Source organism: Henckelia pumila, chromosome 4 (assembly GCF_033568475.1).
Source record: "Henckelia pumila isolate YLH828 chromosome 4, ASM3356847v2, whole genome shotgun sequence".
In the NCBI taxonomy this organism is placed as follows: Eukaryota; Viridiplantae; Streptophyta; class Magnoliopsida; order Lamiales; family Gesneriaceae; genus Henckelia; species Henckelia pumila.
Window position 1 is genome coordinate 88,934,251 of NC_133123.1, and position 60,948 is coordinate 88,995,198.

The 60,948-nt window shown below is 40.7% G+C and overlaps 1 protein-coding gene across 11 annotated transcripts; it reads right to left on the reverse strand.

Annotated features, from left to right (window-relative positions):
- Positions 1-31,040: 31,040 nt before the first annotated feature.
- On the reverse strand, positions 31,041-38,641 carry LOC140863155 (pentatricopeptide repeat-containing protein At2g03880, mitochondrial). Of its 11 annotated transcripts, none has more exons than XM_073266351.1 (4): positions 35,742-38,641; positions 35,521-35,664; positions 31,810-31,877; positions 31,041-31,125 (listed from the first exon to the last, which is right to left on the reverse strand). In XM_073266351.1, exon 1 carries the CDS (start codon positions 38,416-38,418, stop codon positions 36,028-36,030), a length of 2,391 nt encoding a protein of 796 aa, XP_073122452.1. In that variant the 5' UTR covers positions 38,419-38,641; the 3' UTR covers positions 31,041-31,125; positions 31,810-31,877; positions 35,521-35,664; positions 35,742-36,027. The 11 variants fall into 11 exon arrangements, with proteins under 11 accessions (XP_073122452.1, XP_073122449.1, XP_073122454.1 ...); XM_073266348.1 differs by having other exon boundaries at positions 35,500-35,664; XM_073266353.1 differs by lacking the exon at positions 31,041-31,125 and adding an exon at positions 31,483-31,739.
- Positions 38,642-60,948: the final 22,307 nt, after the last annotated feature.

Below are 60,948 nucleotides of genomic sequence, written 5' to 3' on the forward strand. Positions count from 1 at the left end.
TACTTTCGGATTCCCAATAGGACGCCTAGAACTCCGTAGATCTGACTAGAAAGGATAAGAAACGAGAGAGAAGAGAGGAGAGGGGGGAGTTGAAATGAGGCCACGGATCCCATATTTATAGACGCAGAACAGTAAGTCCGTTCTTCCATCATTGCGTCTGTTCTCGATCGTTGCGTTCGTTCCACGATCGTTGCGTCCGATTATCCCATCACGGTCGTAAGCAATGACATCACTTTGTTGACATCATGGATGACATCAGCTGACCAGAACGTTGCGTCCGATCCACGAACGTTGCTTCCGTTCTTGGTCATCATTCGGGCCATTTCCGATCATTCTAATTCCATTTTTGAAGTCCGTTAATCCATCTGAAATTTCCTTAATCATGTTTTACTAAATCAAAACATAAATATACGAATAATTACACATTAACGTGTATGTGCACATGATATATGAATATAGAAAGTGGTAAAACATACATCATGCCACATAATAATGTCAAATAAATGCAACATATAAATATGTATACTCGCTAGCAATCTCAGTCAATGTGTACGTACCTCTAGGCTAGTTCAAGTATAGTAGGATCCTAGGTTCCAAGCCTATATTCAAAAGTTTATCGTATCACTACACAAGTTCTATAAGTCTTAACTAAGCTAATAAGTACTCCCAAAAATTAAATAGATTCCCGGACCATACCTTTGTCCGTAGTAAGCCCTTTGGAATTGCTAGTCCCGGATGACTATAACCACACCTTGGTTATTCCAGAACCTCTATTATAACCGATAGGGCCCTCAAATGTATAACTCACCCTATATAACTGAAGAAGGAAACTCGGAATTTGTAATTCAAAATGAAATCGAATGAGTCCTATTTATAGGAAAATTTCCGATCAAGTTCGGACCCTCTGAACTCAGGTTCAGATCGTCCAATCCAACTCATTGCCTGCATGTGAGACACGTCGAGTTTGGACCATCCGATCGCCACTTCGGGCCGTTCGAAGTGTCCTAAATCCAACACTTGTCAAAAACCATGGCTGAGTAATCATGCCTTCTTGGCATAGGGAAGTTCGGGCCGTCCAATCCTGGTTTGGACCGTCCGAACGTGCCTTAACTCCGAAGTCAACAAGCCCATCTTCGGAGCCCCCGGTTGCTGAGTTCGGATTGTTTGAAGTCCTCTTCGGACCGTCCAAACTGGCTCAAATATTGAAAGTCAAATTCTTAGTTCTAAAGTCCGATTGAACCCTGAAATTGGTTAATTACGAACTCTTAATCATGTTTAACATATTATTATCTTAAAATAGAATCTGGGTTATTACATTTTCCCCACCTTTAGATATTTTGTCTGCGAAATAAAATCTAAAGATAACTCAAGATAACAATATAAAACATCAAACCATGTTTTATTACAACAACTGTAATTACATCTTTACATGGTTATCAAAAGTATAAAGCAAATAACTCAGGATATTCTGCTCGCATACGGATCTCGGTTTCCCAAGTTGCTTCCTCAACGCCTCGGCGCTGCCACTGTACCATCACAAGTGGTATAGTCTTGTTCCGAAGAACTTTCTTCTTCCTGTCTAGGATATGGAGTGGTCGTTCAACATACGACAGATCTGACTCTAGCTGAACATCAGTAGGCTGGATAATATGAGATTCATCAGCTATATACTATCGAAGTAACGAAACATGAAAAACATCATGTATACTGGAAAGATATGGCGGTAATGCCAAACGATATGCAACATCTTTGATCTTCTCCAGTATCTGGAAAGGCCCAATGAAACGAGGTGACAACTTGTCTTTCACATCGAATCTCATCACCTTCCTGAAATGTGATACTCGCAAAAACACATATTCACCAGGCTCAAACTGAAGTGGCCTGCGGTGAATATTAGCATAACTGGCTTGCCAATCTTGAGCAGCTTTAATCATCTTCTTGATCAAATCTACCTTGTATAAAATCTGCTGCACCAACTCAGGACCCTCGACTTGCCGTTCCCTGACTTCATCCCAGAATAGCGGAGTACGACATCGTCGATCATACAATGCCTCGAAAGGTGCCATATCAATACTACGATGATAACTGTTATTGTAGGCAAATTCGATCAAAGGTAACTGATCCTGCCAAGACAAACCAAAATCCATGACAGAAGAACGTAGCATATCCTCCAACATACGAATCGTCCGCTCTGACTGCCCATCAGTTTCCGGATGATATGCAGTGCTTAAAATCAGAGTGGTACCCAACGCCTGCTGAAAACTACCCCAAAAACGTGAGGTAAATCGCGGGTCTCTATCACTGACTATGCTCACTAGAATCCATGCAATCGCACTATCTCCTGGATATATAAGCGTGTCATGCGATCATAAGAATACTCCCGGTTGTAAGGAATAAAGTGTGCTGATTTTTTCAAACGATCAACAACGACCCAAATAGCGTCACACTGACGTGAAGTCATAGGCAAGTGGGTGACAAAATCCATAGTCACGTGCTCCCACTTCCATTCGGGAATATCAAGATTCTGCAGTAATCCACCTGGTCATCGGTGTTCAGCCTTGACCTGATGACAAACAAAACATCTCGAAACAAACTGATATACACTCCGCTTCATCCCTTTCCACCAGAATCTAGTTCTCAAGTCCTTATACATTTTCATGCTTCCAGGATGAACTGACAATCGACTCCTGTGAGCTTGAGAAAGAATATCATTCCTGAGCTCCGCAACATCAGGTACAACCACTCGATTTGACAAACACAATAAACCATCTGCTTGAAAATGGAATCCAGATTTATTAACTCCATTGGCTAGACGTGCCAAGCGCTGAGTCTTAACATCAGATATCTGAGCTTATCTGATCCGAGAGTACGATGTTGGCTCAGATAAAATAGTATATAAACGAATTTCATTTCTCCCTTTCTTGTGCTTGAGTGTAAAACTCAGTGAACAACACTCTTGAACCATATGAGATATTTCACTAGTCTGAAGTGCAGAAAGTCTCACCTGCCGACTCAAGGCATCAGCAGTAAGATTAGCAGAACCTGGATGATATTTGATTTCACAATCATAATCCTTTAGGAGATCCATCCAGCATCTCTGTCGCATATTCAACTCCGCCTGAGTGAATAAATATTTGAGACTCTTGTGATCCGTAAATATCTCAAATTTCTCGCCATAAAGATAATGCCTCCAGATCTTGAGTGCAAATACAATGGCGGCTAACTCGAGATCATGTACTGGATAATTATTCTCATGCGTCTTCAACTGTCGAGAAGCATAGGCAATAACATGTCCATGCTGTGTCAGAACATGTCCCAACCCCTGACCAGAGGCATCAGTATAGACAACATAACTTCCCGATCCAGAAGGTAAAGCTAGCATAGGTGCAGTAGTAAGACGTCTACGCAGCTCGTAAAATGACTCCTCACAATCCGAGGACCATATGAAGATAATATCTTTCCGAGTAAGCTGAGTTAAAGGCCTGGCCAACTGTGCAAAATTCTCGATAAACCGATGGTAATACCAGCTAGACCCAAAAAACTTCGAATCTCAGCAACCGTCATCGAACGAGACCAGTTCAGCACTGCCTCTATCTTACATGGATCAACATATATTTCTTCACTAGAAATCACATGGCCGAGAAACACTATCCGATCAAGCCAAAATTCACACTTGCTGAATTTTGCATACAGCTGCTTCTCTCGTAATGTCTGCAATACAATTCTCAGATGTTGTGCATGCTCATCCTTGTCATGAGAATATACAAGAATATCATCAATGAAGACGGTGACGAATCTATCCAGATATTCTCGAAATACCTGATTCATCAGATTCATAAAGACTGCCAGTGCATTCGTCAAACCGAATGGCTTAACCAGAAATTCATAATGCCCGTATCTGGTCCTAAAAGCAGCCGTAGAAATATCTGAGTCTCGTACCTGCATCTGGTGGTATCCCGATATCAGATCTATCTTGGAGTATACAGAAGTACCTTGTAGTTGATCGAACAGATCATCAATTCGTGCTAAAGGATACTTATTCTTGATGGTGACACGATTCAGCTGTCTGTAATCAATACACAATCACATCGATTCATCCTTCTTCTTGACAAACAAAACAGGTGCTCCCCATGGAAAAACACTCGGACGAATATATCCCTTATCAAGCAGATCCTGCAACTGCTGTTTCAATTCCCTCATCTCTGACGGTGTCAGACGATAAGGTGCTCGGGATATAGGCGTCGTTCCTGGTACTAAATCAATACCAAATTCAACCTCTCAAACCGGAGGAAAACCAGGAATCTCATCAGGGAATACATCAGAAAACTCGCTGACCACCGATAACTAATCAATACCTGAACTACTCATGGACATATCAACTGCATAAATGAGGTAGCCCTCCCCACCTGACTCAAAGACATGACATGCCTTTAGAGCCGATACAAGTGGCATCGGAGGTCGCACACCCTCACCATAAAAGTACCAGTTATCACCCTCATCCGGATGAAACTGTACCAGACGCTGATAACAATCCACAGTAGAGTGATACAAATTCAGCATATCTATTCCCAAAATACAATCAAAATCTGTCATCGCTAAAATCATCATATTAGCAAACAATATATGAACCTCAAAGTCTAGAAGGCAACCCATCACTAGACGCTTCGTTACTACCTCCTACTCCAACGGAGTAGATACAACTAAATCCATATCTAATGATATGTATGGCAATCTATGCTTTTTAAAAAAGCGACTAGAAATAAAGTAATGCGATGCTCCAGTATCAATTAAAACAAGAGCAGGAATACCACATAACAAAAAGGTACCTGCCAACATGCGATCGCTTCCCTCAGTAGCCTGCTCCTGAGACAGAGCAAATACCTGCCCTTGAGTCTGTGGATGGTAACCAGAATAACTAGGTAGTGCTGGCTGCTGACGTGGAAAAGTCGAAGATTGAGATCCAACCTGTGATCCCGATCCACTAGCAGAACCCATACGCTGAGGACAATCTCTCCGCAGATGTCCTTGCTCACCACAAATATAACAAGCACCAGTAGCCTTCTGACACAAAGCTACAGGATGCTTCCCACAACAGTGACTACAAAACTCCTCCTTCTTCTTATTCCCAAAACGGAACGTACCTCGTGAACCACGAGAACTAGACGAGGTAGTAGTAGTAGAAGAAGACATAGGTCCAGATTGCACAACAGATTGAGACCTAGGCCCAAGAGATCCACTAGGCTGTCTTGGCATCATCAACTGTGCCCGCCTATTGCTGTTCTCCACTTGACGGCAACGGTTCACCAAAGTCTCATAAGATGTCGGATCATCACAGACGATAACTTGTGAATAGCTATCTTGATTCAAGCCTTGCAGAAAGATATCATACTTGGACACATCACTATCATTGATATGAGGACTGAAAGGTAGCAGATCAAGAAATCGTTGTTGATATTGATCAATAGTCATTGATCCTTGCCTCAGAGTCAGTAACTCCATAGATCGTGCCTGTCGAACTGCTGGAGGAAAATATAATTTCTGAAACTGCTGACAGAAATCCCCCCAAGTCATCTGTCCTCTCTCCGTACGTGCCTGAGTAGCCTTGGCATCCCACCATAATCGTGCTCGATCCTCTAGAACAAATTCTAGAACTTCCAGTTTCTTCTCTTCAGTGCAATCGAAAGCTCGAAAAGTACTCTCAAGTTTGGACATCCATCCTCTCGCTTGTTCAGGATTTTCGCCACCCAATAAAGGCTTCGGTCCTACTTGCATAAACTTATTGATAGATTAGCGACGTCTACCCTCATGAGGAAGATTTCGATCCTCATGATGATGGCGATGGTGACGATGATGATCACCTCCTTGGCCAACACTACCGTGACTCTCATCACCTCTTCCGGCCATATCCTGAAAAAAATTGCACATTAAAATCTCAAATGCGCAATAATTACTCAAGACTAGACTAAATCCCAAGTACTAATCCCAAAATCTAAGCATGCTCTGATACCAAAAATGTAGTGACCCTGCATTGAATCGCCAACTAACTGGCAACTAATAGCATGCATTAAACTTAATAAAGTAAGAATGCTTAATAGAGTAAAACGTGCGTGATAAGTGCATTTTATGCGCTTATATTGTTAGTATTGTGCTTGACTCTTGTGTTTTATTGGTCGATTTTATGCGCTTTTTTGTTGTTTTTGTTATATGAAGGAAACAAGGCGTGGGAATCGAGTTGATGGATATAAGTGCAAAAGGAGGAAGAAAAGATCAAGAATTGAAGGCTTAAGGAATTGAAGAAAAGGAGAAATTCGAGAGCGAGGAGCGCCCGCCCTGCTGAGTGGCGCGCCCGTGCGATGATCTAGAGGAACATGGAATTTTTGCGTGAGTATTGAGCGCCCGCTCTATACCAAGGCTCGCCCGCGCCATTGCTAAGAAGGAAAGAGGGGAAAGTGCGTAGATACTGAGCGCCCGCGCAGGAACAATGAGCGCGCGCGCCATTCTGAGGAATTGAAGAGCGTAGAGGTTGAGAGCGCGCGCCACTATATGGAGCGCCCGCGCCGTCGGTCGCACAGACTTATTTTTGGAAGAATTTTATGTTTTGGAAACTCTTGTTTTAATTCCTAGGCTTATCTTTGGAAGATTTGTTACCAAGAAAGACAGTTTTTATTATTGAAGAAAGGAGAGGAAACGTAGGGAGGAGACTAGGTTTTTTCTAAGAATTCTAGAATTCCATCTTTTCTTATAATTTTTACTTTGTTCTTCATGAATTGTTTTGGCTAGTTTTTAATACTTGGTTAAGGAAGACGAAGCCCTTGATTAATTTATTCGAGAGATTCATGTTTTACAGATTTTGATTATTGTTGAGTATCAAGTATTATTCTGATTTATTTCATGATTGTATGTTTGATTATTAGATTGATCACCTGATAATTCTTATATATAATCTACTGCTAAATTAGAATTTGAATCCGTAATTGTTCGAATTATCTGATTTGTGAAGCAACTACAATTAATAATCGTCCGCTTGTGAGGTTAGGAATTGTAGGGATAATAATTGACTAGGCTAAATTCATCCGCTTGTGTATGAGTTGTCTAGATTTATCAGTTTTACTAGTTTGCATGTTATCGTGAGTTTAAATCTAATCGCTTGTATTGGGTTGATTCATTGATAAGGGTTATATTAGAACGCTTGTGTCTAGTTAACTAAGATTAAGGTAAAACAAGAATTTAATTTCCAATGATGAATATTCTACGTGATTAAAGATTTTTAGATAATCGATGATCGAACGAATGAAATCAAGGGTGTAGTTGACCGAAACCAAGGCTTGTCTCCTATTGAATTTCTCCAATCTTTATTTAATTTTTTTGCATGTTAGTGAATTTTAGTTGCTTAAATTTCTTAGTAGTTAATCCAAACTTGAAAACCTCCCTTTTTCTTTTAAAGAACACTTTTAAATTTTCCTTTTCTCATGGGAACGATCCCTACTCACACTACTACATTAATTTGTTTATCTGATTGAGTCGGGTACGCGATAAGCGCTACCAAATTTTGGCGCCGTTGCCGGGAAACGGTGTTAATTTGTTGTGTTCTTTTTCTTAATTGCTTTCTTTTTGTTTTATTCTGTTATTCTCATTCTGTCTATTTTTTTTTCTTTGTTTCTATCTTTTTCTTTAGTTCATGCTTTCAGGTGATTTTACTGAGAAAGACTTTCTCTACGATCCGGAAATTGAAAGAACCTTGCATAGACAAAGGAGAGAACGTCATAGGCAACAACAAGAAGCCGCTGCTCGAGCTGCTTTTCCTGAAGAAGAAGAAGAAGAGATGGCTGATAATGCGAACCTGAGCCTCAGACAATTGGGCACTCCAGATTTGAATCAACAACCCTTATGCATTACTTTTCCCCCATTAGAAAATGATGCTACATTCGAATTAAAATCTGGATTAATTCACTTGTTGCCTTCTTTCCATGGTCTTGCAAGTGAAGATCCTCATAAGCATCTGATGGAGTTCCATGTAGTGTGCATTAGCATGAAGCCACATGGAGTAACCGAGGAGCAGATCCAGCTTCGAGCCTTTCCTTTCTCTTTGAAGAGTGCTGCTAAGGATTGGCTATACTACTTACCCTCTGGATCGATTACAACCTGGACTGACATGAAAAGGATTTTTCTTGAAAATTATTTTCCAGCATCGAGAGCAGCAAACATCAGGAAAGAGATCTATGGGATCAAGCAGATGACGGGGGAATCACTTCACGAGTATTGGGAGCGGTTCAAAAAGCTATGCGCTAGTTGCCCGCAACATCAGAAAAGTGAAAACCTCTTAATTCAATATTGCTATGAAGGTTTGCTACCTCATGACAGGAGTATGCTAGATGCTGCTAGTGGAGGAGTTTTTGTGGATAAAACTCCGGTGCAAGCAAGGAACTTAATAGAGAATATGGCTGCCAATTCTCAGCAATTTGGCACCAACAGAACTGATCATGCACCGAGGAGAAACAATGAGGTGAATGTCTCTTCCCTTGAACAGCAATTAATTGAATTAACCACTCTTGTGCGTCGGATGGCTGTAGGGAATGGGCAGATTGCGAAAACTTGTGGCATCTGCGCTGCAATAGGACACGCCACTGATATGTGTCCTACACTTCAAGAGGAATCAATTGAACAGTTAAACGCTACTGAAAGATTTCCTGGACCACCACAACGGAAGTATGATCCGTATTCCAACACGTACAATCCTGGTTGGAAGGATCATCCCAATTTTAGATACAGGAATCAGCAGGAAAATCAACATGGACCTCAGGCTCCACCGCCAAATCTAGCTTTTAGGCCACCCTTGCCACAGCAGCAGCAGCAGAGACCTCAGATACTAACACCAAGTGAGTTTCTCAAAAATATAGTTAAGGAACTTGCAACTAATACTGCATCTTTTCAACAGGACACCCGAGCAAGTATCCAAAACTTAACTACTCAAATGGGACAGCTCGCTACAGCAATCAACAAGCTGGAAGCACAAAATTCCAACAGTCTGCCATCTCAAACTGTGGTGAACCCAAGAGAGAATGCCAGTGCAATAACTTTAAGAACTGGGAAGGAGTTGAAAATGATGGAGAAGGAAGTTGAGGTTGAGCCCAAAGAGAAGCTACACGAAGAAGAGCAAAAGGTAAGTGAGGAAAAATCATCCAAGGATGATTCGCCAAGAGGTAAGTTTCCTCCTCTATCTGAATATAAGCATGTTTCCCCTTTCCCCTTAGCTCTTAAGGACTCTAGGAAAGGTGAGGGAATTAAGGAGTTATATGAAACTTTTCGTAGATGTGAGGTTAACATTCCATTGCTAGATGCCATTAAGCAGGTACCTCGATACGCAAAGTTTTTGAAGGAGTTGTGCACAACTAAGAGGAAACAGACTTTGAAGGGTTGTCAGAAAGTGGAGTTAGGTGAGAATGTATCTGTAGTGATCCAAAGAAAATTACCCACCAAATGCAAGGATCCAGGTATGTTCTCCATCCCATGCACTATAGGAAATATTAGACTTGAAAAGGCCATGTTAGATCTAGGAGCATCAATCAATGTCATGTCATACTCTATTTATGCATCTTTGAAACTTGGCCCACTGAATAAGACTGGCATTGTCATACAATTAGCTGATAGGTCTAATGCATATCCTAGAGGCGTGGTGGAAGATGTGCTGGTGCAAGTGAATGAGTTAGTTTTTCCTGCAGACTTTTATGTGCTAGAAATGGAAAATGGTGATCATAATAGTCCTATTTTATTAGGCAGACCGTTTTTGAAAACATCCATGACTAAAATTGATGTTCACAGTGGCACATTCACTATGGAATTTGATGGCGAGGTTGTGAAATTTAATATCTATGATGCTATGAAATTTCCTGATAGTGATGATTGTATATTTTCTGTTGACTTTGTGGATTTCTTGGCCCAAGATGTTTTTGAGCATGCAGGAAAAGATGAGCTATAGGTGGCTATTACAGCACCCACTATGAAAACGAAAGAAGGAATTGGATGCAGCCGTGAAGTGGATGAAATTGAGGATATTCTGAACAGTGCTCCTGAGCTATCACAGTCAGGTGATGTATCTTATTTGTCTTTACCGATCTCTAACACTCGGCGCCTTCCATCTGTTTTGTAGGCACCAGTGGTTGAGCTAAAAACGCTTCCAACCCACCTTAAGTATGTGTTCCTTGGAGAAGGAGAAACACTACCTGTCATCATCTCCAGCAGCTTGGAAGCCGAGCAAGAAGAACAACTGGTCAAGGTTATAAAAGAGAATAAAACTGCTATTGGGTGGACCATAGCAGATATCAAGGGAATTAGCCCTTCCACATGCATGCACCGAATTCTGATGGAAGATGGTGCAAGTCCCTCACGGCAACCGCAGAGGAAGTTGAATCCACCTATGATGGAGGTGGTAAAAGCTGAAATTCTGAAGCTACTTGAAATTGGGGTCATCTACCCAATTTCTGACAGTCAGTGGGTCAGTCCGGTACAGGTGGTACCCAAGAAAATTGGAATTACAGTGGTGAAAAATAAGGACGACGAATTGGTTCCAACCCGCATTCAAAATGGGTGGAGGGTTTGTATTGATTATAGGAAGCTTAATGCAGGGACCCGAAAGGACCACTTCCCTCTCCCCTTTATTGATCAAATGATTGAGAGGTTAGCATGTCATCCTTAGTATTGTTTTCTTGATGGTTATTCTGGTTATTTTTAGATTGCAATTGTATCGAAAGATCAGGAGAAAACGACATTCACATGACCATTCGGAACTTTTGCATACCGCCGCATGCCCTTTGGACTATGCAATGCACCGGCTACTTTCCAACGGTGTATGGTTAGTATATTTTCTGATTTTGTAGAGCACATATTAGAAGTCTTCATGGATGATTTTACTGTCTATGGTGACTCATTTGAAGATTGTCTGTCTAATCTTGCTCTAGTTCTTAAGAGGTGTGTCGAAACCAACCTGGTTCTTAATTCTGAAAAATGTCATTTTATGGTTGGGCAAGGTATAGTGTTGGGTCATGTCGTCTCATCTAAGGGGATAGAGGTAGATAAAGCAAAAATTGATATTATTCAGTCTCTACCTTACCCCGTAAGTGTGCGGGAGGTGCGCTCTTTTCTTGGCCATGCAGGTTTTTACAGGAGGTATATTCAGGATTTTGCCAAGATTGCATCTCCTATGTGCAAACTACTGCAGAAGGATGTGACGTTTGAATTCAATGAATCATGCAAAACTGCTTTTGATAAACTCAAGGACTCATTGACTTCAGCGCCAATCATCCAACCACCGGATTGGACTAAGCCATTTGAAATCATGTGTGACGCTAGTGATTATGCCGTAGGAGCGGTATTGGGACAAAAAGTTGGGAAAGCATCGCACGCTATTTACTACGCTTCGCGCATTCTGAACGATGCCCAACGAAACTACTCCACTACTGAAAAGGAGCTTTTAGCAGTAGTTTTTGCTTTAGAAAAATTTCGTTCATATTTACATGGTGCTAAAATTATTGTCTATTCTGATCATGCAGCTCTTCGTTTTCTGATGGAGAAGAAGGAGGCAAAGCCAAGGCTAATAAGATGGATACTACTGCTGAGCGAATTTGATGTGGAGATTAAGGATAAGAGAGGAACTGAAAATCGTGTGGCTGACCACTTGAGTCGGCTAGTTCATGTTGAAGAAGAGCTGAAGTTGCGAGAAGAATTTCCTGATGAGCAGTTATTTTCAGTCAGCACAGAATTACCATGGTACGCAAATATTGTGAATTATTTAGTTACTAATGGATTTCCGTCTGAATTCTCTAAGGCACAAAAAGATAAGGTCCGAAGTGATGCTAAATATTATGTGTGGGATGATCCATACTTGTGGAAGCACTGCGCTGATCAAGTCATATGACGATGTGTATCTGCAAGCGAGATAATCCCAATTCTCACATTTTGTCACTCATATGCTTGTGGTGGCCATTTTGGAGAAAAAAGAACAGCTAGGAAGATATTGGACTGTGGATTTTTTTGGCCATCCATATTTCGAGACGCTTACATGTTTTGTAAGTCATGTGCTCAATGCCAAAAGATAGGTAATATATCCCAGCGTAAGGAGATGCCTCAACAACCCATTTTAATATGTGAAATCTTTGATGTATGGGGTATCGACTTCATGGGTCTTTTTCCTAGTTCGTACGGATTTATTTATATATTACTTGTTGTGGATTATGTCTCGAAATGGGTGGAAGCCAAGGCCACCCGTATTGACGATTCGAAAGTGGTTGCAGATTTCATTCAACACAATATTTTTTCTAGGTTTGGAATCCCAAGAGCCCTCATTAGTGATAGAGGAACGCACTTCTGCAACCGGACTGTGGCTAGTTTATTGAAAAGATATCATGTGATGCACAAACTCTCCACTGCGTATCACCCGCAATCGAATGGCCAAGCTGAGGTCTCAAATCGAGAAATCAAATCCGTTTTGGAGAAGACAGTGAATCCTACTAGGAAAGACTGGAGTTTGCATTTGGATGATGCATTGTGGGCATACAAAACCGCATTCAAGACACCGATTGGGATGTCCCCATATCGGTTGATTTTTGGGAAACCATGTCATCTGCCTGTCGAATTGGAGCATCGAGCCTACTGGGCTATTAAAAATTTCAACATGCGGATGGATGAGAGTGGAGCGCACAGGAAGCTGCAGTTGCAAGAATTAGAAGAGATACGCAATGATGCATATGCGAGCTCAAAGATTTATAAGGAAAAGACAAAGGCTTTCCACGACAAGATGATTTCTAGAAGGGTCTTTGAAGCCGGTCAAAAAGTTTTGTTATATCACTCACGACTTCGATTAATCCCAGGTAAGTTGCGTTCTAGATGGATTGGCCCATTTGTTATCACTAATGTTTTTTCTCATGGTGCAGTAGAGATAAAGAGCTTGGAAACGTTGAAAATATTCAAGGTGAATGGCCAACGCCTGAAGCATTACTTTGAAGGGGTCCAAGCAAATGAGGAAGAGGATGCGCATGATCTCACACTCGATGATCCGCCACAGATTGATTAACTCATGGCATCCAGCCGGGCTGACGACTATAAACCAAGCGCTTTTTGGGAGGCAACCCAAATTTTTATTCTTTTTCTCGTCTTTACACCTCTGTTTCATTCATTTCTTTTGTCATTTTATCTTAGTTTTTACTTTATTAATTTTGCGTAACTTGAGAACTGATATGGTTTTACTTTTCCACAGGTTTTGTCGCAGAAAATTGGACAATTCGAAGCCATAGAGCGCGCGCCCCACTCTATTGCGCGGCCGCGCAACCTCTATATCAGAAAATTTATATTTTTGCGTAGGCCAAGAGCGCGCGCCCCACTCTATCGTGCGCCCGCGCAGCTTTAAAATCAAGAAATTTCATTTTTGCGAAGCTAATGCGCGTGCGCCCCACAACATTGAGCGCCCGCGCAATCCCTGGGCACCAAGTCTTATAAAGTCAAATTCTATGCACGCGCGCCCCACTTTCATGCGTGCCCGTGCAATCTGCCATCTCGAGAGATAAAATTGTGCGAAGCCTATGCGCGCGCGCTCCATCACCACCAAGCGCCCGCGCGACGGGATATTTAAAACACTTTTTTGAGTTTGTTGTCTCACTTTCTCCCCCAACTTTTGAAAACTTCTCTAAATCCCTAAATCCCTAATCTCACGAGATCATTTTCATTCACCAAATCCCTTCTTTGGAGCGATTTGTCTAATACAATCTCCCAAATCATTTCCCCAATTTCTCTCAACCCGTCGAAGAAGCGTGGATTTTGGTCGGATTGCTCATATTGTTAGTGGGATTTGTTTGGCACTTTTCAAGTCGGACATCGAGTTCATTCTTATATTGGGTAAGTGTTGGTTTTCATCTTCGAGTTTGAAGCTTTCCTTCAAGCCGATATTCATATTTTGAAGTTGTGAAGTTTGAATTTTGTTGAAGGTTGGGGGGGCATATTATTTATGAATTGGTTGTTTGGTGATTGTGGTGGAGTCGTGCAGTGGGTGTATTGTTGAAGTTAGAGGGAAGAAGGGTGTGGTATTGTGGTTTTTGTGAATTTTCAGGAGTGCACACCACGTGTTTGTTCTATGGTGCTCACAAAGAAAACTAAGTTTGGGGCCTCTTCTTCTTCTACTCCTGCCCCTTCCGTAGATAATAAGCGTTTCTGGAATGCTCAGGCGGCTGCAATTTATCAAGAATGGCTTGGGAAGAATATCCTCTCCGAACGAGGATTCGACGCATCTATTGGTTTTGACCCTAGTACTCATATGACGAGTGTTGGTCGGGAAATTGTTGCCCGACAATGGCAGGAGTTTGCAAAGCAACCTCAGGACGCGGTTGTTCCTTTGGTTAGAGAGTTCTACGCCAACCTCAAGGTGAAACATGTTCAGTTGAAGGTACTCGTGCGTGGGAAAATGGTTCCATTCGACTCCCACACCATCAATACTCTCTTTAAGATTCCTCCGGTGTATCACGACGAATATCAAGAATTCAAAAACAGTGACATTGATTATGACACTGTTATTCGTCGCATCTGTCGACCGGGGGCGGAGTGGCGCTATGGGAGAGATGGTATGCCATCCAAGTTAAAGAAGACTGAGCTGCAATATGAGGTCAATCTGTGGTATAATTTTATTTGTGCTCGTCTGAAGCCAACCGACCATGAGCACGAGGTTACACGGGATCGCGCTTTATTGCTCTATTGCATTGTGGAGTGGAAGTCCATTGATTTGGGACTCATTTGTCAAGAGACTATTCTGCACGTAGTAGGCGGCAAGACGAGTGGTGGTCTTGCATTGCCTGTCATTATTTCTGATCTTTGTGAGGAGGTCGGGGTGGAATGGAGACCCACGGAGGAGATTTTGAAGCCCATCACCGCCATTGCATTTGACTGTAACACCCGCTTGATACCTCCAGCGGTGCAGCGAGCGAGAGACAAGAGAGCTGCAGGACGTCGAGCACAGGCACCCCAGCAGCAGTCGGATCCTTCTATGACTGATCGATTGGCTACACTCGAGGAGGAGGTGCGCCTATCATGATAGGAGCAGCAGCAGCAGAGAGAGGAGATTCGCACTATGCAGCAGACGTCTGGAATCTTTATGAACTACATGATGGACCTCTCTGCAGCTGTTCTCCCACACTACTTTCCTGATGGTGCCAGCTTCCTGCCCCCGCGACCACAGTGGCCTCCGATGTTTGGCCCGACTGACCCTCCTGCTGATCCACATCCTGACGGTAATGGTGGTGACCACTGACGGTCATCACCCGAGGTACATGTCCTGGTTCTATTATTTTATCATGTCATATTATTGAGGACAATGTATGTACCTAAGTTTGGGGGAGTTCCGTAGGATGCTAGGTGTTGCTTTGTTTTGCTTTGTTTAATTGAGCGTTAGTTGTGTTTGTGTGTCCATGTCTAGTTTGTTAATTTATTGATTAGTGGTTTTTGTGTGAGTTGTATGAGTTGCAGCACTTTTGAGAACAATGGCAAGATAACCAATGTTTAGTTGTTTTAATTGGGAAATTGAATCCTTGAATGTCTGCCTCCTAACAAACAAATTTTTTAAACTTCGACCAAGTGGACTTGAAACACTCTTATATACTCTGTGAATTTTGTTTGACCCTGAATTTGAAACGGACAGAAATAGAAAGGATTGAGGCGTCGTTTGGATCAATTGGGCCTTTACTTATTTATTCATGCATTATCCATAGTTACCCTTTGAGCTATCACATATACATGAGCACAAGAGGTGCATTTGCTGTGTTGTTGTTGTGCGAAATCACCGTTTACTGTTGGTGATTTTTTTTTCCGCACTGGTTGAATTCATATGAGTTAATTGTGGAGAGAGATTAATCTAGAACTAGCTTGAACATCCCTCGAGGCGCAATACGGGTATACTGTGACTTAGGAATGAGATAGGCAATTTTTCTAATTCGATTAAGCCTTTCAAGCCACCCTGAATACATTATGTCCCTAGTACCCCTTTTGAGCTAATTGAAAACGAATGGCATGCGTGAAAACGTGTGATAAAACCCCATTCGGCATTATTTCAAGGTCCTACAATTACTACCTGCAGCTTAAACACTATTTCCTACTTTTAGGGAGTAATTGCATGTTTATTTTTATACTCTTTATTTGAATACTTAAATGGATAGTGTGTTGAGAATTGCAATGAAAAATCGACAGAAGTGTAGTAGTAGAGGAGAAATCTGAAAAAAAAAAAAAGCGGGATGAAAATGCAAAGAAGAAAAAAAAATGGAGTTGAAAAGAATGAAAAAGTTTTCCGTGTGAATGAAGAGGAGTGGATTTAAGAGATAAAATCATATTTTACTCCCTTTTTGAATTCTTTCCTTCGTTTGTAGCCATAAGCCCAGCTGTACATTATAAGCCGAATAAGACCTATGGACCAAGTCACAGTCGCCTAATATACTAGTGGAGAGGGGTTGTGAGAGTTTAGCCTATGGATTGTCGATTGACATTTTTGATGAATATGCATTTTGATCAAAACACGCACACACTTTATTCTTTCTTGAGCTAATTTGATTGTGAGCATTTTTGATTGAATGTATTTTGTGTTGATCCCGAGTTTTCTTGAAAGTCCTCATGATCTATAGATGTTTGCGTTAAGTTTGGGGGAAAATGTTGTGAACGTGAGTTGCGGAGTCTAAAAGCCTATAAGGTTGAGCTATGTTTCTTGCTTAAACAATTTTTCAATGTTAGGAGGATGTGATGTGATTGGATTTAAAAATTTTAGATTTCATTGCTGAGGTTATTGATACACGATAATTCTTGATGATTCTGGGGTGTTGTGTAAGTTTTTTTTAGACATTTGGTTTTGTTCGGGACGAACAAGAGTTCAAGTTTAGGGGAATTTGATAAGTGCATTTTATGCGCTTATATTGTTAGTGTTGTGCTTGACTCTTGTGTTTTATTGGTCGATTTTATGCGCTTTTCTGTTGTTTTTGTTATATGAAGGAAACAAGGCGTGGGAATCGAGTTGATGGATATAAGTGCAAAAGGAGGAAGAAAAGATCAAGAATTGAAGGCTTAAGGAATTGAAGAAAAGGAGAAATTCGAGAGCGAGGAGCGCCCGCCCTGCTGAGTGGCGCGCCCGCGCGATGATCTAGAGGAACATGAAATTTTTGAGTGAGGATTGAGCGCCCGCTCTATACCAAGGTGCGCCCGCGCCATTGCTGAGAAGGAAAGAGGAGAAAGTGCGTAGATACTGAGCGCCCGCGCAGGAACAATGAGCGCGCGCGCCATTCTGAGGAATTGAAGAGCGTAGAGGTTGAGCGCGCGCGCCACTATATGGAGCGCCCGCGCTGTCGAACGCACAGACTTATTTTTGGAAGAATTTTATGTTTTGGAAACTCTTGTTTTAATTCCTAGGCTTATTTTTGGACGATTTGTTACCAAGAAAGACAGTTTTTATTATTGAAGAAAGGAGAGGAAACGTAGGGAGGAGACTAGGTTTTTTCTAAGAATTCTAGAATTCCATCTTTGCTTATAATTTTTACTTTGTTCTTCATGAATTGTGTTGGCTAGTTTTTAATACTTGGTTAAGGAATACGAAGCTCTTGATTAATTTATTCGAGAGATTCATGTTTTACAGATTTTGATTATTGTTGAGTATCAAGTATTATTCTGATTTATTTCATGATTGTATGTTTGATTATTAGATTGATCACCTGATAATTCTTATATATAATCTACTGCTAAATTAGAATTTGAATCCGTAATTTTTCGAATTATCTGATTTGCGAAGCAACTACAATTAATAATCGTCCGCTTGTGAGGTTAGGAATTGTAGGAATAATAATTGACTAGGCTAAATTCATCCGCTTGTGTATGAGTTGTCTAGATTTATCAGTTTTACTAGTTTGCATGCTATCGTGAGTTTAAATCTAATCGCTTGTATTGGGTTGATTCATTGATAAGGGTTATATTAGAACGCTTGTGTCTAGTTAACTAAGATTAAGGTAAAACAGGAATTTAATTTCCAATGATGAATATTCTACGTGATTAAATATTTTTAGATAATCGATGATCGAACGAATGAAATCAAGGGTGTAGTTGACCGAAACCAAGGCTTGTCTCCTATTGAATTTCTCCAATCTTTTATTTAATTGTTTTGCATGTTAGTGAATTTTAGTTGCTTAAATTTCTTAGTAGTTAATCCAAACTTGAAAACCTCCCTTTTTATTTTAAAGAACACTTTTAAATTTCTCTTTCCTCGTGGGAACGATCCCTACTCACACTACTACATTAATTTGTTTATCTGATTGAGTCGGGTAATTTGGGCGTACGCGATAAGCGCTACCAGTGCGGAAACATAATCCATAAATTACATATCAGCTTATTACAAAAGTTTTAAGCTTATTTATCAGTTGTGATACAACCATATCGAAACAACTAGAAAGTAAACATTATACATCTATATCGAATCCTTCTGTATAAAATATCCCCTGTAGGTTCCTGCTTCTTAGTCCTGCCTCGAACTACCGGCTCCGTCCATCCTGCGACCTGCCCCGTGGAATGGGGTGTCCAAGATAATAACTAGGACATGAGCGCTAACGCCCAGTACATAAACATGAGTAAACATATGTATATAATGCATGCAATATGATGACTGGTAAAGGGATATCTGAAAAGTTATGCTCAGTACTGATGCCACATGAGTGCTGCCACCGCACGGATCAACCTCTGGGTGCAACCACACTCGTCTACTACACCAGAGTAGTCAGACATACATGTCCCCACCGTCGCGGTACTCTCAGTGACAGACTATCGAGTATAGAGCTGAGCGGCTCTATAATCAGGTATATCAAGGTATAGGCTCAACGTGTATGTGCACATGATATATGAGTATAGAAAGCGGTAAAACATACATCATGCCACAAATAATGCCAAATAAATGCAACATATAAATATGTATACTCGCTGGCAATCTCAGTCAATGTGTACGTACCTCTAGGCTAGTTCAAGTATAGTAGGATCCTAGGTTCCAAGCCTATATTCAAAAGTTCATCGTATCACTACAAAAGTTTTATAAGCCTTAACTAAGCTAATAAGTACTCCCAAAAATTAAATAGATTCCCGGACCATACCTTCGTCCGTAGTAAGCCCTTTGGAGTTGCTAGTCCCGGATGACTATAACCACACCTTGGTTATTCCAGAACCTCTATTATAACCGATAGGGCCCTCAAGTGTATAACTCACACTATGTAACTGAAGAAGGAAACTCGGAATTCGTAATTCAAAATGAAATCGAATGATTCCTATTTATAGGAAAATTTCCAGTCAGGTTCGGACCCTCCGAACTCAGGTTTGGATCGTCCGATCCAACTCACTGCCTGCATGCGAGACACGTCGAGTTCAGACCGTCCGATCGCCACTTCGGGCCGTCCGAAGTGTCCTAAATCCGACACTTGTCAAAAACAGTGGCCGAGTAATCCTTCCTGCCTGGAATAGGTGAAGTTCGGGTCGTTCGATCCTGGTTCGGACCGTCCGAAAGTGCCTTAACTTCGAAGTCAACAAGCCCATCTTCGGAGCCCCCGGTTGCTGCGTTCGGATCGTCCGAAGTCCTCTTCGGACCGTCCAAACTGGCTCAAATATTGAAAGTCCAATTCTTAGTTCTGAAGTCCGATTTAACCCAGAAATTGGTTAATTACAAACCCTTAATCATGTTTAACATATTATTATCTTAAAATGGAATCTGGGTTACTACAAGCATGAAGCTTCTAATATACACACGCATCAATGCAAGCATACTCCTGCCCAAATCTCTCGGTATCTCTTCTTGCCAAGACTTCCGGAGAAATTAACTCGAGCTTGCTAACCAGCTATGCTCTGCATCAGTGCATGTCAGCCGACCTCTTCTGCTCACGCTCTACCGTCAGCTTTCTTCTTGTAAAAAATCATGCTTTTGAACATGAAGTTTCCCATATGCCTACCAAAAGCATCGATACAGGCGTACTGGCAAAACCATGTTCTGCATGAGTTTAATGACCTTACGCTCAAAACCTGTCATGCTTTAGGCACTCGAGGCATTCTCTGGTAAAGGTCTATATGGCAATCTCTCCAACTACGATTGGAGAATCTTTAGAGTAGTGTCATAATGGTACAGACTGTACAGATGCAAACATCAAGTATGTCCCAACCAATCCTCTGCCACAGCCTCTGGCATCCGGTACTTGATCCAAAGCTAGGATCCACATGAGTAGAAATCTTGAAAGCTTGGACACGATTCATCGCTCATGTCCGCACTTGCTGGAATCCCATAAGCCAAATCTAAAATTCCTGCCGATGATGATAGTCTTCGGGCAATCTAATCGCCTTATCATCGTTTCTTTAAAAGTCTCATTAATCCTACAAGGAAAACCCAAAAGTCTTATTACTATTTTCCCAAGTCTCTTTGCATGTCGCTCTGATACCAATAAATGTAGCGACCCAACCCTGATCCACTACCTAATCAGAGTTAGAGCATAATTAAGCATGCATTTAAAATAAATTGCTGCATAAGACTTAAATAAAAGCATACCAGCAGAATACAACCGGTTAAATAACCAATATACAACCCAATCGAATTATAAGTAATCTTAAGGGTAAAGACCTACAGCTAATCCTGCTGTCTTCACTGGTCACTGGCTACTCCAAGCTCCTGGTGCTCACCCCTGCACCTACACTTGCCCCGTCTAATGGGTTGTCGAGATACACAGAAAAGACTGGACATGAGCTCTAAGCTCAATACGCAAATACGGGTAAACATACAAACATGATGCATGCAAATGACAGGGTATTCATATCTGGGATAACTCTATACAACTGCTCAGTAATGGTGCATAGGACATGAGTGGTACAACCCGGGAATCAAACCCTGCGTACACTGCTCATTCCTACCGGACGTAGACCGTGTCTTGCAGATGCCAGTGGCGGCTAACCCGTCGGTCGCGGGCACTGGACATCAACCATCCGAACAGGGCTGAGCGGCCCTACGTGGTGTGAGACCTCGATTCTAAACATCAATTAAAGGAGTAATTAAAAATAAGCAAGCATTAAAAGTCAACACATTTTTTTTTTTATTTTTTTGTTTTTAAAAGGGCCCGCGCGGCCGCGGCTCATCAGGCGCGGGCAAGCACGGTGCCCTGGCTCATGCGCGGCCGCGCCTTTCCGAGGCACGGCCGCGCATGACGCCCTGCCCGGAAAGGGGCGCAGACGCACGAGCGCGCGCTAGGATGCGCGGGCGCGCCTCCCTGGCTGCTCCGGTGCTGGAAATTGCCAAAATCAAGAACATCAAGCCATACAATACTCCGAAACATAAACATGCGTTACAAACTTGATTCCTCAAATTAAAACATGAGTTCTGGAGTTCAACAACTAAACCAAAGTCGAGAACATGCAATAACAATATAACGATGAAGTTCGAAAACTAAACATGTTCTAACATAAACTAGATTGACATGCTGGAATCGACTTCTAGACCAAGTCTCACTTCTACATCTTTCCCTCGAAGCTAACCATGCCTCTTCTGACTTGTTCCTGACCCACCTGTTGCCAAGTACACATACAAAACAAAGCAATAGCCGGATAACCGGTGAGAATGATAATCCCAGTAAAAGCAACATATCAAGTAATACAACAATAAACATGCTTTCAAGACAACAACGTAATCAATAACAATGAAATGAAATGCATGTCTTTAAACCGGGATATCAAATCTGATAAATGAGGGATTGCTATTGTGCTTTTGGGATCCCGAGGATGAGATCACGTAACGACTCACCGACTCTCCCAATCGAGGTGGTGCCACGTATCCCACTCCTCTAGACTTTGAGCAACTATAATGAGTATGCTAGCACTAGGCAAAACGACTACGAGCTAGGCCACTCAATTATAGTTCCCAAACGTCTAAACAAAAAGGGCGGTTATGCCCGCTGAATCAACGTAGGCTCAAGATGAATGCATAACATAAACATAAAACATAAGCCACATAGTCAAAAGCAAAATCAATCAACAAGGCACAAGTTCCTCATGCTAGAACATGTGTAGATGCAATATGTGATTTGAAAAGGGGAAACTCGAGAACCAACAGCCCCGAGTATGCTATCCCGCTACGATGACTGCTTTTACCTTTCAAGGCAGTAGTTCCAACTTCTGGGAAGCTACGACAAAAGATTGAATCAAAGTCTAACCAATCTAAACAACAACAAGGCTCAAGGTAATTCTCAATACCGTTCTTCGTCCAAATCTCTGAAATGAACAAATGCTGCTAACCCTGGGCTTGACCACTCCAAACGAATCTGTTCAGATATAAATCAAAGATCAATAACCATGATCAACTTACAAGCCAAGTTCAACAACTCAAAAATGGTTCGAAATCTCAAAACTCAAACCGACGGCATAACGGCTAAAAACTGAACAAACCGGAAACGCAGACAGCAGTTCAATATCTATATCAACTCATATCAATGCTAATACAACCATTACAAGGCAATCCCAACAAATCTCAAAACCATAATTTTCGAAAATGGCTTCCAAAAATCATAACAAATCCGAACGTCACTCTATTTCAAAACCGATAGATAATAAACGATTAGAACTCTGTCAAGAACAACATACTCGAATCTCGAATGATTCTAACAACATCCAAAAACTAGAATGTATCCGATCGTAGAAAAACTTACGATATAACGGAGCTCTCGCTGCAGTGATCGATAATCTGCCTTTAGAAATAAATTCCAACGGCCGGATCGAGCTCGAACTGAAATCAGAAAGCTTGGAAGCTCAATGGGGCGTCTTCAATGGAGGATGCGTGCAAGGGGAAGGAGAGGGAGAGAATGGACCAAGTCAAACTAGACAAGATAATATATAAAATCCATTATTTGCATTTTAGTCCCTGAAATTTCCAAAATTTGCAAAATAGACCCTGATCAAAATCAAGTCGGCTCTTGAACTCTGTAATCTCCGATTAACTCAAATAAACTCATTTAAGATAAAAATGGGGCGTTACAATTCTCTCCCACTAAGAAGAGATTTCGTCCTCGAAATCAACGAGAACCACAACTCATAAGATAGAATAAAGAACTAAAGACAATAAGAAGAACTCACGTCATCTGAATAACTCCAGAAATCGCTGTCTCATGTCAGATTCTGTCTCCCAAGTCGCTTCCTTGACGCCGTGACGACTCCACTGCACTTTCACCAACGGAATCAACTTGGTTCTGAGTTGCTTTTCTTTCCGATCAAGGATCTGAATCAGTCGTTAAAAATAGCTCAGAGTCTCGTCTAGCTCAGCTTCATCAGGCTGAAGGATATGAGAAGGATCTGGATGATACTTTCGCAGCATAGAGACGTGAAAAACGTCGTGAATACCAGATAAAGACGGAGGAAGTGCAAGTCTGTAGGCAAGATCGCCTATCTTCTCGAGAATCTCATACGGACCGATAAATCTCGGAGATAACTTTCTTCTCTTCCCAAATCTAATAGTGCCTCTGAAAGGTGAAATCTTCAGAAAGAGTCGGTCATCCTGATCAAAACTCAGAGGTCTACGCCTGACATTCGCATACTTCGCCTATCTATCCTGAGCTGACTTCATTCTAGACTGAATGACCTTAACCTGCTCTGCAATATCACGATGCATCTCCGGTCCCAAATCTGGTGACTCAGACAAATCATCCCAAAACAGCGGAGATCGGAACTTCTTGCCGTACAATGCCTCAAAAGGCATCATACCGATACTCGCTTGGAAGCTATTGTTGTAAGAAAACTCGACAAGAGGCAAAGAATCCTGCCAACTAGTGCCAAAGTCTAGCACTACCGCTCGCACCATATCCTCTAACGTCTGGATAGTCCGCTCTGACTGTCCATTGGTCTGAGGATGATAAGCTGTACTCAGATGCAATCGAGTACCAAGTGCCTCCTGAAGACTGTTCCAGAAGTGCGAAGTGAATCTAGGGTCTCTGTCTGAAACGATCGACTTTGGCACCATATGCAATCACACAACATTGCTAACATACAAATCAGCCATCTGATCATGACGATACGTCATCTTGTACGAAATAAAGCAAGCAGACTTCGTCAATCGGTCTATCACTACTCAAATAGCATCGCATCCTCGAACGGATCGTGGTAGCTTCGTGACCAAATCCATGGAAATGTGATCCCATTTTCATTCAGGAACAGATAGACTGTGCAACAGACCTCCTGGTCGCTTCCGCTCTGCTTTCACCTGCTGAAAATTCAAACACCGAGATACAAACCTCGCTACGTCGCTCTTCATTCTCTTCCACCAAAACTGAATCTTCAGATCGTTGTACATCTTACGACCTCCAGGATGAATACTAAACCGACTGCAATGAGCCTCTCGGAGAATACGCTGTCTCAACTCCAAAATATCAGGCACAACAACACGGTTATTGACAAACAAAACATCATCTATAACCTGGAATTCAGACTGATGTCCCGATCTAACTTTCTCTACTGAAATCTGAATGCTCGGCTCAGACTTCTGTGCTTCTCTGATTGCAGCAAACAACTCCGGCTCGGCTTGAATAGCAAACACTCTGATAGTCTCCCTATCTGTTTCAAACTCTAAACCAGAAGTGCAACAATCATCGATCAACTGAGAAACTCCGATAGTAGAAAGAGATAAGGAACAAAGCTTTCGGCTCAAGGCATCTGCAACTTCATTAGACTTCCCCGGATAGTACTTGATTTCGCAGTCAAAATCCTTCAACAAGTCCAGCCATCTTCTCTGTCTTATATTCAGCTCTGCCTGTGAAAACAAGTACTTAAGACTCTTATGATCAGAAAAGATTTCGAAAGACTCACCATAAAGATAGTGACGCCAGATCTTCAGAGCAAATACAATCGCAGCTAGTTCTAGATCATGAACCGGATAACGAGTCTCGTGCGGTTTCAGCTGCCTCGATGCATACGCTATCACATGCTTATGCTGCATAAGAACACAACCCAAGCCTCGGTTAAAAGCATCACAATAGACTGTGAAACCTCCAGTACCCTTCAGAATAGAAAGAATTGGAGCACTGGTCAGTCTCCTCTTCAGATCAACAAATCTAGCCTCACAATCTGGAGTCCAAACAAAAGGCGCATTCTTCTGAGTCAGCTGGGTAATTGGCTTGGAAATAGACGAGAAACCCTCGATGAAACGACGGTAATAACCAGCTAAACCCATGAAGCTTTGGATCTCCGGCACTGAAGTAGGTCTAGGCCAATTCATAACCGCTTCAATCTTGCTGGGATCGACAGAAATCCCATCTTCAGAAATAATATGACCGAGAAAGACAACTCGATCTAACCAGAATTCACACTTAGATAGCTTGGCAAACAACTTCTCAACTCGCAAAATCTGCAGTACGGTCCTCAAGTGCTCTGCATGGTCAGTACGGTTCTTCGAGTAGATAAGAATATCATCGATAAAGATAATGACGAACTCATCTAAATAACGCTGAAAGATACGGTTCATCAAACCCATAAAAACAGCTGGAGCGTTAGTCAAACCGAACGGCATGACTATAAACTCGAAATGACCATACCTCTTTCTGAATGCGGTCTTAGGAACGTCTTCCTCTCGCACTCTCAACTGGTGATAACCTGACCTCAGATCAATCTTAGAGTATACAGAAGATCCCTGCAGTTGATCAAAAAGGTCATCTATTCGGGGTAAAGGATACCTGTTCTTAACTGTAGACTGATTCAATTGGCGGTAGTCGATACAGAGCCGCATAGAACCATCCTTCTTCCGAACAAAAAGCACAGGAGCACCCCAAGGCGATACACTAGGTCTGATGTATCCCTTGGCAATCAAATCCTCAAGCTGCTCCTTCAACTCTCTCAATTCAATAAGTGTCATACGATAAGGAGCTTTTGAAATAGGTTGAGTACCTGGCACTAAGTCAATACTGAATTCGATTTCTCGAAAAGGTGGCAAACCAGGAACATCTTCCGGGAACACATCAGCAAATTCTCTAATCACCGGTAAATCTACCAAAGTTGGGCTAGATTTCAGTACATCCACTGCATACACCAAAAATCCTTCTGCACCTTTCTGTAGCAAACGAGTCATAGATAACACTGAAATCAAAGGAATTCTAGATCGAGAACCCTTACCAAAGAATTTTCACTCGTCTGCCATTTCAGGTCTGAACCTGACAACTTTCAGAAAACAATCGACGGTTGCCCTGTACTTGGTTAAAGCATCTATACCGACAATACAATCAAAATCTGACAGTCCAAGTACAATGCAGTCGAATTTTAACATATTTCCTTCAAAACACAGTTCACAGTTCCTGACTAATCTAACAGAAACAATTCCTCCACCCAAAGCTGAAGTAACAGCTACTACTATAGGCAACAACTCAGTAGGCAAAGCATGCAATAACACAAATTTCTCAGAGATAAAGGAATGGGAAGCACCTGTATCTATCAAAACATGAGCAGAATGACCAAAAATTGAACAGTTACCTGCTATAACATCATCAGGTGCTGCCTGAGCCTGATCCTCTGTCAAGGCAAAAATTTGTGCCTGTTGTTTCGGGGGCTGGTTTGCAGTAGGGTTACCTCCCTGTCTGTTCTGCTGCTGGGGCTGGAAAGAGTGCACTGCAGAAGACTGTCTCTCGGTTTGAGCTGTAGGTCGAGATGAACTCCCACTCTGAGCTCGATCTCTAAAACGCTGAGGTCACACCTTAGAGAAGTGTCCCGGTTGCTCACAGGTGTTACAATTACCGAAGACTCCCACACACTGATCCGGTGAGTGTCTTCCCCCACACTTGCTGCAGTACAAGGATGATGATCCAAAACTCTGTCCTGAACCGAATTTCTTCAAACCACTGGAACTAGAAGAACTTTTCCCCTGCCTCTTAAACTGTTTCCCTCTTGCCTTAAACTGATCCCTTCTGTTTCCCCCACTGCTTCCACTTTCATACCTCTGCTGCTGGTTCTGATGTTGAGGTGGCTGATTCTGATACTGAGATGGTTGGTTCTGATACTGCCTCTGTTGCTGAGGTGCCACTTGATTACCTCTTTGCCTCCACAAGCCTGCTTCTGCTCCCTTTGCGTGATTCATGGCATCCGCAAAGTTGTTAGGCCTGTTGGTGTTTACCAACGTGAAGACGTCAGGGTTCAAACCATTGATGAACTGATCTGCCTTAGCTTCTTCATCTCCGGCAATTAGCGGTGCAAAACGCAACAAACTATCAAACTTAGCTACGTACTCTTCAATGTTCAGATTTCCTTGCCTCAGATTGGCAAACTCTGCTCCCTTATCTTTACGGTACGAGATAGGGAAAAACCGCTTATAGAATTCAGATTTAAAAAGAGTCCAAGTAACTTCCGTACCTCTACTCTCCATCGCTTTCTTTGTCATGATCCACCAGCTTTTAGCAACCCCACGTAACTGATGAAAGACTAACCTGATTCTGCGATCATCGGTGTAATCAATGGAATCGAACAGCTGATCGATATCATCCAACCAACTCTCACAGTCAACTGGATTTTCTGAACCCATCAATAACGGCGGATTGAACGACTGAAACCTCTTCAACAAGGTTTCCATAGGTGTCGCTGTAGCATCCATCTGATCAACTTCAGTGCTAGCTTGCTCAGTCGCAGGGACAACTGGTGTAACACCCGGTATTTTTAATACGTAAATTCGCATGCATAATTAGGGATTTTATTTATTTAAAATTTTAGATTATGGGTTAAATAATTATGTGAAATTATTTGTGCATGATTTAAGTTATTTTTAAGCATTTAACTCATAATTAGTGATTTTCATGATTTATGGATATTTAATTATTTTATCGCGTTGACGGGACCGTGGACGGACGAGATGACAACTTTCCACCCAAATTATTTTATGAGTCTTTTAGGAGCCCAAAAATATTATTTTGAGTTTTATTTCCTCAAAATTTTCAGTATTTAATTTTATATATTTTTAGGAGTCCGTTTTTATTTAAATTAAGCCAAAATATTGACTTTTTATTATCTTTAAAATTCCCAAAAATTATAATTTCGGGATTTATGTTTTTTTTAGATTAGTAGGTATTTTAAAAGTTTAAAATCTTATTTGTATGTTATATTATCTACCTAATTATTTTTATTCTAAATTATTAACCTATTTTAAAACCTAGACTAAACCTACCCCCAACCCCACGCCCTTCACCATCAGCCGCCCCACCTCCACTCTCCATCATCTTCTTCATTGTGTCAACAGCCAAGGAGACTCCATAGCCACGTTTTGAAGGTCCAAAGCAAGCCATCTTCGTCCCGTCGTCCCGGAAACGTCTACGCAATTTCGTTCTTTTAATTCTTCGGTGAAAGGCATGTTTTTCTTCCTCTTTTTCGTGCCATATTAGTGTTTAATTGTGTGTGTCGTGTATGCATTGTTTAGTCCTTGAAATTTTTCAGAAAGCGAGTTGGAAGTGAATGTATACGCTTGGTTCTTGGATTTCATAACTCATGGCTCACGTTTTCATAGCATGGCTTGGTCCAGGACTGAGGGTTCGGTCAGCGGGTGTCTTAGAGTGCCTAAGGATCGAACCAGGGCCAGGTAGCATGCTATTTAAGGGCTGGCCGATCAGATCTTCACGTAAGGGGCTTGTGTGCGCAGGGTAGGGTTTAGTGGAAGATGGCTTGGTTCGAGCCATGCAGGGGCTAGCCGAGGGTGAGGCTGACCAGGTTAGGACCGACAGGACCCTGAGTAGGTCCTGACGGCGGCGCTCCGGTCGGCCATGGCCGGAGCAACGCGGCAGCAGCCCTGAAAGGGCTGCTGCTCGCGCAGCGTAGGGTTTTGGGAGAGGGGGTACGGGTTTTGGATCTGGGGTGGGTTCTGGGTCGGGTCTTGGGTCAGGGTCGGGTCTGGTAGGTCTAGGGTCGGGTCAGGTGATTCGGGTCTGGGTTTGGTGGGCCGGGCTTGGGTATTTTTATTTTTAAGTATTTAATGAGTTTTTATGTTTTTGGGCCTAATTAATTAGAAATAAAATTATTTGGGCCTCCAAATAATTTTATTTGGGACTTAAATAATTTATTTAAGTTAGTCCAATGATTTTTATGGGCTTGAAAGCCCATGAGAATTTTTGGGCCAGTCCGTGGATTTTTGTGCCAGTCTAGAATTTTATTGGGTTTAATTAAGTTAATGGGCTTAAATATTTTTATTTAGGCCCAATTAAGTTTAATTAAGTTATTTGGGCTAAAATATATGATTATTGGATTTTATTTAAGTTTAATGGGCTTAGAGTGAGTGATCAGCAGTCTGGACCAAACCATGAAAAATAAATAAGTCCGGAATATATATTTAATTATTTTTATGCATAAAGTCTATTTTAAGTATGAGTATATTATATTATGAAAAATTAATTAAATATATATGACGGACATATTTTTAGTGCATGCATTCATGAAATAATTTTATGCATAATTAAATGTTTAAGGTTGAGCAATAATAAAATATTTTATGTTGGGAGTTGAAGTAGTGTGACAATTTAAGGGGGATTCGTCCCCATATGTGAACTATTGAAGGGCAGTTTACTGCCAATTTAAGAGGTGATTCGTCACCGCCACGTACGTTGGTTTCCACGCTGATCAGTATTTAATGTATGATTTAAGGTTACACTACGGATACAACCATGCGATGTTAGAAATTTAACTGCTCAACAATATGTATGTATTATGTTATTTAAGTTAATTTAAGTTATGTTTATGCCATGATATTTTTAAGCATTCTCATTCATGTATATGTTATGTATTAATATTTAATTGTTTTAAATTATTTTAAACACTTGTTATGTTAGCATGTTGGGCCTCTAGGCTCACTACACTGGTATGGTGCAGGTGAGTTCGTAGAGGAGGATGTAGCTCCTACCGGCGGCGAGGACATATGAGCGGACATGCAGTGACCCCGTGACCGTGATAGATGTCTGAGTCACATGCATGTTTTGATTATGTCAGCATGTTACACATTTTATATTATTTTTCAGTGGTTGTGTGTTTTGAATATTTTATTGAATATTGTCAGTGCATGCAAATTTTAATCATTTTATTTATGCAGTACTTTTAATTAAATATTTGACTCAGATATTTATTTTATTTAAAGAAGGAAATTATTTTATTTAAGTTTTTATTTATGTATTTTAAATCTTTTTATTCTGTGCATGTATGTATGGGCATATATGTGCATATTTTATTTAGTAAGTATATATATATAAAAAAAAAATTCCGCATATTTATTTATTTAATAATTATAGAGTTAGGATCGTTTCAACTGGCGGTGTGTTTCTGTTTATCACTCGACGAGGACCCATCTGATAATCAAAGGTTAGGACACGAGATATCTCAATCGCTACAATCAGTGCCCTTACAACCGCTTGGAATACCGGATACCAGTCGATAACTGAAACAGTTATATCTTAAGTAGATCATGCTTTATAAATTTAAATCACAAATCCATGTAATTCAATAATCCTCAACAATAAAGCATGCTCTCATGGAATTAAATACACAGTTAAATAATTCAAACACATGCGAGGAGCCAATACACGTAGACTCGATCTACCCCGCTCACTCTAGTTCGACCAAGAATCTTAACTCTCTGATACCACTTAATGTGAGACCTCGGTTCTAAACATCAATTAAAGGAGTAATTAAAAATAAGCAAGCATTAAAAGTCAACACATTTTTTTTTTATTTTTTTTTTAAAAGGGCCCGCGCGGCCGCGCATGACGCCCTGTCCGAAAAGGGGCGCAGACGCACGAGCGCGCGCTAGGATGCGCGGGCGCGCCTCCCTGGCTGCTCCGGTGCTGGAAATTGCCAAAATCAAGAACATCAAGCCATACAATACTCCGAAACATAAACATGCGTTAAAAACTTGATTCCTCAAATTAAAACATGAGTTCTGGAGTTCAACAACTAAACCAAAGTCGAGAACATGCAACAACAATATAACGATGAAGTTCGATAACTAAACATGTTCTAACATAAACTAGATTGACATGCTGGAATCGACTTCTAGACCAAGTCTCACTTCTACATCTTTCCCTCGAAGCTAACCATGCCTCTTCTGACTTGTTCCTGACCCACCTGTTGCCAAGTACACATACAAAACAAAGCAACAGCCGTATAACCGGTGAGAATGATAATCCCAGTAAAAGCAACATATCAAGTAATACAACAATAAACATGCTTTCAAGACAACAATGTAATCAATAACAATGAAATGAAATGCATGTCTTTAAACCGGGATATCAAATCTGATAAACGAGGGATTGCTGCTGTGCTTTTGGGATCCCGAGGATGAGATCACGTAACGACTCACCGACTCTCCCAATCGAGGTGGTGCCACGTATCCCACTCCTCTAGACTTTGAGCAACTATAATGAGTATGCTAGCACTAGGCGAAACGACTACGACCTAGGCCACTCAATTATAGTTCCCAAACGTCTAAACAAAAAGGGCGGTTCTGCCCGCTGAATCAACGTAGGCTCAAGATGAATGCATAACAGAAACATAAAATATAAGCCACATAGTCAAAAGCAAAATCAATCAACAAGGCACAAGTTCCTCATGCTAGAACATGTGTAGATGCAATATGTGATTTGAAAAGGGGAAACTCGAGAACCAACAGTCCCGAGTATGCTATCCCGCTACGATGACTGCTTTTACCTTTCAAGGCAGTAGTTCCAACTTCTGGGAAGCTACAACAAAAGATTGAATCAAAGTCTAACCAATCTAAACAACAACAAGGCTCAAGGTAATTCTCTATACCGTTCTTCGTCCAAATCTCTGAAACGAACAAATGATGCTAACCCTGGGCTTGACCACTCCAAACGAATCTGTTCAGATACAAATCAAAGATCAATAACCATGATCAACTTACAAGCCAAGTTCAACAACTCAAAAACGGTTCGAAATCCCAAAACTCAAACCGACGGCATAACGGCTAAAAATTGAACAAACCGGAAACGCAGACAGCAGTTCAATATCGATATCAACTCATATCAATGCTAATACAAGCATAACAAGGCAATCCCAACAAATCTCAAAACCATAATTTTCGAAAATGGCTTTCAAAAATCATAACAAATCTGAACGTAGCTCTATTTCAAAACCGATAGATAATAAACGATTAGAACTCTGTCAAGAACAACATAATCGAATCTCGAACGATTCTAACAACATCCAAAAACTAGAATGTATCCGATCGTAGAAAAACTTACGATATAACGGAGCTCTCGCTGCAGTGATCGATAATCTGCCTTTACAAAAAAATTCCAACGGCCGGATCGAGCTCGGACTGAAATCAGAAAGCTTGGAAGCTCAATGGGACGTCTTCAATGGAGGATGCGTGCAAGGGGAAGGAGAGGGAGAGAATGGACCAAGTCAAACTAGACAAGATAATATATAAAATCCATTATTCGCATTTTAGTCCTTGAAATTTCCAAAATTTGCAAAATAGACCCTGATCAAAATCAAGTCGGCTCTTGAACTCTGTAATCTCTGATTAACTCAAATAAACTCATTTAAGATAAAAACGGGGCATTACACGTGGCTCATCTCAAAAGATGGACAGACACAATATGATATGCACATGCTGCAGAATAATATGGCACACAATGCAACATATAAGCATGCAAACCCGCTGGCTATCTCAGTCAATACTTACGTACCTTATTAAAGGTAGTCCTAGCAGTCCCCCTCTAGGTTTCAAGCCTATCATCAACTCTACAATGCAAATACTCATGCATCATTTAATAAGCTCTAAAAGCCTTAACTAAGCTTTTGCATACTCTCAAATAATTTTAGGAAGCAAAAGCTATATATGCGTTCGTCGTCAGCCCGCTGATGGCGACTACCCCAAAATTTAGGCACAGCTCCGCTACGATGTCGGGATCGCTCCGCTACTTTTGGATTACCAATAGGACGCCTAGAACTCTCTAGATCTGACTAGAAAGGCTAAGAAACGAGAGAGAAGATAGGAGAGAGGCGAGTTGAAATGAGGCCTCGGATCCCATATTTATAGATGCAAAACGGAACGTCCGTTCTTCCATCGTTGCGTCCGATTTTCCCATCACGGTCGTAAGCAATGACGTCACTTTGCTGACGTCACAGATGACATCAGCTGACCAGAACGTTGCGTCCGATCCATGAATGTTGCTTCCGTTCTTGGTCCCCCTTTGGGCCATTTCCGATCATTCTGAGTCCATATCTGAAGTCCGTTAATCCATCTGAAATTTTCTTAATCATGTTTTACTAAATCAAAACATAAAAATACGATTAATTACACATTAAACGCTAATTACGGGTATGGGTCACTACAGATATAGGCACACCAATAACAGTCTGTAACACTTTAGTAGGAGAATAATTTGATAGGTTGTCTCGATCCGATCAATTTCGTTCTTCAGTCCATCAAATACTTCGGGTAATGCCTGTTAATAGTACACCATCCTAAAACACGACCTAACACCTGGTTTTTAACTGTTTTCTGTGCTTCCTGTTAACTTATTTTTATTGTGTTGCTCATGTGTTAGCAAAGAAAACTTTTATGGTGCCGATGATATCCGCATTTCTAAGCCAAACAGGAATGGGGAGAACACCATATTAGACGTTCCACTCTATGTACAGCCTATCAACGATCCTCCGGTTGTTAAACATACCTTCATACCTTATCAAATGAAAAGAGTGATGCAATACTCATCTTTGGTGGACAAAATGGCAAGTTGGACCTTTTTACTGATCCAGATGTTGTCTATTTTCCCGGTAACAACATGGAAAACCGAACTTACACTGTTTCAAGATGGCATAATGTTCAGATACAAGACCCTGATTTCCGGTTAATGTAATGATGTTGTTCAGGCAACATGATTAATTTTCTGCTCCTGTCTTCGGTAGAAGTGAGTTATGGATTCCTGCCCAACTAATGGATTCAACAGAAATAAAACTGAAATCTAGACATCAATGGCAGCCACTGCAAACATTTGTTACCATATCTAAGAATTTCCTAGTAAAGGCAAAAACTATCACATTTTGTGATTCAATTGAAGAACTTCACAGTAAAATGGAACAACTAATGTTTCATGTACTTACAGGACCCTTTTCGGTACATACTGTTTTTATATATAAACTCGATGAATTTCATCTAAGATTTTATGTATTTCAGGAAGGTAAGCATGGTGCTTTCTTGACATTGACAGTAAATGATCTGGGAAACCATGGATGTTATCTGATTTTCAATGAAATGATGACGTCGTCTCTTTTTGTTCAGTCTAATGTGAATCCGATCAGGAAAAGGCCAATGAGTTCCTTTGCCGCACATTGTAAGTTGTAAAATTTAATATGATCATTATTCTCTGCATTCTTAACAAATATTTAAACATCATCTGTTGTTCACTGGTCTCAATCTGCTATTGTGCTGTAGCTGTCGGAGCAGTTATCAAATCCATTTCAGTGCTTTGTTTGGGTTTGATGCTTCATACGATGTGTTATTCTTCTCCAAGAAAAGAAGAGAGTAGGCTCAGCATATTGAGCTCTCCGAATTCCAAGATTTACCCAAACAAGCTGTAAGTTGGCTTTTTCGCAGTGTCCATGATTTTTAACTGTTTTTTAACGCATTGGATTTGTGTCACCTGTAGAATATTCTCTATTAGCTAATTGTAAAAAAACATTTAGGATTTTATTTGTTACACAATATATGTATATATATTGATTTTGCATGCAGTTGGCTGTTGACTTATCTGAGAATGAGAAATTATCTATGAAGATTTCTGCCTGTCTCTTGGTGATAGTCAGGAAGAAACTCAGCCTAAGAAATTTGAGCCTTGAACTTCTACAAGGGAATGATTTTTATTTTTATTCTTATTATTTGTATATAATACCTTATACTTTTTCAAACTAATGTGATAAAAAGAAAGTGGAAAATAGGTCATATTTGGTTATGTTTCTAATGGTTTGACAAAAAAACATATATTTAATAGTATGTTCCAACTATTGAGTTTGAATATAAGAATTATGTTAGATTATATTTTCAAACTAAATGATTTTTACTGTAACAGCCAAACCACAAGAAATGATTGGATAAAATGATATCAAATCAAGGTTTTCATAACTATATATTGAACTTTAATCTAAAAAATAATGGAATACTTGTGTGATGTTTTCATTTTATTAACTAAAGTGAAATTATTAAAGCATTAACTTTGACGGGCAGGGGGATGTAGAGTCAATTTGAGAAGCTCATTTCAACTGGTAAACAAACCAAGAATGCAATTATTTATCAATACCTGCAAACGACCCAAAATCAAGGAATTCTAATACTCCGTCAAGAACGCATAATAGACTAAACATCTTCATATTCTTAATATCTCATCAACCATTGGTGGTCGAATCTATTCTACACCTAATGAAATTTATGAGAATGGAATGGAATGAAATCAAATAACATATACAGGAGCCTACCACATTTGATAAATCCAATACCTTCCTCTTCGTGTGCAATATAGCATGGACTGTGCCATCATCCAGTTGCACGAATTTCATGTCAATCTCAAGGATTTTTCTCATCAAAGCCAAGAGCAAGCTCATTTCATGAACCCAGAGAATACATTGATTTCCCTTGTTCATCTGCATTAACAACATTCTACAGGCATTTCAGATTTCTCAGTTAAGATATCAGTTTAAAATTGTGGTCACATACAAACCTTAAATGGCATGCTTAGAACCTTGAGGAGATGTGTATGATTATGCATTGCCATTAGTCAGTTGTATGCTCTAAAAAAAGAAGACCTTAATATGCCTCAAGAGATTCACAAATACTGAGAAATCCCTCCATTAAAATAAGAACAGCCCCATCCAATCAATTCTCCATTCTTAAAATTACCAAGAACTCCATGCATTTGCATAATTGCACATCATAACAAACTCACACTTCTTGAGATCAAGTATTGAACTGCATGCTTATGACTTGCACAGTGATGGTGGATACATCTACCAAAAGTCTGCACATGAGCATATTCCTTCTCTGAAATGATGAAAGCAATTTGAATCCCTAAGAACAATATGGCATTGATAAACCTGTGATATAAACTTCACAGCATTATGGCAGTCGCCACAAACTCGGAGGTTCTTGTATATCCGAATCGGAGCCCCCATTGGAACATAAAGGATCCCGAAAGCCACCGCCAATTTTTCGCTATGATAGGCAAGACCACATTCCTTCGCCTCTTCATTCATATCATGAAGAGCAAAATTTGTGTCGGGAACATATCCAGCTTCCTTGATTAACATTAAGACTTCATCAAGTTTCAAGTAAATCTCGTTCGCCTTTGGATGGCTCCGATCTTCACACGTAAATACATGTGCTTTGCTATTCAGCTCAATCCAACTACATCCAGGCTCCTTTCGCAAACCCTTTAATTTCATCTTTTTTCTAACTGTGGCAGCTTCTTTCCACTTTCCAGTTGATGAATAAATATTTGATAACACAACATACGGGACAGAATCTCGAGGGTTCAGTTCTAGAAGGGCGGTTGCAGCTCTCTTTGCCAAATTAATATTCTTATGCGTTCTACAAGCAGCAAGCAATGCTTTCCAAACCGCTGCGTCAGGTTTGATGTCCATTTCATTTAATAACTCCTCCGCCTCATGCATTTTCCCCGATCGGCCAAAAAGATCAATCATACAAGCATAATGATTTGGACCAGGTCTTATTCCATAATCTTTTTGCATGGATTCAAAGTAATATCGCCCACGTTCAACAAGGCCTGCATGACTGCACGCAAAAAGCAATCCTACAAAAGTAATAAAATCAGGCTTTATCCCACTAGCTATCATTTCATCATAAATACGAAGAGACTCTGATCCTTTATGATTTTGGGCATAACCAACAATGAGAGCCGTCCAAGTGATCACATTAGAAATTTTCATCAAGTCAAAAACCTTTCTAGTGTCTTCCAAGCACCCACAATTCGCATACAATGACACAAGAGAATTATTAACGAGTAAGTACGAACCATGCCCAGATTTTATGGAATGTCCATGCACCTGCTTCCCAAAATCTAACAAAGCCAACTCCGCACTGGAACTCAAAATGCTGGCTACGACAACTTGATCAACATCCATTTCATCCATTCTCATCTTACAGAACAACTTCAGACTTTCTTCATGATGTCCATTGTGAGCACAACCGGTAATGACAGATGTCCAAGAGATCACATCGTTCTCCACAGAAAAATTTAACAATTTAAAAGCACAATCTAAATCATTCTGCTTGGCATACATATCAATAAGAGCATTCCTCACTAGTTTGTACCCATCATTTCCAGATTTTGTAACCAAAGCATGGAGAGATCTGCCATTCATCCCGTCTTTCATTAAAGCTAAAGAGTTTATAACAGAGGGATACGTAAATTCATCAAGTTCCATCCCTTTTGCACGCATCATTACGAATAATGATAATGCTTGTTCAGGAACATCCTGTCTTACACACCCAACAATCATAGCATTCCATGAAATCAAATCATCATCCTGCATCGATTCCACCACTTTCCAAGCCCTACTCAGGTCTCCACATTTTGCATACATATCAACCAATGCACTTTGAACAAACACATTACAACCAAAACCACCACGGACAACACAACTATGCACTTGTGTCCCAAATTCAATACTAGACACAGCCGCACATGCTGTGAGCACTCCTGGAAAAGTATATTGGTTGGCCTCAGCCCCCTCTGCCCTCATTTCCCTAAAACAGTAAATCGCGTCCACAGCATCACCATTTAAAGAATACCCATTAATCATGGCAGTCCAAGTTACATGATTTTTCCTACCTTGCATCCCCTCAAAAAGATACTCTGCTTCCAAAACATGAAAGCATTTTGCATACAAATCAATGAGTCCAGTAACAACAAAAGCATTCATATTAAAACTAGACTTGATGGCATAACCATGAATTTGTCTGCCACCTGAAAGAAAACCTTTTATAGAGCATAGTCTAAGGATACTACCCAATGTAAAATGACTAGGCCTGCAACCCTGAATTCGCATCTCCCAGAACAATTCAAAACTTTCTATGTCACACCCCATTTTGCAGTACCCTGAAATAAGTGAGGACCAAGTAACTACACTCCTTTTTGGAGCATCATCGAATAGTTTCCTTGCTTCAACAAGCCTTCCCGAATTTGCATACCCAGCTAACATTGTATTCCATGTACACACATCCCTCACGGGCATTTCATCGAACACTTTTCTAGCATCATCACATCCACTGGAATTCAACAACCCACTCAAATATTGATTCGCTTCAATCAATAATTTATTTGTACCGTCAACCTCCGCGCTCAAACTTCTAGATGCACGAGAAGCCAATTTGTACATCGCCAAATTTCTAGCTCCTGCCGCCTTTAGAGGAATCCATGCAATATACGCAAGATTTTTTCAACAAATAAGCTGGTGCGAACTCGTCTTCATCCTCGTTGGCTTTCGGACTCGCTACTGTCGGCAATGCGAATTTGAACGAGCGTTTTCCCCCTTCTCGTTTCACATGTACAAGGATGTTGTACGGTCCATGGGAAATATTTTTGATAAATTTATTATTACTAGCAATCATGCACACGTTGCTGTGTGTAAATAGTAAATGAAAATTATGTAAGGTCAAGAACTCTGTGCCATGACCAGTTTTTTTATGATTCAGTCACATTATTTCTTATGATTCAGTACCTGTTAGTTTTTTTTTTTTTTCACTCCCTAATCAATTAAAAATTTGTTTCTACTCCCTGGGCCTAAAAATCAATCCATGTGTCATGATTTTGTACTCAATTTGAAATAATTAATGTCAAAAATATATAAATCAATACATAAATTAAATGTTTTTGTACTCAAATATCTTAAATTAATACTCAAATTTTTTTTTGATTTTTGAGATTTTCAAAATACTAATATATGTAAAAAAAATGATGAACAAATATTTTAATATAAATATTTTGTACATAAACATTTATGTATAATAAGTTTTGGTAGTAATAAAGTAATTCAAGTATTATACTCAAAATCTTGATTTTTGTACTAGATCTGAAACTATTAGTACTCAAATATTGTATATTAATACCGTATATTTAACTTTTTGTACCGTTTTTTATCCATGAAAAAAAGTGAGATCAGGGAGTTCAAACAAAAATTTCTGACACAGGGACTGATTCTTAATTTATACTTGATATTAGAGACTGATTCCCAAATAGCATGTGCCATGAGAAATATATTTAAGGGTGAATTGGTTTTCAGTCCCTAAATTCAAAAGCAAATTAAGAATCAGTCTCTTGTCAGAAAGAATTTGTTTGCACTCCCTGGGCCCACATTATTTTATTCGGATAAAATTAAATACAAAACATTGAAAATATGGTACAAATACAAGATATTTGAACACTAATTGTTCAAGATCGAATACAAAAAATACAATTTTGAGTATATAATCTAAACATCTTTATTAACGTGAACTTGCAACATGTGTTTGAGTACTCAAAAATCATATATTTGTACCAGATCTAACACATTGAGTACTCAAAAATCACATATGCGTACCATATTTTCAATGTTTTGTACCGATTTTCATCCAAATAAGATAAATGTGTTATTAATATCAATATTTTTTAGTACTCGAAAATCATATATTTATACTAGATCTAACACATTTGATACTTAAATATCATGTTTTTGTACCATATTTTTCATGTTTTGTACCGAATTTTATCCGAAACAAAACATGTGGGCCCAGGGAGTTTAAAAAAAGTTTTTTTTCTGACAGGGACTGATCATTAATTTTTGTTTAGGTTTGGGGACTGAATTATAATTAACCGTATATTTAAACTCAAACTGCAATTTCAGTAACTCATTTGTCACCAAATCAAGGTCTATTGACAAGACACTGTTACTTTCCTGCAAGATAATTGGAGGCAATTTAAAAGAAGAAACAATTCTTTAATTAAAACAAAAAACAAAGAAAGAAAGAGAACAAAAGGGAAAGAGAAGACCCTAAATTATTCAACATGAGTTCTTTCATGGACATTTATTAAAGAGCGTACGAATAAAACAAAACACTCATATTCTAATTTTAATATTAGAATAACAATACTTATACCCCTTAAAAATAAGATTAATTTTTTTTATCTATTAAACTTTTTTCTTATTTTTAAAATTTCAACCATCTTCCATTTGAACAATCTGCAACAGTTATGGATTGAGATTAGAAATACTTGAAAATTAATAACACATTGGAAATAGAGACAAAAAAATTCAATCATATTTTTTAAATAATTTAAAACACAATGCTTACACAAATAATAAAATAGAAAAGTAATAAAATTAGTATAACAGCAAGAAATAATAAAAATTACATAAGCCAAAGTAATCGTACCATAAAATAAATATACGACGATGATGGTCTTTGTTATCCTCTGGAACCTGAGATCAATTAGATAAATATGGCTAAAAATGTGAAGAAGTGTGAGCAACATAAAATATGTAATGTTTGATTTAATACATAAAATTACATTACCTGAATAAGTGACGAAATTGTGTAAAATTGTTCTTATTTGCATGTTCCCATTTGGGAGAGGAGAAATAATTATGCGCACAAATAAGATGAGAAAAGATGAAAAAGGTAAACTGAGAAGTTAATTCAACCGTCTGAGCCACGTTTTCATTTTTCTGTTACTGTGTTAAAAGAGCACATTCGTGAAAACAGGAGTACTGCCCATGTACTGCATCCAAATGTCCAATTTTTTTGCATTTAAGATGTTCATGTGAACATCTCAAATGCAAAAAAATGTGGGTCGTTGAATCCTTATTCGAGCACTGTTCGGATGGGGTAGCATAGACTAAACCCATGAAAACATATCCGAAGTGAAAAAATTAATTACCACGAATTTATTATTTTGTCCTACCTTGACTGTATAGGAAAGCATAGAAGGTAGGATAAAATCCGAGTTTATAAAAAAACAAAAAACAAAAAAACAAAAACAAAAACAAAAGCCATAATCATAACAGTCGTACCAAATTTTAGTATAGTAACTAGATCTTTAATAAAATATAAAAGATTATTATTTTTATAATAATAATAATTATTATATTATATTATTTTTTTCATTAGTTTTTTAATAATTATTTTTATTATAGGATTAAGAGAAATTTCGCCCCGACAGGCTTCATCATTTATCATTTGCCACACAATGGCAATACGTTTTTATATGGATTTTTTTGTTCTTATTTGGTGAAAATAAAAATTTATTTTGAAAAATAAAAATTAAATAGTTGCACTTGTTCTCCCTCAAGACCAGACCCGACCCTCCGACACTTTTAGGTAGTGTTTGAGAGAATTTCTAATAAGCATTTCTCAGTTTTTCATTCAAAAAATTTTAATAGCACTTCTAACCTTTTTCTTCACAAAATTTTGAAATTTTCAAAATTTTGAGAATGAAAAGCTGCGAAATACTTCATATAAATTATTCCGAACACTACTTTAAACACATTGACTTTTTCCATGCCACCCGCCGTTTTTGACATCCAAACAACCAAAGTTGTACGAAAAATGGAAGCTTACATACACTTCAATCACCAAATATCGAGTTACTTGCGATTTCTTGCTCAATACAATCTCATCAAGGTGTTACACCAGTTGCACAACACAGATGCATTAATATATAAATACATATATTTTATGTAAATTTTAAAGGAAAACAAAAGAAGTGAAATATTGTTTTACCTAAAGCGCCGATCACAATTTGCCAAATGAGCTCCAGTTGAGCTGGATCAGAAGAAGTAAACGCAAAAAGCTGAATGACGGCGCAAATTTTCGATGTTTATGGGGAATTTTTGGGTATGTATTGTAACACCTAACTAAATATCACAAATACATCACATTTAACATGTTATTGTTTTTTTTTTGGGCTTTGGCCCTAGCCCTAATAAAAAACAAGGGTGCGTTCCATTTGCTTGTGAGAGCAGCCAGAGAGAGTGAGAGCCGAGAGAAGCATTCCATCCTTGAGAAGGGTCGTTCCCCCTTGTGAAGTCTGTTGTTGTGTGAGAGCTGCTCAGAGGGAAGGTTGCTTTGTGCTTCCTTTGTAGTGACCCTTACCTGGATCACCTACTAAACAGAACTTAGGCATGCAATTAACTTAATTAAACGGATATCAGAATAAACTGCGGAAACCATAAAACAATATACAATCCCAAAGTTAGGAATCTGTAAATACCCAAATATTATACAACCAGATCGAACAGCTGAATCAAGCTAATAACAACAGAATAAAACCTAGGCGAAGCTCCAGCTGGCCAACAACTGCCTAGCCCCTCTTGGATCCACCCGCCTCATCCAATCGCAAACCTGCCCCATGGAATAGGGTGTCCAGAAACACAGAGTACGAGACGTGAGCATAAAACGCTCAGTACGAGAGTATGAGTATACATGCATGCAAAGTGAACTCCCTATAAACTCGAGGTCAAAGATCAGATAACAGAAACAGACCGGGCCCTGGTATGTAGCACGCTGTGCCGTCGCTTCAGGAGGTGGCTCCCATACCATAATACTAGTGGATATGCCGGACCCAAATCGATGGAAGTCCAACCACTAACAGGATAGGGAAAAACCCTACTAACAGACATCTCGAAGGAGATAGCTCAGTATGCAAATGAATGCAGCATAAATCAATGACATATAAATCATGCAGTCACATAATATATGCATACTCAGTCAGGATATCTCGAACAGTACTTTCATACCTCAAATATTAGGCAAGTGCTATCAGCCCTAGGTCCACGCCTATAATCCGCGCTACACTGCCAAATGATATTACTATCATTAAAGCGCTCTAAAAGCCTTAACTAAGCTAAAACATACTCCTAAATATTTTTAGGAAGCAAAAGCTAAACCTTCGTCCGTCGTTAGCCCTTTGCTGTCGATTGCCTCAAAACTAGGCCACAGCTCCGCTACGACGCCTGGATCGCTATGCCACTTCCGAATTCCCGATGGAACGCCTAAAATTCCCTAGATCTGAGTTAGAAGGCTAAGGAATCGAGAGAGAAGAGGTGATTGGTGCGTCTAAATCTGAATCTCGGCCCTCCTATTTATAGACGGAGTTCGGATCGTCCGAAATGGACTTCGGAGCGTCCGAACACGATCGGACCGTCCGACCTCGACTTCGGGTCGTTCGAACCCAATAATACGTCATTGCTTACGTCAGCACAATGACGTCATCCATGACGACTGTCGGCAGCACGTTCGGAGCGTTCGAACCACTCTTCGGATCGTCTGAACCCTGACTTCGGACCGTCCGAACCTTGACTTCGGAGCCTCCGAACTCGATAACCCTCAAACCATTTTCAAGTGTTCTGAATCCAATTCTGGACTCCGTTAACCCATTAAGAGTTCCCTTAATCACGTTTACTCTTAACTAGTAGGATTAATGAATTGATTAACACTTAATCACTGATTTCGGGTACGGGCTACTACATTCTCCACCACTTAAGATGTTTCGTCCTCGAAAACTGATCTTAAGTACTGAATGTAAAATAGAAATCAGAAACATTCTTTATTCCATTCAAACGCTTACAGAGTTTACAACTGAATACAACTAAAACCGAAATTAAAACAACTCAGGATGGTCTTCACGCATCCTGTCCTCAGAAAAGGTGACACTCTCAGAAACACTTTCTCCCCGACATCGAACTGCAAAGGCCTACGCTTAGTATTAGCATAGCTGGCCTGACGATCCTGTGCAGTCTTAATCCGTTTCTTGATCTGATCAACAATGTCTACCGCCTGCTGGATAAACTCCGGTCCCTTAGCCTGTCTCTCCCCCATTTCTTCCCAGAAGAGTGGAGTACGACAACGTCGCCCGTACAACGCCTCAAAAGGTGCCATCCCAATACTAGTATGATAGCTGTTGTTGTACGCGAACTCGATCAATGGCAAATGATCCTGCCAGGCTGAACCAAAATCCATGACGCACGCTCTAAGCATATCCTCCAAAGTACGGATAGTGCGCTCTGACTGACCATCAGTCTTCGGATGATAGGCAGTACTCAAACTGAGAGTAGTACCCATCGCACGCTGAACACTCCCCCAGAATCTAGAAGTAAACCCGGGGTCTTGATCGCTGACAATGCTCACAAGCACTCCATGAAGTCGAACGATCTCCTGAATGTATAACCGAGCCATACGATCCACATTGTACTCTTGGCTATAGGTAATGAAATGCGCTGAATTGGTGAGTCGGTCAACCACAACCCAGATAGCATCACAGTTCCTCGGGGATACCGGCAAATGGGTCACAAAGTCCATTGTGATAAACTCCCATTTCCATTCAGGAATAGGCAGACTGTGAAGCAATCCTCCAGGTCGTCGGTGCTCTGCCTTGACCTCTTGACACACCAAACATCTCGAAACAAACTGATAAACACTACGTTTCATTCCTTTCCACCATAAACGAGTACGTAGATCCTTGTACATCTTGTTGCTCCCAGGATGAATACTCAACTTAGTGTGATGCGCCTGAGACAAAATCTCCTCTCTCAACTCTACATCCTGCGGAATCACAAGTCTACCAGACAATCACAGAAAGCCATTTGACTGATAATGAAATCCAGATGAGCTACCCTCATTAGCAAGACGAGCTAAACGCTGGGTCTTCGAATCAGACATCTGAGCATCTCGAATCCGCGAATACAAAACTGGCTCAGATAATATCGCAAACATCTGGATACTCTGCATACCTTTCTTATGCTTGAAGGTATAACCTGAAGTACAACAGTCATTGATCGCACTAGACATCAAACAAGTTTGAAGTGCGGATAGTAGCACCTTGCGACTCAAAGCATCAGCAGTGAGATTAGCAGCTCCCGGATGGTACTTAATCTCGCAATCATAGTCCTTAAGCAAGTCCATCCAACGTCTCTGCCTCATGTTCAACTCCGCTTGAGTGAACAAATACTTGAGACCCTTATGGTCGGTGAAGATCTCAAATTTCTCGCCATACAGATAATGACGCCAAATCTTCAAAGGGAACACAATGGCTGCTAACTCCAAATCATGGACTGGGTAGTTGTCCTCGTGAAGCTTCAGCTATCTAGAAGAATATGCGATCACATGCCCATTCTGAGTCAGGACACAACCTAACCCCTGAGGAGAAGCATCAGTGTACACCACATACCCTCCAGATCCTGACGGTAATTCCAACACCGGCGCAGAAGTCAACCGCCGTCGAAGCTCACAGAAGTTCTCCTCACACTCGGAGGACCACTCAAAATCCACACCCTTGCGGGTAAGCTGCGTCAAAGGTCAAGCTAGCTGAGAGAAGTTCATAATGAAGCGACGATAATATCCTGCTAGACCCAGAAAGCTACGGATCTCAGCAACCGTCATCGGACGCGACCAATTAAGCACCGCCTCAATCTTTCTTGGATCAACAGAAATCCCCTCCCTGGATATGATATGGCCAATAAATACCACTCGATCCATCCAAAACTCACACTTGCTCAGCTTGGCGTACAACTGCTCATCTCGAAGAGTCTGCAGTACCAACCGCAAATGAGAAACATGCTCTTCCGTATTGCGCGAATACACCAGAATGTCGTCAATGAAAACCAAGACAAACTTGTCCAAATACTCCCTGAAGACACGGTTCATCAGATCCATGAATATAGCCGGCACATTAGTCAAACCAAATGGCATCACTAGGAACTCGTAATGCCCATAGCGAGTACGGAATGCAGTCTTGGCTACGTCCTGATCTCGGACTCTTAACTGATGATACCCAGATCTCAAGTCAATCTTGGAGTAAACTGATGTGCCCTGCAGCTGATCAAACAAGTCATCAATATGAGGCAACGGATACTTGTTCTTCACAGTGACTCGATTCAGCTGCCGATAGTCAATGCACAACCGCATAGACCCATCCTTTTTCTTTACAAAAAGAACAGGAGCTCCCCAAGGAGATACACTAGGACGAATGTATCCCTTGTCCAAAATATCCTGTAGCTGATTCTTCAATTCACGCATCTCTGATGGAGCCAGACGATACGGTGCTCGAGAAATAGGTGAAGTACCCGGCATCAACTCTATGCCAAACTCGACTTCCCTAGTAGGAGGAAAACCCGGAATCTCATCAGGAAAAACATCTGGAAATTCATCCACAATAGGAATACTCTCTATCCCAATACTCTCAGCGGACAAATCAACTGCATAGATAAGGTAGCCTTCCCCGCCAGACTCTAGAGCTCGACAGACTCTCAAAGCTGATACCAAAGGCATCGGGGGTCGTGCTCCCTCTCCATAGAAATACCAGCTCTCACTCCCCTCCGGATGAAAGCGTACTAATCTCTGGTAGCAGTCCACTGAAGCTCGATAGGTAGTCAACATATCTATTCCCATAATGCAATCAAAGTCGTCCATTGCAAGAACCATGAGATTCGCTAATAGAATGTTCCCCTCGAACTCTAAAGGACAACCCATCACTAGACCCTTAGCCAAAGCAGATTGGCCCGTCGGAGTAGAAACAGACATCACTACATCTAGTGCAATGCATGGTAACTTATGCCTCTTAACAAAACGTGCAGAAATGAAGGAATGAGATGCACCAGTATCAATAAGTACAAGAGCAGGTATACCATAAAGCAGAAATGTACCTGCGATGACTTTCTTATTCTCCTTCACTGCCTAATCATGTCTCAGGGCAAACACCTGGCCAAAAGCTCATGGCCTCAAATGAGAACTCCCAGCAGGCTGTCCCTGCGACCTTTGCTGAACGGTGGCCTGAGAACCAGATCATGAACCAGAACCAGAACCACCTCCCTCAGATAGTGGACAATCCCTCCGGATATGACCAGTCTCTCCACAACGAAAACAAGCTCCAGAAGCTCTACGACATTTGTCGGATGGATGGTTCTTCCCACAGTGATCACACTTGTCCTTCTTACCGAAACGGACAACACCAGCAGAGCCAGAGGAAGAAGAAGTAGATCCAGACTTCTTGAATGATTGGGCACGGGGACCCAAAGAACTAGCAGGTCTCGACTGAGAGAAAGACCTGTTCCGCCGAATGCTGTCCTCCGCCTGGTGACAACGGCTCACCATACCCTCGTAGGACATGTCTTCACCAACCACCACACGATCATGGATCTTAGGGTTAAGGCCCTGAAGGAATAGATTATACTTCATCCCAGAGCTATCAGCAATCTCGGGGCAATAGGATAGCAGATCAAAGAACTTCTGCTGATACTCATCAATAGACATGGCTCCCTGTCGTAGACTTAGTAGCTCACCCGCCTTCGACTGACGGAGTGCAGTAGGAAAATACAGCTTCTGAAATGCTGTGCGGAACTCGGCCCAGGTGGCCACTCCTCTCGCCGCAACAAATGGTGCAGAAGTAAACCTCCACCACCTGCGCGCACGTCCATCCAGAAGATAACCCAGGGTCTCCATCTTCTGCTCCTCGGTGCAGTGAAAAGTCTGAAAAGTCGTCCCCATGTGGTCTAACCAGTTCTCCGCATCTTCCGGAGACTCACCTCCAACCAAGGTCTTAGGCCCCATCTGCAAGAATCAACGTACACTGAAACGGTCCTCATCTCGATGACGATAGAGGCGTTCCAGACGAGGCTCCTGGTCGGCATCACCCCAACGCCCACCAATACTGCCATGAGAACTCTGGCCGTCGTTAGCCCTTTGCTTTTGATTGCCTCAAAACTAGGCCACAGCTCCGCTACGATACCTGGATCGCTATGACACTTCCGGATTCCCGATGGGACGCCTAAAATTCCCTAGATCTGAGTTAGAAGGCTAAGGAATCGAGAGAGAAGAGGTGATTGGTGCGTCTAAATCTGAATCTCGGCCCTCCTATTTATAGACGGAGTTCGGATCGTCCGAACTGGACTTCGGAGCGTCCGAACACGATCAGACCGTCCGATCTTGACTTCGGGTCGTCCGAACCCAATAATACGTCATTGCTTATGTCAGCACAATGACGTCATCCATGACGACTGTCGGCAGCACGTTCGGAGCGTCCGAACCACTCTTCGGATCGTCCGAACCCTGACTTCGGACCGTCTGAACCTTGACTTTGGAGCCTCCGAACTCGATGACCCTCAAACCATTTTCAAGTGTTCTGAATCCAATTCCGGACTTCGTTAACCCATTAAGAGTTCCCTTAATCATGTTTACTCTTAACTAATAGGATTAATGAATTTATTAACACTTAATCACTGATTTTGGGTACGGGCTACTACATCCTTCGTAGGTGAATGCGTGTCTTCTCCTTTCTATTAGCTTTGTGTTATACTTAGTGTCGTTGTCTACTCTCTCGTTCTTGTTCCTGTTCGGGAGCTCTTTTTGGGTTGAGGGCTATCGGCGTGTGTTAGGATTGGGGAAATATTTGTGGTCTTCGTCTTGGTTCTTGGTGAATCGGAGAGAGCGTAGCGTCTGAGCCTCGGAAACTATAATATATATAGCTTGTTGCCGCTGTTGTTTTTCGTTTATTGTTTGCTTCTCCTTTTCTTTGTGTTTTTCCTATTGCAACTTAGGATCAAGAGGAGGAAGCTTGACGAAACAAGGAAGCAACGGTCATGGGTGTACACCTCTGGGTACCATCAACCCTGGTGATTCTGTCCCTCGGCCTCAACATCGAACTCACCTGCACCAAGAAGGTGTAGTGAGTCTAAATACTCAGCAAGTATAAATCGTGTAATAACAAGGATTAAAAATACATGGAGAAATACTTAAAATATTGTACATATAATACCTTGAATCTTACTCAGAAAAGTTGAATGATAAAAGAGACTGAACTTGAAACAATATGCAAGTAGACTGCTTGCCATGAACTCACACATATCTCACACTTTAAACTTCAACTTGACTCAAACCTTTAAACTTAACTTTTGTAAACTTATAACATCAACTTTAAATTTTAGCTTTAACTTTACTTTTCTCGGAGATTTTAGATCCTCGATTGTGACCCTCTGACTTTTTTTTATCGATCAATGGCTATAGTACTATGCCGTCAAGGAAGCCAAGATTTCTCCCGACCCATCTTGACCTATGTTGGTAAGGAAAGCCAAGATTTCTCCAGCCCGTCCAAACCCATGAAATGTCACAATCAACTCACTTCATTCAAAACTTTACTTTCATTGACTTTAAACTTTAACTTTACTTGAAATGCACAGGAATACCTCAACTTGCTTAAACTTTATTCAATTCGAAGATGAGAATACACACACACACACGTGAATGAGAGACCTTAAGGGATGAAACCCAACTTAAAAACAAAAAAGTTTGGTGAGTAAGTGGCTGCATCTAAGATGGTTACACACTTTGTACTCTCTTTCTCCTCAATCATATCTTATCCCTAGCAATCAAACCGAAAAGCCCTTAAATCAACCTTACCTTAACCAAATTTAATCCCGCTTGAATCGACACTCTCTACACACTTTAAACTAGTCCTAGGACCAGATTATGACATCCAATTACAGCCCAAGCAACCCGAACAAAATGGATTTCCGTGCAGCTCCTAAATCGCCAAAAATCTGCACCAACCGCTTTGACTTAAATCGCCCTTATCCTATCCAAAACTTAACCAATTTAAGCCCAATTTGAACTGAAACAGCCACAACATCTTAAAATTGACCTATTACTATGCCACACCCCGACCAGACCTCCCGAGTCCACTCCCCTGAACCGATAACTAGCAGCCATGCGCAATAGCCTATCTAACAAATCCAACCTACACTTCCAACTCCAACTCTATGCCCCCCTTTTTGCCTTAAACTCAAGCCTTTCCAGCCTATATAACAACTCCACTATCACAATTTTGGCCTCATTTGAAACAACTAAGGCAGCCCCTATCACCAACCATTCAAATTTCAGAAATCGAGCTCAAACAACACGCAACAACAAGCTGATAATTTCAAACACCAACCACCACTTCAAGGCTCGATAATTACTTATAACAAAGATCATAACAACTGCAAAATTTCATGAATCAATCGAATTTTTGGATAAAAACACCTCTGAAAATTTCAGAATTTTCGAAAAGCACAAAAATCCAACAAGACTCAACTCAAATCCATCATATGACTCATTTAGCTTCAAATACATGTGAAATTTCGAAATATATACATGAAACCTTGCTGAAATCTTACAAAAATTCAAACACTAGCTTGCACAACATTAAGATTTCTAAATTTACTCAAGAATCTAACACAAAAACTAAGTAGCTTGCTTCGTGGGTCAAAAGAAATCAAATACTTGCCTAACTTGCAAAATACCAAAGAAAGGAGATGGAACCAGCTGAAAACTCGTGACCAGCAACTAGGACGACCTCCCAAGTGCGAGCTCCGATGACGGTGGTGGTGGTGGCTGGTCGGCGGTGGCCGTAGAAGCTTGAAGGAGAAGAGCCGATCGATTTTTCTTAGATTGAAGGGGAAGGGGCGACTTGGAGGTGTGAGGGTTAGGGTTAGAGTTTTATTTTGTGTTATAATTTAAGTTTTTACTGTGTATGTGTGTGTATGTATAGGTAGGTTTGTGAGTGGGATTTAAAGGTGTTACTAACTTTTAAAAAGTATCACTCAACTATAAAAATTTTGGCTCTAATTTAACTTACACCTTTAAAATACCCAAGTTTGAAAACCCCAAATTAAAATATCAAATTGGATTTTACTAGTCCGGGTTTAAAAATTCTAATTTTTGAAAAAGTTTTAAAATAAGCTCAAGAATGCAATAAAGGCAATTTTTGACACCTGGAAAATTCTTAAATCATCATTTCATCTATTTTCCTCAATCCTCACAATAATAACTCTTGAAATAAAATTTAAAAATTTACCGCAAAAATCCAACATCACCGTAAGGCTGAACCGTAAGTCACTGAACTCAAGAATCTCAATAATAATTAACTTAATATTTGAGCAACTTATACTTTAAAGAAATTTAAAGCAACTAACTCCAAGAAATTAAAATTATAAATATTAAAACGAATTTAGACATGAAATATAAATTATGAAATTCTAGGCGCTACAATTCCTCCCTACCAAATATGGAATTTCGTCCTCGAAATTAAAATTTACCAAAGAGCTCTGGATAACGGGTCCTGATATCCGCTTCTTTCTCCCAAGTAGCTTCTTCATCCAAATGGTTCAGCCATCTCACATTGACCATCAGAATAGACTTGTTACGGAGTCTCCTCTCCTGTCTCTCCAAATTCTGGTCAGGTCTCTCCTCATAAGTCATGTGCGGGGAAAGACGAAGGGTTTCAAAACTAAGCACATGCAAAGGATTCGAGACGTACTTCCTCAGAATGGATACGTGAAAGACATTATGCACTCCATCAAGATTAGGCGACAAAGCCACCCTATAGGCTAACGTCCCCACTCTGTCAAGAATCTCAAAAGGTCCTATGAACCTCGAAGCCAATTTTCCCTTCTTCCTGAATCTCATCACGCCTTTCCTAGGAGTTACTCGAACAAAAACATGATCTCCCACGGAGAACTGCAAGTCCCTCCTCCTATGATCTGAGTAGCTTTTTTGCCTAATCTGTGCATTCTTCATCCTATCCCGAATCTTGACTACAACATCGTTCATCTGTCGAACAATCTCAGGTACCAACTCTGATTTCTCACCAACCTCATCCCACAAAACTAGAGACCTGCACTTTTTTCTCCCATAAAGTGCCTCGTAGGGAGACATACCGATAGTGGACTGGAAACTGTTGTTGTACGTAAACTCCATCAGTGGTAACCTCGACTACCAACTATCCTAAAAATCAATAGCACATGCTCTCAAAAGATCCTCCAAAATCTGAATCACCCTCTCAGATTGCCCATCCTTCTGTGGGTGAAAGGCGGTACTAAACAAAAGTTTCATACCCATGGTCGAATGAAGAATCTTCCAAAAAGACAAAGTAAACCACGGATCTCTATCACACACTATGGAAACAGGGATACCATGTAGTCTAACTATCTCCTGGATATAAAACTCCGCATACTGAGTAATAGTGAAGGTCCTTGTAGTGACCCGTATCCGGAATTAACGATTAAGGAGAAATTAATCGTATGATCATGTTTAGATTAATTGAAACATGATTAAGCAAATTCCAAATGGATTAACGGAGACCGAAAATGGATTCAAGACACTCGAAAATAGTCGGAAAGATCCGGAAAGTTCGAACGATCCGAACTAGGTTCGGAGGATCCTAACTGGGAATGGAGGATCCGAATTGGGAACGAAGCCAAGGATCGGAGGGCCCAAAGAGTTTGGACGATCCGAACTCAGATCGGAGAATTCGATCGTGCATGACCAACTGTCCTGGAATAATACGTCATTGGTGATGTCACAGGGGTGACTTTGGACGATCCGAACGTTGGATCAGAGGCTCCAAACTCGTGTCGGCAGGCGTCCTCTTGAAGCTAGACACGTGTTTGGCTGAGGGAGTTTGGACGGAGGGTTCGGACGGTTCAAACCGGATCGGACGGTCCGAACGTGGGATCGAACAATACGATCGTCGTCTATAAAAGGGGCAGCCGAGATCATTTATCCTTGCACCTTTTCCTCTTCTCCTCTCTCTCTCTTTAGCTAGTATTAGGCTTTCTAGGGGGCCTATTGGGAATCCGGAAGTAGCGGAGCAATCCTAGCGTCTTAGAGAAGCCGTGCCTAAGTTTTGAGATAGCCGCCATCAGCGGGCTGACGACGAACTCAAGTATAGCTATGGTCTCTTTAAATTATTTAGTAGTATGCAATAGCTTAGTTAAGGCATTTAGAGCTTATAAAATGATACATGGGTATTTGCATTGTAGATCTGTTGATAGGATTGGAACCTAGAGTGGGACTGCTAGGACTGCCTGTAGTAAGGTACATAAGTACTGTCTGAGATAGACAGCGGGTTTGCATGCTTATATGTTGCATTTGTGTGTCATATTATTATGCAGCATATGCATATCATATTGTGTATGTCCATATTTCGAGATGAGCCATGTAGGGCCGCTCAGCCCTGTTCAAACGATTGATGTCGAGTGCCCCGCGACCGACGGGTTAGCCGGCATTGGCATCTATAAGACACGGTCTACGTCCGGTAGGAATGAGCAGTGCACGCAGGTTTTGATTCTCGGGTTATACCACTCATGTCCTAGTCTCCATTACTGAGCAGTTGTATACAGTTATCCCAAATATGGTTACCCGGTCATTTGCATGCATCATATTTGTATGTTTTACCTGTGCTTTCGTATTGAGCATAGAGCTCACGTCCAGTATTTTTTGTGTATCTGGACACCCCATTCGACGGGGCAGATGTAGATGCAGGATTGAGCACCAGGAGCTTGGAGTGGCCAGTGACCTTGGAGACAACAGAATTAGCTGTAGGTTTTAGCCTTAGGCATATTTATTAGATTGGGTTGTATAATCGAATTTGTTTGACCGGTTGTATTCTGCCGGTCTGCTTTTATTTAAATCTTCCGCATCAATTTATTTAATGCATGATTAATTATGCTCTAAACTCTGATTAGGTAGTGGATTCGGGTTGGGTCGCTACATTTATTGGTATCAGAGAATCCAAGAGACTTGGGATATAGTATTGAGACTTTGGGTTATCCTTGTAGGATTATTGAAACCTTGGAAGAAATGATGATGAGGCGATTAGATTGCCCGAAGATTATAATCATCGGCAGGATATCTAAAGATTTAGCTTATTGGATGCCAGCAAGTGCGGACAGGAGCGATGGATCGTGTCTGAGTTTTTGCGACTCCTACTAGTGTGGATCCTAGCTTTGGATCGAGTATCGGATGCAGAGGCAGTGACAGAGGATTGGTTGGGACATAATTGATGTTTGCATCTGTACAGTCCGTACCATGATGACACTACTCTGAAGATTCTTCAGTCGTAGTTGGAGAGATTTTCATATAGACCTTCACCAGGGAATGCCTCGAGTGGCTAAGGCATGACTGGTTTCAAGGGTAAGGTCTTTAAATTCATGCAGAACATGGTTTTTCCAATATGTTTGTATCGATGCGTTTGGTAGGCACACGGGAAACTTCATGTTCAAAAGAATGATATGGATGCAAGAAGAACGCTGACGGTAGATCGTGAGCAGAAGAGGTCGACTGACAGGAACTGATGCAGAGCATAGCTGGTTAGCGAGCTTGAGTTATTTCTCTTGAAGTCTTGACAGGACGAGATGCCGAGAGATATTGGGCAGGAGTACGCTTGCATTGATGCATGTGTCAAGGAGAAGCTTCATGTTCCAGAAGTGAAGATTAGTACGATGATTTAAATACTGTATTGTTGTAGTTGTAAATAGTATTTCAGTTGTAATGAATCATCATACTTTGGTTGTATCATTTCAAGTTATTGGATGTACATTTTCATTGTATTTTGAATACTGTATGTATTACATGGTATTGTAATAAAGAAATTGTACATAACTTGAAGTAATGATACATGTATTATTTATCCAGCAATTCGTGAATGATTGCATGATTTTGCTAAGGTTGGCATGGTTTTAGTTGATTGTGTTCAACTACTTGTAACTCATGGGTTTTGAGTAAGCCAATTGTAACTGCTTAACTTGTGGTTAGTCTAGGTGTTTTCTTAGGAATGACCTAGATAGTCAATGGACTGAGTTAGTACCAGAGATGAGTTGATTCATCTAGAGTCATGGGAATATTTTTTGATTTAGAATATTGGGCTTTGTTTTAGGTGGTTTCCTTAGAACAGTAGTCTGTCTGACCTTCGTTAGATTGAGACTTGTGATGATGGGTTTTCATCAGGATGCCAGGTCCAGTATATGCCAAGATTTGTGGACTATGACCATGATTTGACATGAGGAGGCGCGACCCTATGTCGATGTACCTGGGAGCCTTTGTGCTTCAGGGGATGGCAGTGGGAAGGCTACTCAGTCTAGAGTTTTGGTAACAGTCACGACGAGGTATGACCTTGGATTAGATATCAGGTTTGATATCAATGGTTAGATATTGTCTGGTATGCCAGAGATATTAGTTTGAGTGGTCTGCTATGAGAACTAGTCTTGGAGGGATTTCCTTGACAAGTGTGTGCTCTAAGCAGATAGGTTTTGACCTATGAGATACTGCTAGACTAGTGAATCTAGTAGGTAATCAGATTTCTATCAATGATGATTGGGAATATCATCTGACTACTATCGTATTTGATGATGCGATTGGGATTTCTAGCCATAGGGTTTATCCAGGATATGGGATTATAAGTTTTGACCTGGAGATGGGTATTGTCCAATGATGATAGTGTTTCCTCAATAGTGTATTATATTAGATGCTAAGGATTTTACATGACTATTTAAGATAAGAGGGAAGCATGACCTATGTCCGTGAAGCCTTGGTGGTTGTCCAGGTGGGTTATCAAGGTAATCTACCCCTAGTCTTGAATTGTTGCATAGTCTTAGCGAGGGATATAATCAGGAGCGTGTCCGGAGATTGTGGAAATCTTTGGGATTCATTAGTTCTAATTCTTGGAATTGACGAGCCGTGGCGTTCATCTTGAGTGAACGAGGAAAAAGATAGTGAGTCCAATGATTTCGCTAAGTATTGTCTGATTTTTTCAGAATTAAGCATAGGATTTTTCATGGGATGGAAATGATCTAAGTTGATAGGTCACGAGAAATTATTGAGCTTAGTTCGTCTTGATATTTGTCTTGGATGAACAAGACAATGATTAGTAGTGCTAAGGTGGCACAGGAATTGTGCTAATGACCACTAGTGGCTATTGACTAACTCTATAAGAGTTAGGGTGATAAAGTTTAGTGTACGAGGCAGCTTTCAGTAGTAAGGCGCAAAATTGTGGCGACAGACTACTAATAGTTATTGTCTGGTTATCAAGTATGGGTGCGTTGAAACCAGAGCTATTTGGGGGTTCCAAGTGTTTGGGAATAGTGGACTTGTGGCAGCCGAGTCAAGAGTGTTGATCGAGCCACGTAGGTTTGATGATCAGTGGTAGTCTGATTTGAGATTCACTGTTGATCTAAGTGTGAGCCACAGTAGAATCGACAAGGTCGATTGGTTGAGCCCAATCAGTGATGATCAGAGTGTAGTAATTAAGAAATACTTGATATGGTATTTTGTCGCGTAATGCTTAAAGGAGATGAGTATTTGGTACAATATCAGAGAAGTTGGCGATTTGGGTAATTTAGAATCTCTAGGATCGCTAGAGATGGGGTTCCTTTTTTGGGATTGCTGCTAATCGAGGGCGATTGCAATTGGATTTGTATGGTCAAGTGAGGCGATAACTTGACAGTGGAAACAATCAAGGGAATTGATGGTTTCCTAGGATTGTGCATTCTTGTTAGAAAGAAGCCAAGATGGATTTAAGCAATTGGTTAGTGATAGCAACCGAATACTCAAGGTTGAGTAACGGAAGGGATCAAGTTTTTGCTTCATGTGAGAGTTGTAAACTAACAACGATATCAAGGTTGTCCATCGAACATTTCGATGAAGTGTTCCTGTGATGACATCTAAGTATACCGTTATGGTGAATCCGATAAGTGTTGGAAAAGCTAATGGACGTTACCAAGGAGATATCAGTTGTTTGATCGTGATAGATGACATTAGCTAGGATCTAGTTCTCGAAATCCAGCAGGTTGTGCCACTAATATTTCAGCGAGTGATGCGCAATGTCTCTGAAATGATCGAGGTAGTCGATGATCGACTTAGTAGCCAACAAGATTGCTTTTGGGATTGAATACTTTGCAAGATCATGATGAATCGAATTCGTTCTTTCCAGTCAGCAAGTCGTATTCGTGAGGACTGTTCGTCAAGGATATTGCGTTTTAGCAATGGACGAAAGTTGAATGAGTTTTGTGTGACAAGTTACTTCGAGCGTGAAATGTTCCCCGGAGTGACTAGGGGACCGATGGTTTGGTTCTTTCAGTGCTAAGGCTAATGCGTTTAGCAAGGGCGCAAATTGACTGTTGTAAATCTGTTGGGATTTAGTTTCCAGGATTATTATGTTCAACCTTGAGAGGTTGGGACGGGGGATGACGAGGTATCATCGAAGACTCCGCGATGAGTTATATTGGGTGCAATGACTGTCGAGTTTCGAGACAGGATAGAAAGCGTTTCCATATGCCGGTGTACTATGGAATGTCCCAGTAGAGCATTTTGGGTGAGAGCTTGCCTTAGTCTTGATGTGAGTACAGTGATTTCAAGTGTGTATAACTGTCAGGAGAATGTCCAAGGTTAACAAAATTTCGTAGGAAGATTTAACTAGCCTATTTATAAAGATTCATGGGCAAGTAACCTATCGTTGAAACAATGTAGTTCATCGGAGATTCGACGATTACCATGGTGGTGTATGCGTTGCTTCACAGACCGATGGTAATGAGAAGACCTTATGATATGATGATCAAGCGATGTTGGCTTTCATCAGGGAACATTGATGAGTTATACTGAGAGACGTGAACTGTGATTAGTATTAGACTTGGTGGTCTGAGTTCATAGTAATGCCTTAGAAGCTTGTGGTTTCTTCAGGGGAGCATGGGAGTAATGAACCAGTCTAAGAATCATGAGGGGCAGTTACGTTTAAGTATAACCTTGTGTCGATCGAATTCTTTTGAAAAGAAATTCAAGTGATACTGTGACAAGAGCAGCGTTAGGATGAGTGTATCCTAACTAAAAGTGTTCTGTACCGAGTGTGGTTAAGAAACCAGTGGGTGATTGGAAATACGTAGTGATTCGACAATGGTTTGAACCAGTTGAGGGTTTTAATACATTCTCTAGGTTTTATCCTAGATTTCAAGGACGAAATCTTTTAAGGAGGGAGAATGTAGTGACCTGTATACGGAATTAACAATTAAGGAGAAATTAATCGTATGATCATGTTTAGATTAAGGAAATTCCAAATGGATTAACTGAGTTTGGAAATGGATTCAGGACACTCAAAAATAGTTGGTAAGGTCCAGGAAGTTCAGACGATCCGAACTAGGTTCGGAGGATCCGAACTGGGAACAGAGGAAAGGATCGGAGGGCCCGAAGAGTTCGGATGATCCGAACTCAAATTGGAGGATCCGATCGTGCATGATCAGCGTACTGGAATAATACGCCATTGGTGACATCACAGGGGTGACTTTGTACGATCCAAACGTCGGATCGTAGGCTCCGAACTCGTGTCGGCAGGCGTCCTCCGGAAGCTAGACACGTGTTTGGCTGAGGGAGTTCGGAAGTAGGGTTCGGACGCTCTGAACCAAATCGGACGGTCCGATCATTGTCTATAAAATGGGCAGCCGAGATCATTTTTCCTTGCACTTTTTCTTCTTATCCTCTCTCCCTTTAGCTATTATTAGGCTTTCAAGTGTTGGAACACGGTCGTTCTCCGGATTGAAAAAGAAAGTGATACCCGGTGCAGCGGAAGTTTTAAAATTTTATATGGAACGATTCCATATGGGTATCAAATTCCTACGATTAAAATTGATAATATAAAATTTAAACAATATAAATTTTACCTTAAAATCTCGAAACGAGATTATGGACACCAACAGATTAAACTGCTCTTGTTGTATATCCCAGGAACTGATGAACGAACAATTCTTCAATCAGGTCCACGAACAGAAATTTAATCCCTCTGACAGACTGCACTAGAAAGTCTATCAGAAGTTTCTACGAAGAGAAATAACAGATTTGATCTGTTAAACCAGACTGCAAATTCGAAATTTACAGGCTGGAATTTTCGAACAGAGAGAGGAGAGGGGGCGGCGACACCTAGAGAGAACAACTAGGGTTTTCGAAAATTTTGTGACCTATGTTATGTAATTTCTGTACTGCAATAACTTATTTATAATGTGGGATGCTAATAGCTTAGGGCCCATTAGTCATAAGTTCAAGCCTGACAAGCAAAGCCCGCATGTTCAGAAATTAATATAAAATTCATCGTGACTCAGATTGATAAACCAATTTCACCAATGTGCAATGAAACCATTTCTGCATCTTTTAATGTCAAGATAAATTTTCTGAATCCGAATTCAGTGGTTTCCAAAAATGTCCATCACTATGTCATTTTAGGAAATCTTACTCCCTTTACTCTTAAATAAGAAGTCCCACTTCTTTATTCACTAAATTTAACTCTTTAAATTTAATTATCTCAACGGGGATTAAAAATCCATTACTTGTGTGACCCTCAATGGTTCAGGGATACAGCTAGTCGTGGGCTCACAACTCCTTGTGACTCGAAACAACAATTTCCGAATTGCCCATCGAATCATGGTAAGAGCGCCTAGCAACATCGCCCCATGATTCCCTAGGTATCACTGATAGTGCCTGCAAGAACCAATAGATTTTGGTTAGCGTACAGTACGGTCCCTTCATCCATATATCCCGATCGAATCAACAACCATTGGTAAATCGAGAGTCGTTCGAAATTCGATAACTATGCAATGCATCTTGAAGATCAAATAGTGACATCGCATGTGCTACTAAGAAACCATTTCTTAAAAACACATCATGTACTCTGGCCAGAGATTCGTCACACTAATATCTCCTCAGATTGCATAGGATATCCACACTCGCAAGTATGTGGTGAATCCTTGACAACAAAGCATCGACTCCTATATGTGTCGTAACTGTACCCAATCCCGACACCTGATGAACCCAATAGAGTCGGTAAACGAGTCAAAGTACAGTACTAGCATATAGAGTCTCAATGATGTTTCAAGTAGTAAGGACTAATGGTGTACAACCAAAACCGCGGACTTTATCCACTCGATAAGTGATAACCACTTGGAAAGTCCGGATAGGGTAGTTCTATCATTCATCGTATGAATATCCATTTGCATGCTTTGAACATCTCTATGTTTCATACCAATGAAACGTGGTACTCGGCATCGCAAATGCTAGTCTCAATCTGGAGCAATCCTTATCCTTATTAACGGACGGCTCAATCGACTAGGAACTGTTTAGAATATACAGTGACTATAAGATGTGTTTCATGATAGCCATCTCCATGTGCCACCACATCTTACATACACTATAGTATATTCAAGGTATTCATCTAAACATATTATAGTATGTCACAACATAATAATATGATAAAAGATAAAGTAAATGTCATTATAAAAGTGTAAATTATATTAAACAAAAGATTGTTTATACATAGAGTCATAAAAGCCCTTAGCCACAAGTTGGCTCACCGGGCACCCACTCTTTCAATCTCCCACTTGCCCTAAAGCCAACTAGTCATACTACGTAGTCCCATTGCTTCGCGATGTTTGTCAAATAATGGTCCTAGCAAGGGCTTAGTAAGTGGATCAGCGATATTGTCTGCAGAGGCCACTCTCTCGACAGTGATGTCTCCTCTTTCCATGATCTCCCGGATGATGTGGTATTTCCTCAGTACGTGTTTGGATCTTTGATGAGACCTTGGTTCCTTTGCCTAAGCAACGGCACCCGTGTTGTCACAGTACACCGGGAATGGACCAACAGCTTCAGGAATAACGCCCAACTCTTGGACGAAATTTCTCATCCAAACGGCCTCTTTAGCAGCAGCTGATGCCGCAATGTATTCTGCCTCAGTGGTGGAATCCGCTGTGGTGTCCTTCTTGGAACTCTTCCAAGAGACAGCACCGCCATTGAGCATGAACACAAATCCAGAGGTTGACTTCGAGTCATCCACGTCACTTTGGAAGCTAGAGTCGGTATAGCCTTCCAATTTCAGTTCTCTTCCTCCATAAACCATGAATACATTCTTAGTTCTTCTCAAGTACTTAAGAATATCCTTCACGGCTTTCCAATGCATTTGACCAGGATTGGCTTGATATCTGCTCGTGACACTCAGAGCAAATGCCACATCCGGTCTGGTGGATATCATCCCATACATGATACTCCCTATGGCTGACGCATATGGTATGTGTGTCATTTTCTCTATCTCT

Excerpts from the sequence above, each read along its gene's own strand:
- LOC140863155 (XM_073266351.1), bottom strand. The coding sequence starts at position 38,418 with ATGTACAAATTGGCTTCTCGTGCATCTAGAAGTTTGAGCGCGGAGGTT.